Source organism: Ruditapes philippinarum, unplaced genomic scaffold (genome assembly GCF_026571515.1).
Source record: "Ruditapes philippinarum isolate M1 unplaced genomic scaffold, ASM2657151v2 ctg69_1_1_1_1, whole genome shotgun sequence".
In the NCBI taxonomy this organism is placed as follows: domain Eukaryota; kingdom Metazoa; phylum Mollusca; class Bivalvia; order Venerida; family Veneridae; genus Ruditapes; species Ruditapes philippinarum.
Genome location: NW_026862474.1, coordinates 135,033 through 207,121, shown reverse-complemented (window position 1 = coordinate 207,121; position 72,089 = coordinate 135,033). Strand labels below are relative to the sequence as shown.

At 33.6% G+C, this 72,089-nt stretch overlaps 1 protein-coding gene across 1 annotated transcript; it reads left to right on the top strand.

Moving 5' to 3' along the window:
- The first annotated feature begins 45,003 nt into the window (after positions 1 to 45,003).
- Positions 45,004 to 55,881, top strand: LOC132719192 (melanopsin-like). Its single transcript, XM_060702945.1, has 6 exons — positions 45,004 to 45,074; positions 48,225 to 48,474; positions 49,409 to 49,413; positions 53,703 to 53,971; positions 55,122 to 55,328; positions 55,752 to 55,881. The coding sequence occupies exons 1-6, from the start codon at positions 45,060 to 45,062 to the stop codon at positions 55,870 to 55,872; spliced, it is 867 nt and encodes a 288-aa protein (XP_060558928.1). The 5' UTR covers positions 45,004 to 45,059; the 3' UTR covers positions 55,873 to 55,881.
- The last annotated feature ends 16,208 nt before the right edge of the window (positions 55,882 to 72,089 follow it).

The following is a 72,089-nucleotide window of genomic DNA, read 5'->3' as shown; positions in this document are numbered from 1 at the left end:
GTAGCGGTTTTTCTGTATTTTCTTAAAAAAACAAAGTAATTATAAAATATAAATTTTACTTTATTAAGCAGCAAATCAATCTAAACTGTAATAATATGGACAAATGACTCGCAAATAATACCCATACACACTCAGATGTTGTTAAAAATATAATGCATTGAAAAAAGTTGTAATTTCAAAGACTATGTAGATCTATTATGCTCTGTAGGAGCACATTTGTCTCCGAGACAAATGTGCTCCTACAATGCTCGCATTTTCATGCAAACTTTGTTGACATAATGTTCAAACTGAATATCATTGCTTGCTTTGTTGCCCTGCTACTTATAATTAATCTCACACAAAACTAGAAGATTCGTTCCCTAAAATATTTTTTTGTAGAATACAAGTCATTGTTCTTGTCACTTTAACACGGCTTAACAAGTTTATCATGCGATGAAATTTATAGCTGAAATAATTTAGCAGCGCAATGACAAAACCAACTTAGTGCGCTTGCGACCAGCATGGATCTAGGCCTGCCTGCGCATCCGCGAAGTCTGATCAGTTCTTTCAGTTTCTCGACGTCGATGCATCATACATGTTAATTACTTTTGAATGTCTTGTTTTCATTAAAAAATTATTTTTCAAAGTAGTTAACTATTTCTTTAAACTTAGATATTTTCAGTTTTATTGTAAGCTAAAATGTTTTTCTTTTTATGTATTTCATTCATCTTCGCCATCCTTTTCATATTTGTAAATGATCAAACGTATTGTACCATAAATCTCAACGGCATAAATCATGAACAGCATGTTAATATAAAGCTTATATTTTATATTTGTAATTTATTTCAGGTAAACGACAGTACCTTGGCCACACCCGAGTCGGGTAGAATGACGCTGTTTGAGATAAATTTTGAAATGGGCCTCTGCTATGTCATTACTGTTTTGGTTCTGTCGATTGTCGGCGTTTTTGGAAACTTGTTTATCTTGTACGTGATGAAAAAAGATAAAATAATCAACAAAGATGCCCGTGCATTCATGATTAACATGGCTATTGCAGATCTCTGCGTAACGGGCATAGCCGATCCGATGTGTATTGCTGGTAAGTTTTAAATGATTATTTTAAATGTTAAGGGTGACATCTGATGATATCTCTAAAGATATCATAGAGTTCAGCTGATAAAGCCGGATTTGCTTCCTTTATTATTTTGAAAGAATTAAAATGATGTTTTATCCATGACATAATTGACCATAATAATTTAAGAATGATAACGAAATGAAAAAGAAGAAGAGAATTTATGATTGAAGATGAATTTAGTTTATTTCTTGTTGATTGATTGGATGTTGATCCTGTTGATTGAAAAGGGTGGAGTACTTCGACGCTATAATAATCAACACTAACTTTATCAAATTTTGACTTAGGTTAAAAAATGCTTGTCATTTTGGCAATATCGGATTTATCAAAAAATTAAAAAAGATAAAGGAAAATATAGTCTTTAACTTTGCCAACTGGCGATAAGAAATTTTATCCAAGCGACCAGTGCAGACCAAGAGCAACAAGCACATCCGTGCCATCTGATCATGGCACCACTGTTCGCAATTATGCCAGTATATTTTGAATTTTCTTGACTGAATATTCATTTAGGATATTTAGGCTCTTAGAGTTATTGTCGTCCCGGGTACTACTTGTTGTCCCCCTATGAGTTTTGTACAAGTATACTCAATTTAGGCCGACAGTAACGAAAACTCTTGTATGGTACACTGAAAAAATGTTTTGTAATGTCGTAAAACCGAAAGAAGATTAAACAGGCGCTGAATCCCAACATAACAATAACAACAAAGTTATTCCTAAAGTCAAGCATATTGTTTTGTATGGCAATATATCTTAAGTCGAAATAAACTATGATCAGGAAGGATTGAGATGTGTAAAGAAACCAGTTCTGATAAAGAAAGCCGTAACGTAAATTGTTTTTCAACATTAATATTTGGCGCGTTGAATTCTCTGGGCCGTTCAGTATTTCGAGAACAATTTAGTACTTTTTACATGGGTAGATACTATCTTGTATATTTAACACGTCGTCTTCATGTACTTCTCAGCCAACAAAAAACCCAAAAGCTGAGATATTTCGCGAGGTAAGGTAACCACATTAATTATTCCAAATTTTTGTCTCTAATGTCTTAGACTATAATTTGTAAGCGATTACGTGTTACGAATAATTTCATAAATCTACTGAAAGTCTACCATGTTATAAAAATACTTTTCAGGAGCTTTTCTCGGCATGGACTATCTTCATGGAGAAGCTTGGTTTTGCGTTGCTGTGGCTAGCATTTGTTTGACGGCATGTATTTGCGTATATCTAAACATTGTCTGTCTAACTGTCAACCGCTGGGTTTTTATCTGCTATGACAACCTCTACCGTAAAATCTACAATAAATTCACAACATTGCTTATTTGCGTTGTAACATGGTTGGTTGGCTTTGGCGCAGAACTGCCGAATTATTTTGGTTTGGGTGGACACTACTTTGACGAGAAAGCTCACCAGTGTATATGGGACCGAACGGCCAACAGAGGTTACACGTTATTCGTCTCCCTCGGTCTTATTGGTTCTCCGGTATTATTACTGGTGTATTGCAACACAGCTGTCCTCATGAAGATTTGGAAGGCCAGAAGAGAAGTTTTAAAGTTTTCATCAGGGTAAGTGTGGCGTTTTTTTTTTATAAAAGCCTGTTTTGTTAGAATATGTTATGTCGAGCTATCTTTTTTAAGAATATCAGTATGTTAAGTTATTTTAATCTTTCTTTATAATTCATATATATTTTGGTTTTATATAATATTTTAGTAACTTTGGTTACATGCATTTAAGAAAAATGGGAACAATATCTGCAAACGTGAGATCAAAGATACATGTATTAGAAATGAATTGAATTCATTACGTTATATTCTCTCTTTTTAGGACAACCTACACTCTTAAGACCAGTATCAGTTCAGCCAAAATTTTACTCACGATTTTCGTGGTATTTGTCGTCTGCTGGGCACCATATATCACTGTGCTTGTGGCGGATATAGACGACTCTTTCTCGATGGAAGTGTACCTGTTCACTACAATATTGGCACATGCGCACTCAAGCGCACTGTGTATAATCTACCTCAGCTTCAAAAAGTATGCATTATATCTTAGTATTTTATTGCTAAGCAACGTTTAGTTGCACAGAACATCATTTACCTTTTTTCACTTAAAACTATACATTTATGTAATCATCGATATTAAAACTACAGCCGGAATTATTATTGCGTAAATGACTTCCTCTGAAATGCGCAGGGCCAAATTAAATATAAATAAAACTTTCATTGGTCCTCTTAACCTTTCTCGTCAAGTCAAAATGTTCCAAATCTTTTGCACGATTCACAAAAGAGGTTTGTAACCTAGCCGTTTTGTTTTAGTATACTTAAGGTTATGTTACATTTAATGATTATTTTATTTAGTTTTGTATTTTCATGACTGAGCTGGTGATCTAGCTAAACAAAATGTTTGAGACTAAATTCTTATTTGACCTGTATTTAGAAATAACAATATTTTCTGGTATACAAATAACGCAAAACTTAATAAGAAGTCACGCAAACAATGCATCTAGGCTTATTGCAGCCGAGTATCTTCTCATTTATACTTCTTGTTTCTAGAGTAATATCCAATTCTGAACTAGTTGTTATATTACGTTTTTCTTTCACAGAAGCTATCGGGACCTTCTGAGGAATTTGTTCAGATGTAGAAACCGGGTTCAGCCGATTATGTCATCATCAAACAATCTGACAAAATCCAATGTATGCAAAGTGATGTCGACCAAAATCTAAAGAGAAAGCAAAGATATTGTGATGATTGTGAAGTAACTCATGTGTTATGTAAGATCAACCCATTCCGGCAAAAAGTGCTTTAGAGATACAAAGATATATAACAAAAAAGGAAAATATCCTTGGTTACATCCGTTTTATTGCGCATACTTATGTTCATCTTAAGTTTTCTCTATATATCCAGATCGTGATGAATGTATTTTTTACATTCGAAAAATAAAAGCAAAACTTAGAGTACCTTATTATTAGACTTTAAATTTTATTTAAAATAAGAATTCGGTTTAAACAAAGTTATATAATAAGTACAATATTAAATTCTTTAATTAGCTCCCATTTCAGATAACTTGTTCTGTGTTGTATGTACAATGTATTTCATATTTATCTTATATTGTTCTGGATTGTATGTACAATGTTTTTCATATTTATCTTATAAACATATTTTTAACCTCGATTGCAAAACATATTCCTTATTCCTCTTTTGAACTTCTATAATATTGGCACGCATACATATTTGCATTCTACTAAGTATATAAATCAAAGCACAGAAGGCGCTGAATTTGTTTGGGTCTCAGAATGTCAGAAAGGTGAAGATTGTGAGATTATAAAACAATTTGTTTTTGTATAGTGCCACCAATGCTTTCCAGCGTTTTAATTGGAGTAGATTGGCTATAAGACTAATTGCAACACTAATATTCAATCCAATGTTTATTTGACTTAAACAATTTGAAAATAAAATGAGTTGCCTCAACTGGGATTTGAACTCCAGACCTCTCGCTACAATCCCCTCGGCCAAGGTGAATTTAAATCTCAACGGCCTGAAGAAAACCATATTATTCTAAATTAGGGTTTGTAACAACGCTAACTGTTGTTTAACACTTGTGTAAATAATCATGGCGCTTACTATAAGCATGTATATCTATAAAGAATAAAACAATATTAGAAATCTTCGACCATTCGGGAATTATTTTGCTTGAAAATTAATGCGCCTGTCATGTGACCATATTTACGCAGTGATCTCCCCTTAATTTTTCGGCCTTAGTGTTACATATAAAGGGAAGTACCCGCTTCAAAAAAGCGGACTACTTTCGGCATTTGCAATTAACAGCATTAGAGTCTGAAATTTCGCTACCATTATTTGTTTGGTCTGACGACCCAAACAAATAAAAACGCCGAGCTCAAATCATTTGCAACCCTAACCAACCGCTGCTAGTTTCAATCCCGCCGTCTTGAAATTGACGAAACATTTTCTCTGGATGCTAGTGTTTTTTACTCAGGTGCTTACTCGTGTCTAGACGGAAGGTCTCTTGAAAGACTTTGTAGTGCCTAAGTGACATAAAATTATTAACTATAAAGTTAATGACCAGGGAAAACAAAATTAAATTTTAGACACCTGTCATTTTAACTGTTATTATACGATGCTAAGATAATTTCTACAACAAACGAGTATTACGCTTCTTATGTTCCCCAACGCATTGTTATATCGTTGACTTGTAAATATCAACAAAACAATATAAACGTCATGATGAAATACCTAAATTAAGAACACGACTAAAAGAAAACTTAGAGATGGGATTGTATCATAAAATTGCGCTGTTATATGGTATCACTTAATAACATGAATCGTTTTCTATATGTCGTTTTGTAGTTAATTGACACTTGTTTCGCTTTTGTCGTTGTTACTTGAGATTTAGTATGGAATTGTGTAATTGATTTGGAACTAACGACCATTCTTCTCGGAAAAGATTGTTTTTTTTTCTTCAAGATATGTTTAAGAAAATTATCGTCGAAATAAACGTCTTATTGTTTTTTACACTTATACTCGACCAGTTTTAAAGCTACTTTCAATAAATTTCATAAAAAAAGGAAATAACGACATTTCGTTAAATAAATATGTTTCATATCAACTCCCGTTCTTATTATGGTGTACAGACAACCAAAATGAGTTTTATAAGCCATAAATCTACAACCTCATTCTGGCGAAATTGGAAGTACAATTTCTATTTGCCTGACAAACTCCGCCTTTGGGTCATCTGTACATCAACAGAAAATCAACAAACATTTTAATAGCAGTCTGAATTATACGGTATATTTCCGCATAATATAACGGATGTTGACACAAAGTCAATCTTTATTTTTAGGAGATAATTACATTTTTGTAAACGACATGGGTAAATGCACCGTGAAAAATGGTTAAAGTTTGTTTGCACAGGAATATCTCATATGGTTACAACTGATTTTACCATTGTGACGTAGCGCATGCACAAAATAATCATACGAGTCTTCATTATTCATTTGCATTTTAAAATTCGTATACGAACTTTAGCGTTACCGTGGGGTTATCCTTTTAAAATCGTAATTTATGAATAATTTTTAATGAGATTTACAATAATACGGTTAAAAATGTTAACAAAACTATAGAATGCTTGGTTTTTAAGCCGACAGAAAATAAATCTACATATTTTTTTATGTAGCTAGGGTTAGGGTTAGGGTTTGTTATAAAATACAGCTCTGTACTCCTTATTTAGTACGTGCGCGAATGTGTTCCTGTGTTTGTGCATAATTGAACAAGATCAAAAACAATTTTATACAGAACCATTGTATCTACATTTTTTAATCATCCATTTAGTATATTACAAATAGTGAAGGACTTTTTAATTGTTCAACTTTTCTTTAACAATGTCTTTAATTTCAACAACTATTTCTGTTTTTTAAAAACGGTTGTCAAGGTCGGAAACGTTCGATATAATTTGAAAGGAATCTCTTATTTTTTCAAATATTTACTTTGTTTTAGAATTATTTTTTAAAATGTTATTATGATTTATTATGATTTTCATATTTTTACTCTTTATTCAATTTTACACAGAGATTATTCCGTTTTTGCTGGTACAAACTTTTCGACTTTTAAATATGAATTAATTTTTAAATCTTCATTTTGTTAATTGAAAAACCTTATTTACTTAAGTACCTTGAAGTAACTCTCTCCCCCGTTAAAGATGCATTTTATGTAATTTCAAATAGAAAAAAACTCATTTATATGACTGTGAAGTTTGGTATAAATATTGGGTTATTCAGACATTTACTGATTTCTGCATTTTAATGTTGTCATGCTTTTGTTTAACATATGTTGCTAGATGTTGAATCGTAAATAAAGAGTAACATAGATAAATTTGCATTTGTATTTTATGTAAATCAATCGGAATCCGGTGCAGCATTTGATGCACTGCGCCTGTCTTGCTCACAACGAGGTTATGGTGCTCACAACGAGGATTAAAGCAAAAAAGAGTATATCTTCGTTTCTACGAAGACTTTCAGATAATAATTTACGCTGAAGACTTGTGGGCATCTGTTTTATGTTAGAATGCACAAAACGTCACCAGAATCGACGTTTTCAATGTTAAATTAGGTCCAAAGAGAAGTTGTCTCCAGTTTTCCAGCTACCCCGAGTGACTGCGTCGCACGATATTTCCATCAAATTGTCCACCAACGGGCAATATCTTTACATGTGCATACTCGGAAAACACATCGCTAGCTAACTGCATTCCGATATTTTTACATAAATGTCTGTAATCTTCAAAAATTATGAAAAACTCACCTTGTTTATCGTGTCACTCGTCATAGATGGGTGCTCACAACGAAGAACGGAAGTTGCTCACAACATTTTTACCGATGGACATTTTTCACTCGTTGTGAGTTAAACGGGCGTGATCTTTGCAATATAAATCGTACTGACTATCTGTATGTATTTTTCTGTAAAAGTTTATTTTTATATACTATAATTCATCTTACGCAGCGACTGCGTTTAGATTTTTTTCTACAACAGTTTGAGATTGATACATATGGAATTTGCATGACTAGAGTTGCATAAAAAATCAGTTTTCATTTTTTTATGACAGCCACACTTTATCCTTGCATATCGTGGCTACTTCCTTAAAAAGACACTTCAAAAAGAAAAAGGATTTGAACCTTAGGCCTCTCACACCCTAAACTCGCGCGCTACCTCTGCACCACGGTGAAGTACTACGTAAGTATCTTGAATAAAACAAATACATTGTAACTCTAAATTGAGAATTTTCATTTCGTGTTTGTAATCCTTATTAATTTCGAGGTATTTTGTTCACGATAAACCTATTGTTTAACACTGATGAAAATAATATAGCGAAAACTTCTCGCCAAAACAGTCCGACATGTATATATTCCGCTACTCGATAGTCAGATATATTTATGTACTACACTCAGGAGTATTCGGTAATCGACATAGCTAAAATTAGCATTTTCATTGATTAAAATGATATTCATCCGCGTAATTTGTGATTGTGCATTCATGATAATCCGAAGCTTTACGGAAATAGCCGAACATTAAAAGAAATTCATCCGCGAAATTTGTGATTGTAACCTCATATTTCTATTGTTTGAATGCACTGTAATTCGTTAAATGCCTACATTAAAAATTATTCTTTCTTTTAAATTGCTGGTTTTTAAGCAGTTTTGAGTGAGAACTACTTTGTGTTGTTAGGTCTGTTAGGAAATTTTGTGTTAGACCGTGGATGTAACCTTTGTATTTACTGATCTTGCGATCAGAAAATACAAAAACTATAGGTGGACATAACATATTCATTAAGCCTGAACACGAGCATTTATGGAAAGCATAACATCATTTATGTCCCCTGGCACCAATTTATGTTCTAATCAAACTTTCACAATCAATTTATCCGATAAACCAAACATTATAATTGATATACCTTACTGCTAATGCTTTTGTCTTGTGCTTCGCTACAGACTTCTTATGATAAACAACCACAAAACAAAGTCGGCTATTTTTAACATTTGAATTTTGTATGCATAGCTCTTGAGGGACATCCTCACTTTTGAGGATTTGTTTACTTCTATTCTTAATTACTTTTATTTCAACATTTCATTTACATTTATGTCTATCAGTTAAAGCGAAACTATATCACGCCTCATCACGCCTCCGTTGCTTATGTTATCCAATATAATGTTAATTCAACAGTTTTCTTGCGGCGATATTTACACTTATATGGATACTGAATCCTATAAAAACGAGTCAAAGTTTGATGATCTGTATTTATTGTAACCAGATGGTGGTGTGTTCTCTAGTCAGCTAATATCTCTCCAATTGATTCCCAAAGCAAGTATTTCTTTGTGCTGTACCTTTGTACGTGGAAAGGCAATCAAACCGGACTACAGTGACATTAACGATTGATATAATGTTGGTAAGTGCAATATTTTAATCATTTTAAAGTCTTTTTATTTTTTAAGTTTATTTTTGTTGGTATTGTTGTTTTTCCATGGAATAAATGACCAATTATAGTATGTTAATTCAAAGTGTAATTTAATGCTTGATTTTGAAGATGCATAATATGATTTAATTAATACATGAATGTCATGATAACTGTGATGCTGATGATAACAATTATTATCCATGTGATAACAGAACACTGGAAATATAAGATCAGATTGAAAGAATTCTGATAGAAACACCTGAAATAAAAATAATTATAAATAAAACAGATTTCGTGGAACGAAATCAATTCATCTTATGTGTCGTTAAAATTATAAAGACGTGATAGGCTTTTGTGACGTCATTTCCGTCTTTTCACTCATTCTCACTTAAGTACGACATTCCATGTCTTCAATGTTCTATGAAAATTTGTGGAGATACATAAGCCCGAACATTCTTGTAAAATGTTTTAACAATTTGTACTGCATCAAAGATTTAATTTGAGCGCAAGTTTACTAGCCTATTTACTACCCGTAAATGGTAAAATTAATTTTGGAATATTCATTCGAGTAATAGTAAATTTTGAGTCCACGCTTATCAATGAAAACGCAATAATATTACAGTATCTTGTATTAATTGTAAGATAAAAGGTTCTTTGGAGCAGATATAGTGAGAACTAACTAGTATTTGTCTTTAATTAAATACATTCTGAAAACTTTATAACATTTTCATAGATGTTTCAGTTAAATGGACAATGATTTTCATGCATCTTGATATAAAAATATTTTAGTTTATCTAGATACTTAATATCTGTTTAAACAAACATACTGTACATTGTTTTGCAGATCAATTATAAAATAATAGTAATAAGATTGACTTGTCTCGTAAATGACCAGAGCGAAAGAAAATTATAAAACAGTGATTTTCTCAATGAAAGTGATATTTCTATGAGAAAAAATATTTGTTTTGATTCGTACTATTGTTTTCGTTTACACTAACTTGGATTTTATGCAAATCTAGCAATTTTGTTGAACTTCTAAGACCATTTATATGATCTTTTACTCATTGTTTTACTATTTTCAGTTCAATTGTTTAAATACATGTTAATATGGCCCAACCTTGCCAAAGGAATATCTGCTCCATTTCATAAATAAATTTTAGTAAATCTTCAATCATTATAAATATATAATTCAAAGTATTTACATTTCTTTCTTTCAATCCATAGCATCTGGAGACTGGGTCACTTACGGGACAATTGAAAAATCATTTACGAGTCCTTAATAAATTGTCAATATATGAGATGACGTGAATTATTTCACATTTGACAATTGAATAATAAATAAGTAGGTACTTCCAAGAATTCGTCAATAATTTTCACATTTTCTTACTCGTCCATTGTATGTATCTGTGGATTTTGTTAAGTTATTCACTTTGAAAATGAGATTTAAGCATATTCGATATGAAATGCATTTCCATGAGTTGTTTTTAAAAAGATGTATTTTTTGTCAGTTCAATGATTGATTCTCATTTCCAGATGTTCATATAAATAGATGGTATAAATTTTATTTAAAGAGACCAAATAAAATCACCCTACCATATGCACAAATTTAAGGACCAGTGTCTCGAAAATGACGAAATTTATTTTCTGGTTCTATCTAGAAAACCTGTCATAGGGAAAAATCTAGGACATCTGTACTGGTAATATTTTATATTTAAGATGTCGAGATACTTATAATTTTGGAATGGAATAAAATTTTAATATACAAGAAAGTTCATTTTTCAGTTCTAGAATTTATGAAATGTCGTACTTAAGTGAGAATGAGTGTTTTATGGTTGGCTTACTTGTATGTTCACATTGCATTACATTTATATAATGTATAGGTTAACAACAGTGCTATGGAGACAGCTCAACGCGGTAGCTTGACACTGTTTGAACTAAATTTCTCCATGGCCCTTTGTTATGTAATATGTGTGCTGATTATGACGATATTCGGCGTTTTGGGTAACATGTTCATCATTTACGTGATGAGAACAGATAAAAATATGAACACGGATGCTAGATGGTACACCATTAACATGGCTGTTGCAGATCTTTGCGTCACGGGCATAGCGGACCCAATGTGTATAGCGGGTAGGTTTGATATCAACTTAGAATCGAAGTTGAAAAGTCGAAGAACATAAAGTAGTTTGATAGTTCTAATTAGATTAAATAAATTGCAGTTCATGATTATTTTTTTCATTTTTATTCAAGGACTTTTTCATTCAATATACAAATGATATATGAAATTGGGAAATTTAAAGAAGCTAACGATTAATTTTGTTTCATCTTACCATCAATGATTTCATATGTTAATTTAGAAAATAAATGTCCTATCAAAGTGTGTTTTGTAACTGACACTATGCTCATTTTTTCATTGTCAAATAGAGCTGAATTGACAACATATTTATAAAGACTGACTCATACAAAGGTGATTGACCAACAGTTGATTTAAGAAAATGTTCAGGATAAAATATAAATCTTCGTAAAAATTTAAAAGAGAGCCCCAATCTTTTAATAAATTGAACATTACAGGTAAATTTCAATGGACATTAACAGAAATTTCCTTTAGTCACATGAATTATTCATCGTTCATACGAAGTAAATCATAAAATTAAAAGGAAATTTCAAAATGTGAATTTAGTTTTACTTTCAACTGTTCACCCATTAGATATAATGAGCATAATGTCACTTTAACTCATTTTGCAGATTAAGGTCATTAATATTGGAGACATCGTATTTCATTGCATATTTCAGGAGCATTTCTAGGCATGGACTATTTTGATAAAAAACTTTGGCTTTGTGTAACAACCGCAAGCATGTGTTTAACAGCCTGTATTTGCGCATATCTAAATATTGTGAGCCTTACTGTCAACCGCTGGTTGTTTCTCTGTCATGACAAAATTTACGACAAAATCTACAATAAGTTTACTTCTACATTCATATGCATTGTCACGTGGCTGCTTGGTGTCGGCGCAGAGCTTCCGAATTTCTTAGGTATAGGTGGACATTATTTTGATGAGAAATCACATCAATGCATATGGAACAGAAGGGCAAGCAGAACTTACACAATAATTATTTGCCTTGCCTTTATTACAGCACCGATGATATTACTGTTATTTTGTAACACAGCTATCTTTATAAAGATCTGGAAGGTCAGAAAGAATGTTTGCAGGCTGTCAACAGGGTAAGTATTGTGCATAATTAAAAACTTACATGTAAAAAGTTGTAATTATTATTTCTTTATTCCGTTGCTTACACAATTTATATATGAGTGTAGATAAAATGCTTCCTCAAATAAATTAACTTTTCTCGAACATAGTTTAAAAGAATATAAGCCGCGTCATGACAAAACCAACATAATGGGTTTGCGACTCTCATGGATCTAGACCAGCCTGCGCCTTCGCGCAGTCTGATCAGGATCCATGTTGTTTGCTATCAGTCTCTCTACTTGTAATAGGGTTTGTAAGCAAACAGCAAGGATCCTGATTAGACTGCGCGGAGGCGCAGGCTGGTCTGGATCCATGCTGGTCGCATACCCATTATGTTGGTTTTGTCATGGCGCGGCTTATTATTATTTTATAACATTGGTCTTTAGAATTTATCCTTGAAATCACGGATGTAAGACATAAGATATATATTTTTAATATATGTACATGATTAATTACATTAATGTTTTGAGTTCGTGGACAAATTAATGATAATTATTGTGTTGTATTTTTAAAAAATCATTTCGATTTCCATAACCATGTAAATCTATTCATACAGAGAAAATGAATATGCTTTAAAAATATCTGAAAAAATTACTCGGAATTACTCTGGAATATCCGGCAGTCATAACATTATATATTATCTGGTTTGTTAAATGTAGCTACCCTAACAGTTCTGTTATAATTTAGTTTGTCCACGAACTTTGGCATTACTCAAGAATTTATTCGTTTTAGAACAGCCCATACTCTTAAGACCAGTTTGAGTTCAGCAAAGATTTTACTCACGCTTTTTGTGATATTTGTCGTCTGCTGGATTCCGTATGTAATCGTACACTTGGCGGATACAGACGACTCTTTCTCGTTGGAGGTGTACCTTTTTACGACATTACTAGCACATTTACACTCCAACGCCTCTTGTTTTATCTACCTTGGCTACAAAAAGTAAGTTCTGAAAAACATTTGAAATAAACATGCAATTGCGAAGTAAGGGTGACTTATTCTGACATCCATTTTTTGTCACATTTTAAGAATACTTTTTTTCTGTCACAGGACTTACCGGGATCTACTAAAAGGTTTGTTCAAAGCCAGAAACCGGATTCAGCCGATTCAACCCCGTACACTTAAGTCTAATATTGGTAGAGCTGTGACAACACATATATGATATACCGGTCAAAAAACTGCTCTGGGTTGGCGTTTTCTACACCAAATCTGAAAGTGTATGGAGTAAAGAGGCTGAAATATATACAATAAAATTTTGTAATTGAACAAGTTACCCCGTTGTTTATGGAATCTCCTAAAACTTTATTTCAGGTCTAACATAGCATGTTTACCTTATCACCTAATGTCCAACTGGTTGTTCTGTTTTAACTGCTGCGAGCTTTAAAACAAACCACAGAAGAAATTCCAGCTACATGACACGGGTTAACGAATATGTGTATAGAATCGTATGCAGAAAGTCGGATAATCGAATGAAGGTTAATGAGATATGGTCTCTTTAAATCGGAAAAATAAATTCATATCTATCATTGTCTTGACTTTTTGTGAAGGGGTGTATGATTCTACCAACATTACATAAAAGAGACTTATCATTAATTATTTTTTTCTACGTACAAGATTTTTAATTGTAAAATAAAACTTCAATAAAAAAAATCTTGAATTAAATAATAATATATTGATTTATTTTTACAGAAATCAAAGAAAACAAAACTTGAAAAAGAAAGAAAACAAAAAGACATATAAAATTAAAGGAAAAGAAGAAAGAAAAAATATATACAGTGTCAAAAACTAACTTTGGACTTTTATTACCATTACTCACAAACTATTAAAACTCCATTTTCATAGTCTATTTTGAAATTCTTCATCTGCGATACCACTATGTCTTTTACAGTGTACATTATACAATTATATGAAGTTGTTCGTTCAGTCACGATGCATATAACAGCACAGACAGAGTGATATTTATAAAGGGTTTGCATTTTTTGAAAATTCCTCGAACATAAAAATATAACCTATACTGTAGATGACACAAAACTGCATTCAAAATAATACATCTTAACTATAATCATGCAAATGATTATCTAACATATGTAAATAAACTTGTTGATAACCAATTTTCGGTGATTTTACGGCAGATATCTAGCATCTGAGCTTATTCGTCACCCTGATAGCATGATTATATTTTACGTTCCGAAGTGAAGAAGAACTGTAAGCTATGCATTTCTTATATGTTGTAATATGAACAATTCTTTTAATATCCAGAAGTTCGATTAAGGACAGTGTTATATAACACAATAGCCGCTGACATTACACTCTGTACATTTTGTTCCTTATATGTGTATTTCTATTGGCTAGCTAAAACATTTGTATAAGTTTGATATCAAGCAGGCAGACTATAGAAAATAAGAATCCCCACAGAACGTCCAAAATCTCAACACTGAAAATGTTGCTGACTCGGAATGATTGAGTCTGTTAACTGAAAGTATTGAAAAGTGCAAGCTACCGTCACGACCCCCAACACCTTCAACATTTCAAATAAACTGGGAAGTATTGAGTATGAAATAAGGGTGTGATATGTCTTGAAAACGTTCTCAACAAATGAAATGAAATGAATACATCTTAGGAATGAATACATATAGGAAAATATGTAGAAGTACAAAGCTAGATTCTGACATATTTTTGTCACGGTCATTCTGATAGATCAGGTTCTACTTAAGAACAAACTTAACACTTTTGAAGACTTAATAATTTTAATTAAAAAAAAGAAATAAAAACACGAACAGGATACACAGTTGTACCATTGGTAGAACTCCTGAACAAGTTATCATAAGAACTCCATCCTTCGTGTAACACTTCCTCCCCCGTGTATAAGGCAAGTGGGAATTTCATTATCGAAAACAAAACTAATTTTCGTTTGAAAAGGCAACAACAACAACAAAGGTTATGAAAAGGATGTTGAGAAAACTATTCAACTACACAATTAAGGAAAATGTTCTGTCTGAAAATACGCTTATTCTGTTTCCATATTTACAAACTTCAAAAAGTCTATGATAAAAAAGAACCAAACCACAAAGTAACAAAATGTCATTAGTTTCTTTTCTTATGCAAATTTTTGAAAATGGCAATGGCGTAGGATGTGATGTTTACAATATTGTTGTTCCGTCATAATAAAATGTCTGTTTGTCTTTGCAAATGACTCTCTATGTTTACCTATAATGTGTATAGATTGAAATATAACGTTTCTTCTCAATGTATACTCAAAAGAAATTTATTAAGACTGTATGTCAATTTTATGTATTATTAATTTGAGTATTATAATTATATATCTTTAATATATTATTTCGATAAACAAATAACAAAAGCAATAAGAATTCTTCAAAATGTAAATATGACAAACTGACTTATGAAAAGATATGGAAATGTAAATGGTTCTTCTGTGGAAGATCCCCTTATTTATTATAACGACAGAGGCAAGTAAGCGCTTTAGTTGATAAAACTATTTTAAGGTAAATAAATGGTATTTTAAAGCATAAATCAAACAATGAAAATTGAAGACAACTATTTGCAAAATTATGCAGATATTTATACTATCTAGGATAACCGCCTAGAATTTTAAACACAATAAAATTATTCTTTTTCTATTGTTATTGGAATTTGAATTAAGGGTACCATTCGTAGAACATGTACCTATGTGTTTAGCCTTTTCCAAATAACTTAACATTATATTATAGTTGTTTTGCCGAAAATACATCATAAGACTGCTTTAATTCGAATGAAGATCATCATTAATTTTGCCGACACCGTCAAAGGAAAAAAGGAGTGAAGTACAGTATGATTTTGCATTCGTCTGTACTACATAGGGGATATTGTCACACATAGAAAATGGTTGCTTAACTTCAACAATATTGCTTTTACAAGATCGACACATTTTATCTTATTCCTTTTTAAACCTTATTAACCACCAGTTTAAACACAAGTTTGTGCAAGCAAAATGTATAAAATCTATTGAAACAAAGTTATAGCCTATAAGTTTTGCAATATGTAAACGTTTTAGAAACAACTCAAGTTATAGCGTCATGACCATGAGGGTATTCTGGTTGCGTATCATTCATCAAATATTCAGGCAGTCCATTCTCCACATGCAGAATTGCGACTCCAAAGATAGTCAATGTATTTAGAGACTTTGTTCGTAACTCTTTTGGCAAGCATTCATGAAAGATCTGATATATTTTGTACAATTTACCTGTATTCTATTTTATATTATGTTCAGCCAAATTGCAAAAATAGTAAAAATTTAAAATTTAGAAAAAAAAACTTCGGTTTCTCAGTGGCAGGGCTTTCCTCGTCCTGTCACAGATAACCCCTCTCTCTCATTCTTTTAAAACACCGCTTTTTCACCGTTAATATCTAGACGTCCAATCTATCATCATCATCAGAGCCTGACATAATCATCTGGAAACATATCGTTTACTAATACCTAGGCCCTATGACGAATTGTATCAATACGAAAATACGACATGTGTCCTATAGACACCCTGGTAGGGCAAAAACAGGTATCTCGCTCGTGTATTCGACTTAAAATAGATGGGGTTTCTAGATGCAATACTCGAATATAGAGTGTTCTCAATATGCGTACATGTATGTACATGTATTTACTCTTTTATATCGAGAATGATTTAAGTGTAACGGGCAAAACAGATATTTTAATGGATAAATTTAAGATTATATAATTTCCAAAACCTCCTACTCATCGTAGTAGCAGCATCTATATCTGTGTTTATTACGAGGGGTGTTCAAATATGAATGCAACTACACCAATACCTCGCCTTTAACCACGTTTTTGTACGAACTATGTACATGTGTCGCGTAAATGCTTGTGTTAGCTCTCAACTTATGCAATACATGTGTAAATCAGTTCAGTCTAGCTTTGACAATAGCTCGATTAACATTATCTACTCGTGTATCAAGGTCTCTTTTCACTGACCAAATACGGTCCCATAATTATCAAGATCCGCTGTTTTATGTACAAGCGGAAGACATATTCAATGAAATGTGTCATGTTTATGGGAACAATGCGCTTTCTTTTTCATCTGTCACAGGGTGGTGCAAGAAATTTAAAAGCGGTGAGAATTCAGTAAAATATGCACCTCATGCATGCCGTACAAAAACTGCAACTTCGCAAAAAATGGTTGAAGAAGTTAAGGCTTTAATTGCTACTGATGCAAGATTTACAACTAGGTTTATAGCTTAATGCATTGGTATCTCTGCAGGAGCCACTCATACAATTTTTAGACGTGATGTAAAAATGACAAGGATAAGTGCCAGATTGATACAACAGAGAAAAAAAACTCTCGAAACAATTATTGAAACAGTTCCCTAAATACAACATGATCTACCGCAAGATATCATCAATAGGTGATTGAGAACGTGGGTTCACTTATGAGCCCTAAGCGTAAAGATTACATAGACAAAATAGTTGACAATTAAAAGTAATCAAAGACTTGCTTATTAGCAAAAACTGCACCATGAAGTCCATAAAAGATCACAAATCTTCCAAATCAAAGGTCCTGCAATTCAAAATTGGCCCGACAAAGAGAGAATTCTACCAAAATGCAAGTTTTATAAAGGCAATGTCCTTCATAAATAAAAAAAATATTTCAAAATATTTCAAAATCCGTGGACCGGCAAGAGGTCTCCGTGGTGCCACATTGTTGCATGACAGTGCTTTGTCACACAAAGCGCCGTTGTACGAGAATATATAAAACAGGAAAATGTTGTCGAGCTTAGCTTTCTCACCTTCCTTATTCGCCAGATCTTGCCCCTTATGACCTTTTCCTATTTCCGAGGCTCAAAATACACCTTGCTGGAAGAAAATATCAAACTCAAAAAAACCTTTTTTTCAGTGTCTGAACAGTATACTTCGAAAAGATTATGAAAACGCATTTAAAATTTGGATTAAAAGACTAAAACTTTGTATATCACATGGTGGTGAATATTTTTTATGGATTGGGTGAATATTTTTTATGGATTGAGATAATTGTTTTGGCACTGTTTGTAAACTGACCCAGTTGTATTCATATTTGAACACCCATCGTATTACTAGTTTTCACGGTGTTTTTCGCTTTTTAGTCTGTCAAAGAAGTGAAACCTGAAAGACATTTTAAACATGTTAGCCAAAGCTTAACACATTTGTCAGAAAACCCAAATTCATTTAAACACAAAGTTCGGGAAACTTTGACTAAGCCTAACGTATTTAAGCATTTATTGGGATTTAATTTAAACCATTTTAATATCACATTGTCAAAAATACTTTTTAAATGAATTCATACTAGAATATTTTACAATGTCATCTGATTTTACATTAGGTCTTTAATAAAATAAGTTCTTGAAGTTCTGCGATCGGTCCCCGTTAACGTTGCAATTCAAAAATTGCGTTATAAAGGCATACAATATATCCTGCTAAAAATAAGATTGTTACCAGGCGTTAGATGTATGTTAAATTCCATCCCTAAATAAAAAAGAGACTAAAATATAACAATTTTACAACCTTTGTTATTAATGGAACACAACACGCCAAACTTTATATACAAAAATCTCGCAAATGTACGTTTTCTAGGGATAGAAATTATTTTAGCAAGTGCAAAAAGGCGTATACATTCCGTAAGACTAGTCCTCTATTTCTTATGATAGAAAAAACAGTTCAAGAAATTTAACTTGCCTGAAAATCGCCAGTAAAACCGCCATTTCAATTGCAGGTTTGGTGGTCAAATACGCAACGTAGCAACGTAGCGATGCACCGCGAAGCCTGTTGTTTTGTCTAAACAAGATAATAGTGGAGCACTGAGCTGGCTTCCGGTTAACATGATAAGATACATAGCTGTCTTACCTGTATCTCGTGTAAAATGGTTACATTTTTTATTTTAAATCTTTCCCTAATTTATATCTCTGAGCAATAATTACACAAGTTCGATTTTTTTTTATACTTTAGTAACATTTCGAGTTAGCAACATTTGTTGCTTACTTTTTTAGTTATTACTTGGTGGCTACAAAATATCATAAAAGATAACATTTTTTGCCCTCTGTCCTGCCTGAAGTTTGGCAATATTCTAAAAGAAAACACTAGAAATGTTAAAATAAAATTCAAATCTCTGTAAGAAACAATTACTTTGTGGAGACAGAATTGTTCCAGGAAGTGCTTTAATTAAGAGTTGAGCGACATAGGCTTTTTGTTGGCATGATCTACCCGTTTGAAATGAAAATATATTTTTAATCAATGCTGCAAGTCCACGAACTAATTACGCATTACTGAAGAGTTTACCCGTTTTAGAACAGCTACAGAAATCGGTTTAGCTGACTCGACAAAGGACCTATGTGGGCTGGCGTATCTAGTGTTGTGTGTAATGGTCCACTTGCAAATTGTTTGTCATCATCTATCAAATAATTTCTCTTTGCAGATAGCCAGTAGATAAGTTTAATAAGTTTAAATAAGAACGGCTTGCTCACTCAAACTCAACATTATTTTCATTGCATTATGCACGGTAACTATCAACTTAAACAAGCGAATAGAACAATAAATTTATCAGAACACAAAGTGATACTGCTTTAAACAAAATTAAACGATCCAAAACCAGCTGCTGAAAAGGGTAATAAAGTATATCGGAATAAACAGTAAAAAGTCATTTGAAAAGATATTTTTAAGACATCAAACACTATTGTTAAAAACTGTGTTGTAAATTTCTATTGAAATCACGAGAAGGAAGCAAATTCAACAAAGGCTGAAATCAGAATAAGAAAACAAAACTTTAATAAGTTAGTTTGTATCAGATAGTTACGTTGATATGGCATCATTTGATTACAATTGTAAATAACTGCATTTTGTTGTAAGGTTTCATATAGTAATTATTGACATTTGTGATCACTTCTGTCATATTTATCGGACATTTTTATAATATGTTGCCTATCAAATAAACACTCAACGTATTTCAAAATGTATTTTCACTAAAAAGTACAAAAACACAGCCAGATAAAACCTGTTTGAAGAAGATAGCAGCAGACAATATCTTGTTTAATTCATTGGTATAAAACAACTTATTTTGTTGTTTGTGATTTCGGAACATTTACGTATACATTTATGTGACGCTATAACCATTTTCACTGCTGTGATTTTTTTTCAACTTTCAATTTTGTATTGATAATAAATTTTGTTTGTTGGCGAAAGTTTTGTTTTTAATTTCATTGGGTTGCATAAGTAATTAATTGTATACGTGTAACAAATAATAAATAGAAAACAATCCTGAAAAAACTTGAAAAGTTATTTTGTTATTTTTCTAGTGCACTCACCATTTACACTTGGATGGGCATCATGTCATTTAAACTTACATATTATTTCGGGTATCAAACTTTGGAATATCAGCTAAGATTCTAATCTGACTTGTAAATTATCTACTAATACGGAATATACCTGCTGGGGAACATACAATGTATCTGAAGAGCTCAAGTAAGATATCTACAACTTTGCTCGAATCCGAAAATATTTTGTATTGTACGTTTTAATGTTAATTTATCTATTCATTCTGTATGAAAAAATACTGTTGATACAGATAACCATGAAACACAATGTGGTACAGTACCGCCTTTCCATGTTGATCTTGTTTATCATATTTTAACAAGTATGTGGTATGGAATAGTACATGTATATACAATTGTGCAACTCTTGATAATGAGGTAAATATTGACCTGACTACATGATATTCACTTTGATTCCGTTGCCTTGCTGGCTTGGTCTTTAAATGTGCACTCGTGCTTCTGCAGTTGTATATACGAAACAGCTTGATTAACTCTTACTATAATAACGGCCTTTTCCCCCTTGTTGTAAATTTCTGATCGGAAGATCATGTAATCACATAAAGCTAACATCCACGGTCTAACACAAAATTTCCTAACAGTCCTAACAATGCAAATTAGTTCTCACTCAAAACTGCTTAAAAACCAGCAATTTAAAAGAAAGAACAATTTTTGTTACAAGTGTCCAACAAATTACTACACATTCAAACTTTAAAAGTAGCGTTGGCTTATAGAATTGTCAATAAATGCACACTCACAAATTACGCGGATGAATATGATTTTAATCAATGAAAATGCTATTTTAGCGATGTCGATTACCGAATACTACACAAATAAATCTGACTGCCGAGCAGTTGAATATATAGTTTCTACATGTTGGACTGTTTGGGCGAGAAGATTTTTGCTAAATTATTTACTTCAATTTTAAACAACAGGTTTACCCTGAAAAAATACCTCGAATTACCCTAACCCGAAATGCAATGGAAATTCTAAATTTAGAATGACTTGATTTTATTCAGCCTCTGTTTTTATAACTTCTCCGTGGTGCAGGGGTAACGCGCTCGTTTAATGTGTGAGAGGTCTGGAGTTCAAATCCCAGTCGAGTCAACATTTTTTTTAATTCTTTTTTTAGTGTCTTTGTTAAGGAAATAGCCACGATATGCAAGGATAAAGTGTGGCTATCATAAAAAATGAACATAAATGATTTTTTAGCAACGGATATACATGTATACAATCATTTATAATCCATATGTGTAATGCATGATCAACACCACACTTGTGTAATTGTCCCTTATTATGTTATCGCTATTAGCGAAGACCCCCTCTAAAGGTATCTGTTCACACTTACTAACAATATGACACTGGTTACATTACCATGTTGATCATGTTGAGCATAATTGTTTATTATACAATAATTGTAATATCTATTTTAATAAAAAAAAAATACAGATTTTATGAATATTGTTTTCTTTTCTTTTTTGTGTTTTATGTGCTATTTTAATACTGAGTTTTTACGTTTACTACTATTTTAAGAATTCAAATTGACCGACGATTATAAGTAAAAACTTAACTGGAAAAAGTCAGTAAATTATGGTTAAACTTTTAATATATAATATTGTTTATTCTTAAAACATATACATGTACATTTGTATTTTTCTTAATCATTTTTTAAATTATCAATCAATTGAATAATTCATAAAATCTAATTTGTAACTTTGAATAATTCCTCGGCATCTTTACTAAACACGAATAACAAATTAAATAAAATGTTTCAAAGTTGATAGTGTCATATTATATACCATAAAAGTGTACTTTTTTCTCAATTATTGTACATATTTATTGTTTTTATCTCATATAGATAAAATAAAACATGTTATTGTTGTTGTTGGTTTTTTTTTCGAATTGTATGTTTATGTATAATAATAATCAATAAATTTGAGAGTTGATCTGTGTTTATTAATTATTGTAACCAAACTAAGTGACAAACATTCATTTTGAAAAAAACTTATATAACTGTAAATATTTGTTCTGTTCTGTAACGATATCAAACATCTACTCCAAAACCGGGAGAGACCGGACAATAAACGTGTGGTACTATTCGCCGGTCACTAGTAAATTCCGGTCAAAATAAACCAGGAGAGACCGGGAATTACCGATAGGAATACATCCCTCTATAAATAGATTTTCGGAATATATAGGTCACCAACTCATCATTCTATACATGTACCATAATAACCCACTGTGTACTACAAAATGATAAATAAAAATACCCCGAAGAGCGCGATTTATTGACGGAAAAGGTTATTTCATTTGAAAATGTTTGCATTGCGAAATTCCCCAGTTCGCTATTCATTGTATATATCGCGACATTTCATTTTTAATTAATAACAAGTAAAATGGTTTCCTGTGGGGAACGTTTTAATGATATAAAATATATTTCATTTAACTATTTTCAATGGGGGGGGGGGGGCGAGGATAAATAAACGTTTGTATCAGGAATATAGTTCAGTGATCGATTAATATAGAAGAAGGTCTTTGGAAACTGGTGACCGTTGATGACCGGAGAAGGTCGAACATAAAACAATTATTTCTTTTTTAAGAAAATAATTAATAGGCCTACCATTTTATGAATAATTCCGAGCAAAAAAAATTTATAAAGTAAACACACAAGTTTTCGCAGAAAATATCTCTATTTATTATGGCAGATGCCACTACGAATATTTTAATTTTGTAGATTTTCAGTATAAACAATTTATTGTTTGTAACATTTTGAGATACATATTAAAGAAACATTGATAATTTTCAAACACATCATTCAAGTTTTTCCACCTTAAACGGAAACATAATTATAGAAAATTAAAAATATCACGTAATAGTTTTTTGTTCTTAATTAGGTGTCTTATTCCCTAGAGGATTATCCGTAACGTACCGGCAAACGGTAATTATCCATTTTCCGAAAAGGTCAATTAACCAATCAAGTACGGTTTACAGATCACATGCTCCTCCATGTACCGAAAACAGGTCACGTGCTCCTCCATGCCTCAAAAGTTAAACGCGTACCAATAAATACGCGAATCAAGCACCCTCATACTGATCGGAATGATCGGCTTTTATTATGTCCGACTAAAAGGCTCGGGAAGTTGCTGTCGCCCTTTCTCATTCCATAAGAGGCGCCGCGCCGAGGACGCCAAAAATAAACTTATACAGGAAAACAAATACAGATATACAGTACGATTTAGATTGCAAAGATCAGAAAATACCACAGAGCTTGCAGCCTTTTGATTACTGATTGTCGAGAAACACTCACTCTGACGTGTCAGTCTAGATCTAGATCTAGTTGATGTTCATGTTAACAAATTTTCGATATCAAAGTATTATTCGGAAAAAGGTATGGAAACCTTGAAAAAAAAACGCTCAACACGTCAAAATCAAAAAATATAAATACAAACTGGAGCGGTTCAATTGGTTCTTTCGGAGACTGCTTGGATTTTTTCTAGGAGAACGACACGTCTAAAACATAAAATCACGGCGGGATATTATAAGGATCACCTACCAACAAAAAACATATCGCAAAATGCCTTGAGCAACACTTTCATTTAAACTAACAGCTGATCTCAGGAATGAGCTCTGGACACTTTTAGAATATTCGATTGAAGTGTAAGTTTTGAAAAGCAGTGTTCATACCTATCGACCATTTTACCCGTATGAAGCGGCTTTTAGGAAATTTTGTGTATATAATCGTAAGGACAAAGTCGGCAAATTAGATAATGTCTATGCAGAATATTTTCTCTAATTAGGAAAACAGATATTTTGCATTTTGCCACTATCGCTTTTTTGAAGAATATAATAAGTTTTTTCTGAAATGGAAGATGATTTCGATAGAGCAATCTCTGACCATCGTCGGAACCCATGGTACACATTCCGTATATACTACATTTAATACATGTATACGGTAAATATCTTGGGTTACCGAGGATGTTTTTGACATTCGTGAGTTGAACCACCCACTTAAAGGAAGCCATGCACAATGAAACATATAAACATACCACAAATACATCAACAATGCTGTGCTGAACAATTTTCAAGGATCGGATATAGTAATAGCATAGCGACGAGACTGTTAAGTCGAAATAAGGTCTAGAGCGACATTGAGGATCTTTTTCTACTGAAAATGATCGAGGGTAATTTTTTGTATTTTCTGATCGAAGATCAGGAAATACAATGCTGACATTCAATCTCTGGCACAGCGCTTCACGACAAACCTAACAACAAGTAGTTCTCAAAACAGCTTAATACTAGCGATGTAAAAGAAAGAAATATTTTTATTTTGTTACAAGTATCCAACAAATTACAACGCATTCAAAGTTTAAAAGTAGCGTTGGCTTATAGAATTGTCAATAAATGCACAATCACAAATTATGCGGATGAATATCATTTAAGTCAATGAAAATGCTATTTTTAGTGATGTCGATTACAGAAAAATAATATCTGTCATATGTTGCGGTTCGGAATATCCGTCCCGAGGGGACCCGCCCATTGGGCGGTAACGAGGCTTGCTAAGTTACCGCCAAATGGGCGCGTCCCCTCTGGACGGATATTTCGATCCGAACCGTAAACATATGTCAGATATTTTTTCTTGCATATTCTGCCATATTACATGTATTTCAAGAAAATAGTTATGGATGAAATAACTCTAATTTTCATGAACAATAAATCATATTGAGGTAAACCATTTTAAATATGAAAATATATGGCAGAATATGCAAGAAAAAATATCTGACATATGTTTGCGGTTCGGATCGGAATATCCGTCGGTCGGGAACCCGCCCATGGGAGGTAACTCGGCAAGCCTCGTTACAGCCCAATGGGCTGGTCCCCTCGGGACGGATATTCCGGTCCGAACCGCAACATATGACAGTATACATTTATTTCATATGTGATTTATTTGTGTAATACACTAATAATATTTATTACCTGATACATTATATAAATGTAATTTGGTAATTTTTACTGTTTTCTGAAATTCTAAAAACGTCAACGTTTGCGAACTGTTGACCGGTCAATAGTTTTGACTGTTTCCCTCGCGTGCTCTGATGTCATTGACTTCATAGAGGATTCCAACTTGAAGCGTCCATCGATCTTGACGTGACAAGACATAGTTAAAGTATTAAGTTTCACTATTAACATATGTGCAAAACTATTTTCATGTTCCTTTCTTCTTCTGCAAGTACTATTAATTAAAACAGTAGTTGATCAGGTAATAAAACAGTTATTTCAAATGTGATCTGGGAACAGTCAAACAGTTGTTCCTCGGTGTCGGGGATAGTGTTTTGAACTGTTGTCCTCGGCCTACGGTCTTAGGCAACAGTTCATAACACTACCCCCTCCACCTCGGACCAACAGTTTGACTGTTCCCTCATCACATATGAAATAAATGTATATTAGTGCATTACACAAATAAATCTGACTGTCGATAATCAAAAAATATACATGTCGGACTGGTTTGGCGAGAAGATTTTCGCTAAATTATTTACATCAGTGTTATCGTGAACAAAATACCTCGAAATTGATAAGGAATACGAACCCTAAATTGAAATTCTATATTTAGAATTATTTGATTTTCTTCGGGATTTCTTCGTATAACTTCCCCTTGGTGCAGGGGTAACGCGCTCGTTTAGGGTCTGGGGTTCAGAAAATAACACAGAGCTTGCAGCCCTTTGATTTCCTAAAGAATTGTGCGTTATGTGAAATAAACAATTAAAGCCACTGAATGACGTATTAAAGCACAGGAATTAGCCTAGGTTTCGTCGGATCGTATGCTTGACCACCAAAGAATGGAAGAACGTTAAATTTGAAGCCAAGAATAATACAGTGAAGCATATTTTTGTTTTATAGATGTTTCCTATTGTTGATATTTTAATTAAACAAAATCGTCACAGGTAGTACAATCTATTAGATAAAAAGAAGGGCCAACATACTCCGAAGTAACTTACTTCAAAATTTGAAATGTTCTGTGTCTTTATATTTGACATCGAATTATAAGTCAGGAATTAAAAAAGTCAAATTTATAGACAGTAAACTTATTGAAAGTTTTGCGAACAATGTCAATACCCTGCGTCATGGACTCTTAATGGTGACCAAATTTCTAAGGGAAACATATACCAAAAAAGGTTTACATAAATTTGCCGATAAATGAGAACCCAATTTAAAAAAATCTTTCTCTTGTTTGGAATAGCGTATTGAAGAGGTGTTGGCAACAATGTGCCATCTTAACGCATTCGTAAACATTTTTAATAAAATAGAATCAGTGAAGTTTTTCAGGCGGAACAAATTCAGTAAGTTGTATACCAAATTCTATATTTCTCTGTTCCGTTGCAGTTTTGTCAAATCATAACTTTGGTCTATCATACACAGACATTTAAATATCTTTGTAAATTAAAGAGTTGTCAAAAGAAGGAAGTTGAGTGATTCGTTAAAAATTCACTCCTACCAACGAATTAGCACGGCCAATCTTTAACGTTCAGCGTTGCTAAATGGTGAAGGTTAAATATGTCAGTGATTTACCATATGTTGAGAATATAGTAAATTATGAAAATTCCCACCCTTGCATACAAAAGAGAGGGGATTTTATACTATTCTAGAAACTACTAAATGGGAAAGAAGACATCTATTGTAATATATTTTATACGGCCACCACCATGTGAAAGGACATTCACAGGAATTAAAAGTAAAATCATGCGAAGAAGACATTTGTAAACATGGCTGAGCCAGATTGGAATAGATAACCAGATACCAACGCTAAATTCACTATAACATAATTTTCTGCGGATGTTTCTAAATTCAAAATGTTATGTTATAATGTTTAATTCTGATTCAGCCGGTGCTAGCGGGCATTTACCATTACCGGCCAATAAACAGGCTCATTCAAACTGATCCTGCATTTTTTCAATCTTGGCCGTTTTGAGAGTACTTTAGGATTTGTGTTTTTCTCTACTTGGTAATGTTATGATAAGTCTTTCATGGTAATTTAATTGTTGGGTTTTCTGACCTTGTGTGGATTACAAGAAATCTCTGATCTCGCGACTCTACGCTTTAAAAATGAAATAAGGTAGGTCTATTAAGTGTCTGGAAATGGAATTAACAAAGTTTTTTGAATCTATATTAAAAATAAACAAAACAAGCAACCGGATAAAAAAAAAGCCTTAACAAACCATTAGGTGTGCCCCCCGCCATTTTTTTTGAAAATGGCAATGACCCCAGAAGAAATTAATGTTTTTATTTATTTAAATAATAAAATAGCTGTCTGTGATCTATTAAATGTCGGTGATTAAGAGAAATCGTAACGTTATTTTTATATGACCTTCGATTGCAATAAAATTAGAAAAACAAAATCCTTAAAAAACACACCAAAAGCGACAGAAACTTTGAATTTAGAAGCATCTGCGGACGTTTATACGGTGTTTATCATGGAGCCTTCAATGCGACAGGTCGTGTCATTACATGACAAACGGCGTATAGTGTGAAAGCAAAAGAAAACGGAACTAAAAAGAAATTAAAAGGGGTTCATATGTTATGAAGCTTGTATCTTCTCTCTGCCCCTCGGTACGTGCACGTGGTTGACAATGCACAGGACATCGGCAAAAGATTAAAGATCTATTGCGACGTGTAAGACGGCAAGTTCGCACGTTTTCTACCGCTTTAAGGCAGAATCACTGAATCTGCATGAAGTAGGATGCCGTTGTCTAATAGGACTACTGGAACCACCGAACATGAAAAAAAAATCAAATATTATTAATAAGAACTAAAATCACCTTAAACATGTACACACAACAAAAAAAGTCGTGATGAACAATCTTCAAGCATATGAACTATAACATCTTTGATTATATGTACGGGGCGACTTTTTACGGCCTCCACAGACACAAATGACACTCCTGTCACGAAACAGAATCCCCGACGCCCAAAACTGCAAACGTGAAAATATTGCAGACTCGGTTGGATTGAGTCTTTTAATGGACAGAAGTGGTGACTGCAAACTACCAAAACACAATATTCAACACAAAATACAGAGATACTTCGATGTTTGGATTTATTCGCATAGACATACATGTCTGACATTATGAGAGGTTTATTCCTTCGTCATCTCCTGAAAGCGTGACGGAAATTACCGATCGCGTAAAGTAAAATCACAATAGTTTTGATATATTAAGATAAATCTATGTAACATGTCTAATGTAGCATATGTCTATAAGATTTTAAAATGAGACAAAAACTGCCTGTCTCTAACTTTAGTAAGAGTGAGAACTATTCTAATTCAATTTAACTTAAATATTCGCAGTTATTCCCCTTAGTAGTAAATACTGAATGACAACAGTATATAAAAGAAAGCATACTAAATTGTTAACTTCATTAAATAGAGAAACCAAAACGACAAAATTGAAAATAATGTGGCAACCTGTTCATGGAATAATGAACATATTTTTATGAAACTTGAAATATGGATAGATGACAGTATAGAGATTATGCACGAGATTTTTCCTTTGTTGAAAACTGGTTGCTATGACAATAAATAGACTCAAAATATGGCAAATACAGCAATATTTTGTAATAACTCAAAAAGTACTGAACATATTTTTATGAAACTTGAAATATGGATACATGGCAGTATGGAGATCATGTGCGTTATTTCTAATCTGACTATATGATATATATGAGCCGTGTCACGACAAACCTACATAGTGCGTTTGCGACCAGCATGGATCCAGGCCAGCCTGCGCTTCCGCGCAGTCTGATCAGGATCCATGCTGTTCGCTATCAGTTTCTCTTCCTGTAATAGAGTTGGTTAGCGAACAGCATGGATCCTGATCAGACTGCGCGGATGCGCAGGCTGGTCTGGATCCATGCTGGTCGGAAACGCACTATGTTGGTTTTGTCGTGACGTGGCTCATATTGAGAGTTGCAATACTCCTCCAGCATCTATGACCGCGTCCAGATTTTATCCGACTTTACCTGTAACATTCAATTTATAATAGCAATTGAGCAGTCTTTTTATATTTTGGGCAGACTTATATTTTATCCTGAATATCTTCCTATAGCAACTGTTGATCAATCAACATCATAACACACAATCTAATCTTATAAAATACCTAGTTAATTCAGCTCATCTTGACATTGAAAAAAAAACCTTAGCATAATGTCACTTAAAGCTACAATAATAAATGATTAATTGAACAGAGAAGCCTTTGCAATGGCGAAGTTTTGATATTTCTCTACAAAGAATAACTTCTGTATTACATTATCAATTTAAATTTCTCCCTTTTTTCAAATCTAATGACATGTTATCAAGAGTTAATGACCGTTATTGTTACTTATCAATATTTTATAAATTTAACTAATATTGATAGAAAGGATCGTGTTTAAAAACATGTAATCGTACGTACTGTGCTCTTAACTGACATTCGTGACATTTTTTTTCATTTCGTAATTAAGCAATAACTTTTCGTATTTACGACATAAAATTTCGTAATAACTAAATAATATTTCGTACAAAGGATTGATTTTATGTGTCTCGGAAAGTAATTTTCTTTGATTCAGAAGGGGTCAAAATTCCTGTCAGAGTTATGAACCTTGTAAACTGACATTCAGTTATTATCAAGAAGTAGACACTATTTAATTTTCAAGGTAATAACTTCAGCAGTTTTAAAGCGTAAAACTATAATCAATAACTTCCTAAGTTCAAAAAGGGCCACAACTCAGTCAAAAGTCCATACTACAGTTATGGGCCTTGGAAAGTGATCTCAAATTATTATTCCGAAGAAATGTATCATGTTTAAAGTAAATACCTTGAGTAACTTTGAAAATTGTTGCATGCAAACCTTTACAAGAATTGTTTAAGTTACAAAGAAGCATAATTCTGTCAAGAGTTATGTTTGTACTTAAAATTTTGAGCTTTTATTGATCCGTAACCGAGAACGCCAGAAATTTTAAAATGCTGACAGAATTAATTTCTTGCATTTCACCAATGTTGGTCCGAATCCAAAGATTCTGAGTTATTGTACTGAGAGACATAGTCACTAGTTAAAATCATGGCTAATTTTGATACTAAGTAACACGTGTATGCACCAGCTGTAACAACTCCTCCACATTGGAAGTTGCGGAGAATTCGGCATATAGTTTTCCAAGCACCTGGGAAAGACCCACCCTGAGGAGACAGTCAAAGTAGTCAAATGCCCGCTCAATGACCATTATTGTAAGTCGAACATAATTCCGACTGCTATAGGGCGCTGAAATAAAAACCCCGTATTGACAGGCATTTCTCAGAAATTCATATCTTTTAATTCTTTAGAAATGTCAAACATGTGTTTGAGATAAATATGCAAAAATAGTTCATATATGTAGCAAATGAGAATATTTCTGGAAACTGTAACAAGATACCGAAAATTAAACATTTCTTGAGAAATAAAGATGTTAGCATTTCTGAGGCATAAGTGGCCTTTAGATAATATTTATTAAGCAATTTTCTGTTCGATTACTAAAACACACGTGTCACATACTAAATCAGACACACATCTTACTAAAAACAGGTGTCATACTAGAATAGACACGTGTATTACTAGAACATTTATGTGTCTTACTTGCACAAACATGTGTCTTTCTAGAACAAACATGATTGTGTCTTACTAAAACAAACAAGTGCCTTACTAGAACGAACAAGTGCCTTATTAGAACGAAATTGTGCCTTGCTAGAACGAATAAGTGCCTTACTAGAACGAACAAGTGCCTTACTAGAACGAACAAGTGCCTAACTAGAACGAACAAGTGCCTTACTAGAACGAACATGTGCATTACAAGAACGAACAAGTGCCTTACTAGAACGAACAAGTGCCTAACTAGAACGAACAAGTGCTTTACTAGAACGAACATGTGCCTTACTAGAACTAACATGTGCCTTACTAGAAGAAACAAGTGCTTTACTAGAACGAACAAGTGTCTTACTAGAACGAACATGTGCCTTACTAGAACGAACAAGTACTTTACTAGAACGAACAAGTGCCTTACTAGAACGAACATGTGCCTTACTAGAGTTAACGAACAAGTGTCTTACTAGAACGAACAAGTGCTTTACTAGAACGAACAAGTGCCTGACTAAGAACGAACAAGTGCCTTACTAGAACGAACATGTACCTTACTAGAACGAACAAGTGCTTTACAAGAACGAACAAGTGCCATACTAGAACCAACAAGTATCTTACAAGAACGAACAAGTGCCTTACTTGAACGAACAAGTGCTTTACTAGAACGAACAAGTGCCTGACTAAGAACGAACAAGTGCACATGTGCCTTACTAGAACGAACATGTGCCTTACTAGGACGAACAAGTGATTTACAAGAACGAACAAGTCCCTTACTAGAACGAACAAGTGCCTTACAAGAACGAACAAGTACCTTACTAGAACGAACAAGCGCCTTACTTGAACTAAGTAAATAAATACATGAGTGTTGTTACAACAGACATATGTTTTGCTAGAACAGACAAGTGTCTTACTTAAACAGAAATTCTTTTACTAACACAGACATAAGTCTTACAAGAACAGACACGAGTCTCACTAGTGCAGACACGTGCCTAGCAAACTTCCATGAGTGATGTTACTAAATCATGCACGAGTCTTGTTAGAACAGACATGTGTCTTTCTAGAATAGATTTATTTTTACCTAGAACAGACATTTATATAACTAAATCAGTCATAAGTTGTGTTAGAAAAGGCATGTGATTTTCTAGAACAAACATGTGTCTTAAATGAATAGATATTTTCCTGTACTTATATGAACTTTCATATGAAATATTAATCAGTTAAACAGATAAATGAGGAATGAATAAAACTCTTATTACTTGCAACAGACAATAAAAAACATTTTCACATCAGAAAGTGGAATTGTTTTCTTCAATATTAATGCTATTGATTCGACACGCGATGCACTTTAATTGTGGTTCTTTGTTAAATGATTCCTTTGAGAGACAATTACAACCACAGCGATCTGTGAAACACTCGAAAAAACATTCTATCACTCCACGTGATTTTGCCACTATAGACAAAGAAGGGAAAAAAACCGGTGTTAAACTGCCAATAAACACTGGTTAGGGACTACTTGTATATGCGGCTTTTATGTTTTCACCCTCGATTATATAGTTTACAAAGCCTTTTAAAGCAACAATAAAAAGCATTTTTATTTTTATTTTCAGTTCTTATAATGTTTTCTTTTCATAAATACCGAAATAATATCACACATACACCACAGGTGCTAGTTGCATTGATTTGACCTAAAATGTGTTTGACCTTGTTATTTATACAATAAAATATATTAAAAAAAAAAAAAAAAAAAAAAAAAAATTTCACTGTTATATTATTATAGACAAGGTATGCAACATTCAGGTACGAAAATTATGGGTACGCCGGTTATCTGTGTTAAAATTTTTCACCGGGCGTTAATATCGTCGGATTTTTGCATGGAATCAATGCACAATATATTTTTCTATTACAATTTACTATTTACAGATCCCCAATTAACCGCTAGTTAATGTTTTAAAGCCCGAAAGTAAGAAATCACCCAGGTCCGAAAGATGAGACCGTCATGACATGTACATTGTAAGCTGGTATTTACGCTTGAAATACATCAACAAAGAGATCAAACGGGTCGAACTCACATGCAAACAACTGGATTTTACATACTTTTAAATGGTGTTATCCTCCACGAGTGGCACTAAGTCCTATGTGCCCGTATTTTAAGAAAAATTCTACATGTATAAAGTAATTCCTAAATCGGAAGTGTTCTCCCTCAACACGTGCTTGGTTCCCTGTTCCGCTCTTTGTCAATGTATGTGAAACGGAAGCCGGAGAATACTTCCGGTGGGAATTACCTTCTAAAAATATCGTCTACATATAGGATATTTCTTTAAATACAGGCTCAAAGGACAAAGTTTGACTCGTGGAGGATAAAACCATTTAAAAGTATGTAAAATCCATACTGTACATGCACAGTGCATTAACTTGAGTACAGGTATTAGTTATTAGTTGCACGCATACTATGGAACGCCGTGACTGTCTTATGATATCAATGTTTTTGCTATCTTGTGAAATGATGATATTATTTTGTCATTTAAGCATATTAACATGTGCAATTTACATCATATCTTGTCTAAAGACAATGCTGACTTGTTCAAACAGCATGTTAACTTGTCAAATAATCATTATGACATGTGCAGACAACAGGTTAACTTGTCAAAGTATCATGATGACTTGTGCAAACGACATGTTAACTTGTCAAAATATCATGATGACTTGTGCAAACAACATGTGAACTTGTCAAAATTTCATGCTGACATGTGCAAACAGCATGTTAACTTGTCGAGTTATCGTGATGACATGCTCATAATACCTTAACAAGTTAACATGTGTTTTGCACAAGTCATCACGATTCTTTGACAAATTAACATGTTGTCTGCACAAGTCATCATGATAATTTGACAAGTTAACATGGCATTTGCACAAGTCATCATGATACATTGACAAGTTAGAATGGAGTTTGCACAAGTCACCATGATACCTTGACAAGTTAACATGCTGTTTGCACATGTCATCATGAAATTTTGACAACTTAACATGTCGCTTTCACAATTCAACATGATACTTGGACAAGTTAGCATGTTGTTTGCACATGTTATCACGATGATTTGACAAGTTAACATACTGTTTGCACATGTCATCATGAAATTTTGACAAGTTAGCATGGCATTTGCACAAGTCATCATTATACTTGGACAAGTTAACATGTCGTTTGCACAAGTCATCATGATACTTGGACAAGTTAACATGCTGTATGCACATGTCATAACGATAATTCGACAAGTTAACATGCTGTTTACACATCTCATCATGGAATTTTGACATGTTAGCATGGCATTTGTACAAGTTATCATAATACTTTGACAAGTTAACAGTACGTTTTGACATGTCAGCATGATACAAGATAACATGTCATTTGCACAAGTCATCAAGATTCTTTGACAAGTTCACATGTTGTCTTCACAAGTCATCATGGTAATTTGACATGTTAACATGCTGTTTGCACAAGTCATCATGATACTTTGACAAGTTAACATGCTGTTTGTACATGTCATCACGATAATTCGACAAGTTAACATGTCGTTTGCACAAGTCATCATTATACTTTGACAAGTTATCATGGCATTTGCACAAGTCATCATGACACTTTGACAAGTTAACATGCTGTTTGCACATGTCATCACAATAGTTTGACAAGTTAACATGTCGTTTGCACAAGTCATCATGAAATTTTGACAAGTTACCATGTCATTTGCACAAGTCATCATTATACTTTGACAAGTTAACATGTTGTTTGCACAAGTCATCACGATACTTTGACAAGTTAGCATGTTGTCTGCACATGTCATCATAATAATTTGACATGTTAACATGCTGTTTGTACAAGTCAGCATGTTCCTTTGACAAGACATGATGTAAATTGCACATGTTAACATGCTCAAACGACAAAATAATATCATCGTTTCACAAGATAACAAAAACATTGATTACATAAGACAGTCACGGCGTTCCATACATTCACTGTCTGTCAAGAGCAGATGTGTGAAGTTGGCGGTCTAGCGGCCCAGCGGCCTAGTTTCACGCCGCTAGGCCGCCAACTTCACACATCTGTCTAGAGCAGCTTGTTGATGTGGTTCAGTTTGTCTGGGGTTTACTTTTTGCGACGACAGGAAAAAAGTTAACGAAAGAAAAGTCATATTTACATATTTAGATGCTCGTTTATTGGTTACTTTTTTTACGGGTTTCATATTGTGACGACAGAGAACGATTTTGATACAAAAGTGACTTGTTCCCTGCGGTCTGGAGGTTGAGGGAGGTTGAGGGTACATTTAGGAGGTTGAGGGAGGTTGAGGTATATCAAGGAGGTTTAGGGAGGTTGAGGGTACATTTAGGAGGTTGAGGGAGGTTGAGGGTACATTAAGGAGGTTGAGGGAGGTTGAGGGTACATTTAGGAGGTTGAGGGAGGTTGAGGGTACATTAAGGAGGTTGAGGGTATATTAAGGAGGTTGAGGGAGGTTGAGGGTATATTAAGGAGGTTGAGGGAGGTTGAGGGTATATTAAGGAGGTTGAGGGTATATTAAGGAGGTTGAGGGAGGTTGAGGGTATATTAAGGAGGTTGAGGGAGGTTGAGGGTAATCAAGACATTGCGGGATTGGGGGTATAGCAGATTAGTCAGGTAACTTTGATGAATCATGTGACGTCCGAAATGACGTCAATAACACAAAAGACGTTCAACGTATCTCTCCTCTTCCTTACGTAATTCATGTTGTTGTTTTTTCTGTTTCTAAGGCTAAGAGTATGTTTATGTGGAAGTTTATGTGGATTCTTTTTTTCTTCCATTATCATATGATATTGAACAGTTAATTGTTCAGATGCCTTGAAATTATTTACTAACAACAATGACTTTCGTTAATTATATAACTGCGCATCTAAACTTTAATATTACATCCATGCAAGAACGACAAAAGTTATGGATCGTACAAAAGTACTAAAAGTAGAAAGACGGGCGTGATTAAAAAACTAGTACTTTCTTACGGAGGTGGGGGCATAAGGCATAATCTAAAACAGTCTTTGGGATTTAGATGTATTTAAAAAAAAATATAAAAAAAATATGTAAACTGCAAGTTGTCTGTAAATGTCAGTATTATCGTCATTCCCTGTTAATACACTGTAGTCGGTGTGATAAAAATAATAAGGAAATGAAACCCCTACCGTTGAAGTTATTATCACAGAACGACGGGTTTTACAGAATACTTGATTATTTTTAGTACTTTTTTACGCCTGCCTGGAAAGCCACTAGAGAGATTTTTTCTTATTCATGCGGACATGAGCACGATTGCGATTTTATGCCTTCATTAGCTGTCAATGACCCCCGTGGATCTTTACAGGTTTCATCGGGATACTATGCAACTAATCAAACAAATGTATATGTTATTATTTAAAACAGGTATTTTATTATTTTCAGAATCACACGTATCAATCATATGTGTACTTCTAAATTTGACCATATTGTTTTGATATTTGGACAAATCATTTTACATAAGAAGGTGCTGCCTTTACTGTATTTACCGTGGCACAAAGGTGGCCTTTTTTGCGTTTTTATTTGTCTCGTGCGCATGAGATACTATGTCGTGGCCACGAGTTGCCAAGTCGTGGCCACGAGATAATTAAGTCGTGTGCACGAGATACTTTGTCGTGGCCACGAGATAATTAAGTCTTGAGCACGGGATTTTATGTCGTGACCACAAGATAATTAAGTGGTGCGCACGAGATAATTAACCAATCAGATTACACTATATATTAATTTTGATTAAGTTCTGGCCCTTTGTTCCCTGCGGTCTGGAGACCGCAGGGTATTGGTACGCGTTTAACTTTTGAGGCATGGAGGAGCACGTGACCTGTTTTCGTGACATGGAGGAGCATGTGAGCTGTAAACCGTACATGATTGGTTAATTGACCTTTTCGAAAACCTAGCTAAATATTGTTTGCCGGTACGTTACGGATAATCCTCTAGGGAATTAGTCCGAATTACACCTAATTAAGAACAAAAAAACTATTACGTGATATTTCTAATTTTCTATAACTTTTTTACCGTTTAAGGTGGAAAAACTTGAATGATGTGTTTGAAATTTATCAATGTTTCGTTAATATCTATCTCAAATTTTACAAACAATAAATTGTTTATACTGAAAATCTACAAAATCAAAATATTCGTAGTGGCATCTGCCATAATAAATAGAGATATTTTCTGCGTAAACTTGGGTGTTTACTTTATTATACACAGTCTGGATTAACTCTTGACCAATTAAACATTTACCTTCTGCTCTATGCGGATGACTGCATACTATTGAGCGAAACCCCGGAAGGAATGCAATCACATCTCGATTTGCTATATAACTATTGTGTAAAATGGAGATTAACCGTCAATGTAACGAAAACAAAAATTATAGTATTCAAAAAAGGTAACGGACGTGTGAGAGATTACGAAACATGGACATATAACGGCAATGGGATAGATATAGTCGAATCTTTCAACTATCTGGGCTACGTACTTAGCAGTAATGGTTCGGCGAAACGGGGCATTGATGCCCTTGCATCAAAGGCTATAAAATCCATGAACAATTTACTATCGGTAACAAAAGACATAGAAATGCCAGTTAAGATAAAATTCAACCTATTCGACGCATATGTTACTTCTATTCTTTGTTATAGTGCTGAAATATGGGGTTTTTCATCCGCAGAAGTAATAGAACGTGTACACCGAAAATTCATTAAGCGAGTCCTAAATGTGAAACTATCGACAAGTAGCCATGGCATATACGGTGAAACGGGTAGAAATCCACTAGTTCTTAACAGAAAAGTTCGAATTGTTAAATTTTGGTTGAAACTTTTACACAACGGACAACGGAACTGTATAATATGGAATGTGTACGAATCTATGTAAAAACAGCTGAAAATGGACTGCAAAACTGGGCCTCAAAAGTGAAGAAACTACTTGATGTATGTGGCTTTGGGGAAGTATGGCTATATCCACGTTCGGTAGATATTAACGCGTTTATACCAATATTCAAACGAAGATGTTATGACATATATGTTAGTGAATGGAGAGTGTGTACGCGAAGTAGCCCAAGTATCATGTTATTTAATAGTATTAAACAAAACTTTGGAATGGCAGATTATTTAACATTGATGGAAAATAAGAAATATAGAAATGTAATAACAAAAATACGTTTGTCCTCTCATTGCCTTGAAATTGAACAAGGTAGGCATAGGAACATTCCTAGGAACGAGCGTCTGTGTAAATTATGTCTTCAACGAACAATAGAAGATGAATTCCACTTCATATTAGAATGTCCGGTGTATAATAACATTAGAAGACAGTATATACCACATTGGTACAGAACAAGGCTAAATATGATTAAATTCATTGATTTATTATCATCCAGTGATGTGCAAATTTTATACAGACTGGCAAAATATCTAATCAAAGCATTTGAAGAAAGAAAGACTCTCTTAAATACAAATAGTTAATTAAAATACTTAACTTAAATACTGTGTCATATGAAATAACAATTACCAAGTTTTGACATTTTCGTTATCATAATTGTATATGAATGGTTAGAAATAGCAAAGCCGAATATCTCAAATCTATCGAAAATATGTAGACTTTGTATTTATCTTTGATACATTGATTCATTATTGTATATGCTCTCATTACATACTTTTATGCATGCATGTAAAATATTATTGTTTAATCAATATGCTGTTCGCATACGATTTATTAATAAACTTATGTTCTGTTCTGTTCTGTTTATTTATTTTTTGCTCGGAATTATTCAAAAAATGGTAGGCCTATTTAATCATTTTTTTAAAAAGAAATAATTGTTTTATGTTCGACCTTCTCCGGTCTTCAACGGCCACCATTTTCCAAAGACCTAGCTTCTTCTATAATTATCGTTTATTCAATTGTCAACTATATTCCTGATACGAGTCCTATTACTTTTTGAACAACCCTCGTACAAACGTTTATTTATCCCCACCCCCCCCCCAAATAATGTTAAAAAATAGTTAAATGAAATATCTTTATATCATTAAAATGTTCACCGCAGGAAACCATTTTACTTGTTATTTATTGACTGGTATCACCATGTTTGATATGTAAAAGTAAGAGCATTGAAACATGAGGCTTTCTTTTTTGTACGAGGAAGCGTAGCCACCCACCACCACCCCTCCTCCCCGTCCACCCATTATGAATCAGATTGCCGAGTGCTTTGATGTTTTTGGCGTCCGCGCCGAAGCGCGGCGCCCTTATGGAATGAAATCAGATTTTGTGAAAGGGCGACAGCAACTTCTCGAGCCTTTTAGTCGGTCATATTCCGATCGGTATGAGGGTGCTTGATTATTAATAAAGAATGAAATGTCGCGATATGTTACAATGAATAGCGAACTGGAGAATTTCGCAATGTAAACATTTTCAAATGAAATAACCTTTTCCGTCAATAAATCGCGCTCTTCGGGGTTTTTGTATTTTCTGATCGCAAGATCAGTAAATACATAGCTAACATCAACGGTCTAACACAAAATTTCCTAACAGACCTAACAACGCAAAGTAGTTCTCACTCAAAACTGCTTAAAAACCAGCAATTTAAAAGACAGAATAACTTTTAATGTAGGCATTAAACGAATTACAGTGCATTGAAAGTTCAGATTAGTCAATAGAAATATGAGGTTACAATCACAAATTTCGCGGATGAATATCATTTTAATCAATGAAAATGCTATTTTTAGCTATGTCGATTACTGAATACTCCAGGGCGTAGTATACAAATAAATCTGACTGCCGAGTAGTGGAATATATACATGTCGGACTGTTTTGGCGGGAAGATTTTCGCTAAATTATTTTTATCAGTGTTAAACAGGTTTATCGTGAACAAAATACCTCGAAATTGATAAGGATTACAAACACGAAATGGAAATTCTCAATTTAGAATTATAATGTATTTGTTTTTATTCAGGCTACATATTACGTATTACTACACCGTGGTGCAGGGGTATCGCGCTCGTATCGCGCTCGTTTAGGGTGTGAGAGGCCTAAGGTTCAAATCCTAGTCGAGGCAACTTTTTTTAAGTGTCTTTTTTAAGGAATAGCCACGATATGCAAGGATAAAGTGTGGCTGTCATAAAAAATGATTTTTGATGCAACTCTAGTCATGCAAAATTCCATATGTATCAATCTCAAACTGTTATAGAAAAAAATCTTAACGCAGTCGCTGCGTAAGATGAATTATAGTATATAAACATAAACCTATATAGGAAAATACATACAGATAGTCAGTATGATTTAGATTGCAAAGATCAGAAAATACCACAGAGCTTGCAGCCCTTTGATTTATTTATCGTTTGTAGTACACAGTTGGTTATCATGGTATGTTATTGTTGTACATGTATCCTAGAATGATCAGTTGATGACCTAAATATTCCGAAAATCTATTTATAGATATATCTATTTATCGCTCCTATCGGTAATTCCCGGTCTCTCCCGGTCTGATTTGACCGGGATTTACTAGTGACCGGCGAATTGTACAACATGTTTATTGTCCGGTCTCTCCCGGTTTTGGAGTAGATGTTTGATATCGTTACAATTAAAAAAAAAAAAAACAACAACAACAATAGCATGTTTCATTTTATCTATATGAGATAAAAACAATAAATATGTACAATAATTGAGAAAAAAGTACATTTTTATGGTATTAATATGACATTATCAACTTTGAAACATTTTATTTAATTTGTTATCCGTGTTTAGTAAAGATGCCGAGGAATTATTCAAAGTTACAAATTAGATTTTATGAATTATTCAATTGATTGATAATTTAAAAAATGATAAAGAAAAAATACAAATGTACATGTACATGGTCTAAGAATAAACAATATTATATATTGAAAGATAAACCATAATTTACTGACTTTTTCCAGTTAAGTTTTGACTTATAATCGTCGGTCAATATGACAATTGAATTCTTGAAATTTATTTTACAATTTTAATAAAAAAAGAGTAGTAAACATAAAAACTCAGTATTAAAATAGCACATAAAACACAAAAAAAGAAAAGAAAACAATATTCATAAAATTTGTATTTTTTTTTATTATTTCTCTTTTGTATCACAGGCAAAAACAAAAACACGTTCCCTGTAGTAACAAAATGAAACCCCAGAAAAAAGTAACCAATGGTCAAGCATCTGAAAATTATATTGCTATCGCTATCGCTTTCTCTGTCGTCGCAGAAAAAATGGGCAAATCAAAGGGCGGGTAACTAATACCTGCACTCCAGTTAACGCACTGTGCATGTATGTGTATACGACTTAACTCAGAAAGATCCCAAAACTACGATGCAATTGCTTTTTTAATTTGTTTAAACGGTTTCGTAAGAATCGTTGTATATTTATACATGTAGTTTCGTCTAAATTGATAAAATATTATAACAGATCTAATTGAAAATACACATGTATTTTATAATACTGATAAATAAAGTTACTGTGATGCGTTTTTTTAAAATTAATTTACACAAACTGATTTATAATAAAGATAAAATTGAAATTGAGGTAAATTTACTGACGATTGCATTCTACAAGATATTGATTTATATGAAACTTCATTCATTTTCATGGATTTATACGAAAATTATAGATTTCTTACTTAGAATAGAATTACATGATATTTTAACATTCTGCACATTTAAAGTGAAATATTGTACATGTATTTGTTTAATCTAATTATTATTATTGATATGATGCAGGTTGCCTTTAAGCACGGTCGATAATTCCTTTGAGACTTTATACAGTCACAACAATATGTGGAACACGTACTCCTATATTGTCTCACATCAACAGGAAATGATGCAATATATGGTTAATTGCCGCCGTTCCCGTCCCTCAACGGCGACGTACACGTGGTGGTAATTTACCCTCCGGGTCACGGCAGAAAGCCACTTTCAGTTCACTACAGCACAGTTCAGCCACCGCATTGTTTCTGGGGCAGGTTGTCAAGTTGACATATTTAATTATATAATATATATAAGTAATATACTATACTATACGAAGCTTGGACTGAGTGTAAATGTTCCTACAATAAACAGTATTGTTCTAACGGGAAAAAAATAGTTTTCGAATACTCGGCTGAACGGTGATACCTAGATTTTTTGGAAATGCCAGTACTTGTGAATATAACTGTTATTTCCCAGCTCACATCCTAGTTTGAAAACAAATCTGGTCGCTTTTCTAGGCTTAGTTTCATTGATACAGATCTATGTTCGAAGTGATATAGATCTACATGTTTAATTGATAGAAATGAATCACTGCTGTTTATATTTTATTTATTCCTTTATTTTAAAATGTAGATTTACATTGATTATTATCTTATATTCTCACAAACTGTCAAAGGTTGCGTGCTTTCGCAGATTTATGTTTGAAGTGATATAGATCTACATGTTTAATTGATAAAAATGAATCACTGCTGTTTATATTTTATTTATTCCTTTATTTTTAAAATGTAGATTTACATTGATTATTATCTTATATTCTGACAACTGTCAAAGGTTGCGTGCTTTGTTCCTCGAAAACAAAATCGAGGCAAAAATGCGTCATATACGTATGTCACACCTTTATTAAAGTAGCGTCATATTCCACGTAGTATGGTGGTGATCACTTGACATTTGTTTACGGTAATATTGGGCCATCAGTAATTGTTTTAGCTAAGTTTTCGTTAATTCATTTAATATTTGAATAATAAACTATAGCATGTTCTATACAAATATTTTCATATTCCAATGGTTCTTCTTTTTATAATGTAGCATTTGTACTTTTCCCGAAATAGTGACTATAATTTTCAATGAAAATATTCTGCAAGTAAATGTATTACCGGAAAAGTAAAGGAGCTACAATGGAAAGTTATATACCCATATTATCGGCATATATTTATCTAGAATATAGAATGCATTTACAACTCAAATATTGAAAGGTGTTCCAAAAAATTAGCGAAACCATAAACAAATGACACGTGACCCCCCCCCCCCCCTCTGTCTCATCATTACTTTCTCATTAAAGCTGCGCGCCATCAGATGAGCCAAATATTTCAAGAATCAAAACTTGAGAAACATGAATTAAGATTTTAAGAACAGTAAAAAGATTAAGAATCGATTACTTGTTAAGTGCGATTTATGACTGATTTTGCAGTATTAATCAACATAATTCTATAGCGTTACTAACGCAGTAAGGTGTATTTTCTTGCATATTTTGACCGCTTTTGGTAATGTACTAGTTTGTTAGTGCCGCTTGCAATATGTTAATTACTGTCATTGTTCACTTTGCAATATCTAGCTTTAAAATACATTCATGTTTTGTTGTTTTACGTCGCACTTACACTGTAAATGTCATACGGCGACTTTCCAGCTTTTCTGATGGAGGGAGACCTCAGGTGCATTATTTCAGGCGACTTTCCAGCTTTACTTGTACAGGAAGACCTCAGGTTACTTTCCAGCTTTACTGATGGAGGGAGACCTCAGGTGCATTATTTCAGGCGACTTTTCCGCTTTACTTGTAGAGGGAGACCTCCGGCGACTTTTCAGCTTTACTGATGGAGGGAGACCTCAGGTGCATTATTTCAGGTGACTTTACCGCTTTACTTGTAGAGGAAGACCTCAGGTTACTTTCCAGCTTTACTGATGGAGGGAGACCTCAGGTGCATTATTTCAGGCGACTTTTCCGCTTTACTTGTAGAGGGAGACCTCCGGCGACTTTTCAGCTTTACTGATGGAGGGAGACCTCAGATGCATTATTTCATGTGACTTTTCAGCTTTACTTGTAGAGGGAGACCTCAGGCGACTTTTCAGCTTTACTGATGGAGGGAGACCTCAGGCGACTTTTCAGCTTTAATGATGGAGGGAGACTTCAGCTGCATTATTTCAGGTGACTTTTCAACTTTACTGATGGAGGGAGACCTCAAGCGACTTTTTCAGCTTTACTGATGGAGGAAGACCTCAGGTGCATTATTTCAGGTGACTTTTCAGCTTTACTGATGGAGGGGGGCCTCAGGCGACTTTTCAGCTTTACTGATGGAGGGAGACCTCAGGTGCATTATTTCAGGCGACTTTTCAACTTTACTGATGGAGGGAGACCTCAGGCGACTTTTCAGCTTTACTGATGGAGGGAGACCTCAGGTGCATTATTTCAGGTGACTTTTCAGCTTTACTTGTAGAGGAAGACCTCAGGCGACTTTTCAGCTTTACTGATGGAGGGAGACCTCAGGTGCATTATTTCAGGTGACTTTTCAGCTTTACTGATGGAGGGGGGCCTCAGGCGACTTTTCAGCTTTACTGATGGAGGGAGACCTTAGGTGCATTATTTCAGGCGACCTTTCAGCTTTACTTGTAGAGGAAGACCTCAGGCCACTTTTCAGTTTTACTTGTGGAGGGAGACCTCAGGTGCAATATCTCAGGCGTTGGAGAGAGGTTACATGTAAATTGTAAGAGCTGTTAATAAATGCATGTATAGTAATAATATATAGTAATAATAATTTCGAAAAATTGCAAACGTATTTTACTATTTATGGAAATTATTCGCACTCAAATGAACCATTGGACATTCTGAGTAGATAGTCCTAAGGGATGGCGCTATATAATGATATAGCGAAATCTCCAATAAAATTCTGAACAGGTGCTCGCTTAGTGACATATGTGAATTACCAATCAAGAGAACAAGGTGACAACAATATTTGCAGGATTTTATTGCTACAAATGGACACTATAATAGTATGTTGTTAGAATGTTTATTTTATAATAATTTTCTTCTTTTATTTTAATCAAATTATTATATATAGGTAGTGTTTGTTAGTAACCATTGGTCAAGAACGACGTAGCCTCTCTTATGAACACTAACCAATTTAGTGTTTTATAAAAAGTCAATTTACTAGACTGATTGATTGTTTACCGATTAAATATAGATTTATTTGAAATGCTGTAATCCTTCATACTAATGATTATTATAATAATTTGAATAGACATGTATATTTTAAATGTTTTTTTTTCGTGTCTCTGTTTATTTTCTCTTTTTCATTTTTCTTTTTTGTTTTATTTCTTTTTTTTCTTTTTGGCTAACTGCTTTTTATTATTATTTATATTATTCTTTTTTTTTCTAATATTATTATATATTATAAATATTTATATATGTAGAATACACGAATTGTCATGCCATATAGGTATATCTGAAAATAAGTCCTGGAAAGTGTTTTCGATATATCTTAATTTTAAAGATAAAAAAACAACAACATCATTCAAAAACAACAACAACAACTATTGCATTAAGTCAATTTAATTTATGACAAACACAATTTAATTGATTTAACAAGCATTACTTTTAGATATTAAAATTATTTGTATAATTGATATTTACTAATTACCTAATAGACATGTCATATATGTGCATGAATAATAAATATAATAACATTATGCCATAGTCACAACGATTAGAAGTTGATGTTAACAAATGATTATAATGATAATACATTGACCTGCAAGATAATTTCTCTTTTATTTCATACTAGTATTTATTTTTAAAAGATGTCAGAATATTAGTAGAACGGGTATTAAAACATGTTCTTTCGACACATTGTCAAAGACTATTGCAATGTAACCAAATGTTAATAAAAGACCGATTTCGAAATTTATAAGTTTCTAAACTTATAAATTGCATATTGTTGTCCGAGCTTACGAAATGATTTGTTCTGTATTATACGTAATTTGCTCGGAAACAATTTGCATAACAAATTCAAAGCATGGTACATGTACATGAAGTATCCGCGCAGTCTGATCAGGATCAATGCTGTTCGCTTACAAACCCTATAACAAGTAGAGAAACAGATAGCGAACAGCATGAATCCTGATCAGACTGCGCGGATGCGCAGGCTGGTCTGGATCCATGCTGGTCGCAAACCCATTATGTTGGTTTTGTCATGGCGCGGCTCAAATATGTTTCAAATTGTGTGACATTTTAGTTTTGAGATTATCACCTAAACCCCGGTTGTTGTTGTATTAAATAGGTTAATTAGAAATTCACGAAATATCTAATGGATATTTGGAATAAAAATGTTTTAAACTTAAAATGTAATAATTTGAAAGTTTTGTTTAAAAATATTGAAACAAATAAGTGATGGATGTTTTGTTCTGTATAACAATAAAGAATAAAGAAAGCCATATAATAAAATTATTTATTTTACAATAGATATTTTATATAAATTATCATTAAGACCATATTTTGTAAAGCATCTGGCTCAAACTAAAACTAAATCGATGTTAAAGGCACATTATGCCTCAGAATTAAATAAATATTTAATTAGAAAGATCAAACGTGAGTTTTATAACATTTAAATAATGGTTTAAGAGAATGTTAGATGCTTGTTACCTGAAGAAAATATTGCTAAATAGAAAACAATATGCCATAAAAGTACCAAATTGTAAGTAAAGTATTTTGACTTCCATACAAAACACTAAATTACAATAAATGCAATTATTGCCAAAACGTAACAGAAGAAGAAGATAGTTAGGTAATTGGCCAATGAGTAACTTGTTGGAAACTATATAAAAGAATACCAAAAATATATTTTTTTTTTTTGAGAAATAGAAATGAAAGCATTAATGGGGCATATTGGGCTTTAATATTCCGAAAAAAAGATTAAAAACGACTGTAAATTACGAGCCTAGCTACTTCTTTAGAAAAAACGATACGCTATTGATAATATGGCTGACTCTTTTTAATGTTTTTCTCACATAAACACTTATTCTTTACAGATTTTTTCATTACCATTTTTCATCATTGTTATTACCAGAAAGGCATACGCGTCATTTTCTAACATTATGTCACTGTTGAGTTGTAACGTTTTATGTGACGGTCACGTGACGTATATCTATCATATTTTCATTAGCAGTTGTGAAATATGATATTTTATATCACCAATATCTAACTGGTGCTTATCATTCATCAATATTTTCCTCCATGAATAAGACAATTTAGGTTGATAATCAACGAAAAGATCTTTTCAGCACGCTTCCTCTAGAACCATGAATAAGACAATTTAGGTTAATGATCAACGAGGCGTTCTTTTTAGCACGCTTTGTCAGAAAACAGAAGCAATATTTGCTTAACGAGAATACATAAAGATTGCTTTTCACTTTTAATTATTATTTTCCTTATATATTTTTGTCATTAAAACATAAAGTGTAAGTTACAATATGTTTTGTTTTTTTATAATTATTATGAGGACATAAATGTAAATTAATTATGTTACGTATCATTTAATTGTGATATATAAATGAGCCGCGTCATGACAAAACCAACATAATGGGTTTGCGACCAGCATGGATCCAGACCAGCCTGCGCATCCGCGCAGTCTGATCAGGATCCATGCTGTTCGCTTACAGACCCTATAACAAGTAGAGAAACTGATAGCGAACAGCATGGATCCTGATCAGACTGCGCGGATGCGCAGGCTGGTCTGGATCCATGCTGGTCGCAAACCCATTATATTGGTTTTGTTGTGACACGGCTCAAATACAAACGACTAAACTGATATCTGAGTTGGATGATTTTTTTTTCTGAGAAATTCAGATATACTATTAAACGTTTTCATAAAGGCAGTAGTTCTGCTTTTATATAATAATACACATGTTATTTAACTGCTGAACATATGTTTTTTTTTTGTTTATTTTCGTTTTATGCGTTAACGGTGTTTTCATTTTTCACAACCCAACCTGTTAGAGCCCATTAATTTATTTCTCGTCTATAAGCATATCATATGTTGTTTTTCCTTCTATTGTTTTCGTTTCTTAATGTATCGTAATCTATTATTTCGAGGGCCCATTACTCAGAGCAACAAAACAACACAATATTTTTATATTTAATTTCAGACAAACGACACTGCCTTGGAGGCGAGTCCGAAAGGAAGCATGACGCTGTTTGACATCAATTTCTCCATGGCCATCGTCTATGTCACACTAGTGTTGATACTGTCCATCCTCGGGTTATTCGGCAACTTGTTCGTTATCTACGTGATGAAGAAAGAGAAACACATGAACAAAGATGCACGAGCGTTCATTATAAACTTGGCCGTTGCTGATCTGTGCGTGTCGGGGATTGCTGATCCGATGTGCATAGCGGGTGTGTTAAATTATTTTGCTGACCATTTTGTTTCTTTGCACAGTTTATACGTGACGCACGTATTGATAAAAAAGTATTGCATGCATTACTTTATGTAAAACATTTAATAGAAAGTCTATTTCGTTATTGTATGTAAGAAATTAAATCGACATCTTTCTGTAAAAGCAGTCCTTTTTAATATTTAAATCAAATTTTATATGACATTTGGTGTCAACGTCTGTGACAATTGTCATCCTAAACTATCATCATCATCATCATCATCATCATCATCATCATCAACATCATCATCATCATCATCATCATCATCATCAACAACAAACATCATCATCATCATCATCAACATCATCGTCATCATCTAGACTGTCTTCTCATTCTTTAAGATTTTTTGTCTGTTTGATTGGGTTTTACGTGATGAATGGGGGGGGATCCACTTTCAATTGTTTACATAATGACGTAATCATGTGTTCACTTAAACAATAGAATGGGTGACACACGTGTGTCACGAATAACAATAGAAAGCTTAGCACACAAATGTTTTAATCCCGCCAAAATAAAATGGATGCCTTATTAGATTGAAATAAAAAATGGCGCACTATTTCTCCATAACAAAAGAAAACGAAACATATTTGTAGGGGTCACATAAATATGGTCTAAAGTACACACAATAGAAAAATGTTACCATAAAGGATTAACTAATTCGGTCAAAATATACAAAGGAAAACTATAATCAAATTATTGGTTTAAACTATGAAAAGAAAATTAGGACAAAATATTATCAATAAGTCTGGACCAGCTGTGGTCAACTCATCTAATAAGCTAATTTAGTATCTAGTATTTCTTCTTCTTGATATTGTATTTTACTATCATCAGCAAAATGTAAAGTTTAATCAATTGTTCACATAATGACTTAAGACTGTGTACTTTATAACAATAGAACAGGTAACACTCCAAAATAGTCAATCTTATACATGTAAATGCAAAATTAAATTTATTGTTTTTCTTATAATATAATGGGGCCCGCTTTTTTCTTTTTTCCAAAATTTGGGACATGTCATTTTTTTGCACTTTGTTGAAAAGAAAAAAACCATGCCCCCTTGTTGTAATAATTCTCTTCTTTAATTTTAAAATACGCACACAACCCGGGCCCAACAAATCAACCTCTCATTGAACCCAAAAATTTCTCTGCGTTAAACAAGGCTCGATCTAAAAATTTTTACGTTTTTTTTCCAAAGCATTTAAATTTAAATAAAATTTGATAGCAGATGGGATAAAATTACAAAAAAAATTTCCCCTTTTTTTTAGAATTCTCCCCAAATTATTTTTTTTTTAAAAAATAAAATTTTGGGGCCTGTTTTTTAATTTTTCCCAACCTACTTTATCTTAGAACTCATTAGGAAAAAAAAACCAAATTTTTTCTTTTGAATAACCCTTAAATTTTGAAAATAAATTTTTTTTACCACTAGTAAATCTTGCTTTTATCATATTTATGGTTTAAACTCTAACCAGACAATGTGGTTACCTGATAAAACAAAACAATCCTTTAAGGATGTATGACCAGTATGACCCCAGATGTAACATATATTTCAACCAGGTAATAAATCCACAAAGGGACGCCTTTCTGTGTCGATGTTTCGGATCAGTTATGAACATTCATTTATTCAATGGAGAAATTTTAAATGATTTGATTTACCACTTTTAAGCGAGGATAGGAATTACAACCTAAAATTATATACATTGTACTGAAACTTTTTTTTATTCACATTCTTATTTTTTATATTTTGATTCTAGCAAAAATTAAACATTTTCTGCTGTTAATTGCCAGAACGAAGAAACCAAATTAAATCTTACATTTCAACACTGAAGTGAATAATGTCATCACCTTGGAATTTGTATAGCAATGAGCCGTCAGATTTTTAACATCTGTGAAATTGATGTCAGCGCCAAGATAAACATTGGTCCTTTTTATGACTTGTTAACAGAAAGAAACAATAATTAAAAGTTTTAATTTCATGTCAATAAGTAAGCCCTTTGTATACAGGTGTGTCCCTAAATTACTCACTTCTTATCCACCATTAAAAACGAGTTCTTCCTTATAGTTGCCGACAGTATATAACTATTTTCCTGACATGCTTGAAGTGGTAATATGGATTTTACTTAATATTCAAAAATATCATCAGAGCAAAAACAGCTATTTGGTGATAGATTTTTATGTCACGTTTTCACATACCCTTGACTAGATTTCTCCCTCCAGATAACTTTTTTTGCATTTCAACTATATACACCCAGGCGCAACATGGATTAGTTGGACTTTAAAAAAGGATTAAAAATTTAAAACAAAAAAAAAAGAAAAAACCCCCCAAAAAAAAATTTTAAAAAAAACCATTTTTTTTCAAAAAATTTTACCCCCACAACTTTTTCCTTTTGTTTTTCCAAAAGTAGAATAAATAAAAAAACTTTTACATGTTTTTTAAATAATTTTTCCCTTTTTTATAAAAGTCATTTTTTTTATCACTACAGTTGTTTTTTCACTGCACCCATAAATCATTACAACATCATCATACATCAAACATCAAATTTTTCTTCAATTTGGTTTGGGTACTTGCCCTTTAACACGCTTTTAACAAAAATTTTTTTTTTTTAACAAAAAAATACTAGAAGTTTCATCATTCTCAAAATTTTTCTCTTAAAATTTTTTAAAACATCCCCATGTTTTTATGGGGGTTTGCGCTAAAGTGCATACTTTTTTCCCAAAAAAACCAAATAAACTTCTCTGAAGCTTTAGTTTCCCACGGACGAATTTTTTAAAAACCTTTCTTCTTTTTTTCAAGGAGCTATCGGGGTTCTTTACGCCTTTTTACTGGTTTTTCTTTAAAAACGTATCTCCTTTTTAAATTTTGTTACTCTGAAAAATTTCCAATGCAATATTTTGTTCTTTTTAACACAAAAAAATTTTTTTTCCCATTGCTTTCCCCTATATAGAAGTTTCATCGTCTTTTATTTTGTTCACTGTCATCGCCCTTCTTCTAAGGGTTTGAGTTTTTGGGAAACAAAATTATTTCCCAACCCGTCCAAAAAGGGTTTCATATAGATAAGGTTACAAATTTGGGTTCCTAAACTGAGTTATTTCCATCGCTAAAATTTATTTGCAACTTACTGCTTCCAATGTTGAGATTGAATGCCTATTTAAATTGAAATTTTTTAATGAATTTTTTATAACACAAAAGACATGTGAATACCATTATTCTAAGCGATCAAATGGCAAAATTAATGCCAATTCTCCTTTTTATACTCCCAACTAATTTATTTCGTTTCTCATTTGCTTATTTTGCTTGCTAAGTGGTTCAATATGGTGTTCATTAACTCATTTTGCTTGCTCAGTCGCTCATTTTATTTGCTCATTTGCTTGTTTTGCTGGCTCATTTGCTCATTTGGTTGCTCTTTTGCTCATTTGGTTGCTCATTTACTCATTTCACTTGCTCATTTGCTTGCTCATCTGCTCATTTCACTTGCTCATTTGCTCATTTAGTTGCTCATTTGCTCATTTTACTTGCTCATTTGGTTGCTCATTTGCTCATTTTACTTGCTCATTTGCTCATTTGGTTGCTCATTTGCTCATTTTGGTTCCTCATTTGCTCATTTGGTTGCTCATTTGCTCATTTTGCTTGCTCATTTGGTTGCTCTTTTGCTCATTTGCTCATTTCACTTGCTCATTTGCTCATTTCACTTGCTCATTTGCTCATTTTGGTTGCTCATTTGCTCCTTTGGTTGCTCATTTGCCCGTTTTGGTTGCTCATTTGCTCATTTGGTTGCACATTTGCTCATTTTGTTTGCTAATTTGCTCATTTGGTTGCTCATTTGCTCATTGCACTTGCTCATTTGCTCATTTGGTTGTTCATTTGCTCATTCTGCTCATTTTCATTTGCTCATTTGCTCATTCGGTTGCTCATTTGCTCATTTTACTTGCTCATTTGCTCATTTTGGTTGCTCATTTGCTCATTTTACTTGCTCATTTGCTCTTTTTGGTTGCTCATTAGCTTATTTAACTTGCTCATTTAACTTGCTCACTTGCTCATTTGGTTGCTTATTTGGTTCCTCATTTGCTCATTTTACTTGCTCATTTGGTTTCTCATTTGCTCGATTTGGGTGCTAATTTGCTCATTTGATTGCTCATTTACTCATTTTTCCTTGCTCAGTCGCTCATTTTAGTTGCTCATATGCTCATTTTGATTGCTCATTTGCGTTTTTTGGAGTGTTACCTGTTCTATTGTTATAAAGTACACAGTCTTAAGTCATTATGTGAACAATTGATTAAACTTTACATTTTTCTGATGATAGTAAAATACAATATCAAGAAGAAGAAATACTAGATACTAGAGTAGCTTATTAGATGAGTTGACCACAGCTGGTCCAGACTTATTAATAATATTTTGTCCTAATTTTCTTTTCATAGTTTAAACCAATAATTTGATTATAGTTTTCCTTTGTATAATTTGACCGAATTAGTTAATCCTTTATGGTAACATTTTTCTATTGTGTACTTTAGACCATATTTATGTGACCCCTACAAATATGTTTCGTTTTCTTTTGTTATGGAGAAACAGTGCGCCATTTTTTATTTCAATCTAATAAGGCATCCATTTTATTTTGGCGGGATTAAAACATTTGTGTGCTAAGCTTTCTATTGTTATTCGTGACACACGTGTGTCACCCATTCTATTGTTTAAGTGAACACATGATTACGTCATTATGTAAACAATTGAAAGTGGATCCCCCCCATTCATCATTTACGTCCACACAGACACAGGATAGGTCATTTGGCGACGTTCACGCTTTACTTGTTGAGGAAGATCCCTTGTGCCCTTCCCTGCATTACTTCAGACACGAACGGGCACCTGAGTAGAACCACCGTCGTTCCGTGAGCTAGCTTGATAGCTTCCTCATGTGAAAGAATCCACAGTCCCTGCCGGGATTCACATTCTTTTAGGTATCTCATTACATATGCATTACATAATTTGATTATATAGTAGTATATTTTTCCACTCATTAACTGCTGGAAAAAATGAATTATGCTTCAAATTATTTCAGGTGCGTTTCTAGGCATGGGTTACCCCAATGGGGAAGCAGGTTTTGCGTTTCGTCGCCCGTTATCTTGACACGTCAAGTTGTTTCCCTTTCGTCGCCGTTTTTCATAAACCGCTGGATGTTATCTTCCACAAAGATTATGAAAGATATACAAAAATAACCACAATTGCTCTTGTATTGCCACTTGGGTATTAAGCTTTGGCGCAGAGCTGCCCAATTTCTTTGGTTTGGGTGGACACTACTTTGACGAGAAGTCTCACCAGTGTATATGGGACCGAACGGCCAACAGAGGTTACACATTGTTTGTAACCCTTGGTCTCATCACGTCACCATTCTTCTTATTGGCGTATTGTAACACAGCCGTACTTATGAAGATTCGGAATGTCAGAAAAAATGTTCTGAAGTTTTCAACAGGGTGAGTTTTGTTTCTTTATGGATAAAAGACTAGGGTAATCAAATAACGTCTTTATTACCGTTAATGCATTTTTGATATCTTGCAAGCTGATTCAAAAATCGTACATACTGTCGTGATAATTAAAATCTGTTATATTAATAATATCTGTCATATTTTGCGGTTCGGATCGGCTCATGGGCGGGTGACCGAGGGACGGATATTCCGATCCGAACCGCAAACATATGTCAGATATTTTTTCTTGCATATTCTAACATATTCCATTATAAATTAAATTCTTTATCTTTATTTTCAATGAAAATTTATATCATTACAACCGTAACTACTTTCTTACAACAGCGTATGAATTACAACTTCATTCATAACGGTAAAATGACGTCATCCTAACCGTGACATTGTACAGCACGCGACTCATCTGGAACCCCCCCCCCCCATGCCAGATGAAATTTCCGGCATGGGTAAAACTCACGGAAACGCCAGTCTGATATGCAAGAATTGTAGATCTAGTTCATATATTTTTCATCACATACCCGTGCCGATTTTGCGACTCCATAAAAGTGGTATTGTATGGCCGTGTATATATTTTGACGTGACGTTTTTTTTGCGTTATAAAAACATAGTGTAAAGACGCGCTAAATGTTAGCGTTAATCTATATAGTCGCGTCAATGAAAAAAAATAATGATTCTTTTGCACTTAAAACAGTCTTTATTTTGGGTATGTGATAAATAGAATGTTTTATTCATGAACTCGTAGAATAAACTAATATTTTGATCGTCAGAGGCTCGCATAATAAAATTTAATTGAACTTTTTTCAATAAATTCAGTATTGAGCCTACACTCATTAAATATCCTCTATAACGCACTATACAAGAACTTGTGTTATCTTTACATATTAACTATACATAATTTGTAAAAGGATTAAGGCAGTCTTTTTATAATTTAAGTAGTTTTTATATTTTATTCTAAACATTATGAATTATTAATTATAGATCAATAACCATTATCATTATAAAGGTCAAACTTTTGAAAATATATCTAATTCAGTTAAACTTGACAACGAAAAAAAAAGCAGTTAATTCGCTTTATTTCAATACTTCACATATTCATGTAATTTTAGTATAATATGTCTAATCGGATATTTGTTTATTTTAGAACAAACTCTACATTGAAGAGTAGCATAAGCTCGGCAAAGATTCTGATTACAATTTTCATGGTTTTCATTGTCTGTTGGACGCCTTACGTCATCGTGCTTGTCTTAGATGCCAACGACACGTTTTCCTTGGAGGTGCACCTTTTCGCAACATTACTGGCACACTCACACTCGAGTACTTCATGCATCATTTACCTCTGCTTCAAGAAGTAAGTTTTTAAAGTAAATATAATTAAGAGGAAGAAGTAACATTTTAATGAAATATAGAACAAATAGAAACATAAAAGAACGCCCAAAAAGGGCAATATTAAAATGATACTGGCTCGGTTTGTGTATACCACTGTCATCGAGGTTAAAATTTTTTTATCAAAGCTCAAATTCAGATCTCGGGTATTTGATTGGTCCGAAACTGTCAAGGTATGTTCACTGACCAATGAAATTCCGGTAATTTGAGACAGAACTTTGAAAAAAAAATTATAACCTCGAGGCCTGTTCAGTGACGGAAGTTGTAAATGTTAACTAAAACGCAACGAGACAATTCTTAACGTGATATATAAACAGTTTATAAATTCCATATTTGTCAGCTAGTCAATAATCCGATTTCAAAACGTTTATTTTTCTTTCTTGAACAGAAAGTTCCGGGAGATTTTGGTAGGATTGTTCAGAGCACGAAACAGAGTTCAACCGATTGTGTCATCCTCAGGTAATCAAGTCAAAACCGCCACAGACAAAACAGTGTCCACTAATGCGTAACAAAGCACCAAGTCACCGCATTGCAAGGCCAGACAGCATCCTAGTTTGATACATCTGAAACATCGTTTTAATCAAACTTGTAATGGTAATCTATCCCAACAAAAATATCCTAGCAACAGATGAACATATTACAAAAGCTGAAGATTAACACGTCTCTCAAAATTGGACTTAAACGTTTTGACAAAACAGGCATCAAAGAAATAAAGATGATAATTAAAAACAATTTGTATTTCAGGCACTTTAAACCTACCAAAATCTAAAGAAATTTACCAATGACAATAGATTATAAAGATTTTAAAGAGCGTGATAAAAATCTTGATTATACAAATTAGCATGTAACCAAAGAAACATTAGTGTTACAACTCAGCGACGCATATACTTTCACTAAACAAAAGTTTGCAATAGCTTATATCATTGTTTGATGTTTATTTAGATGTTGTTGGGTATTCTTTTTAAATTGTTTCGTTATTTTGTTGTTTTTACAATCATCCCCCGCAAATGCTTTAAGTCTCAGATAGCGCCGAGCATGGTTCGTCATAACAAAGTTGTTACATCACATAGGTAACTTTGTTTTTTAAAAATGGGAGTCTATCCGTTACAGGTAAATTTTATGTTAAACATATGTCTGTCCGAAATGGAGTCTGGCAGTAGGATGTTAATATGTAAAAGAATGTGTATTAAACTTACAATGTACCATAACATGTCATTTTAACAAATAAGAAAAGTAGGCCATTAATTCAAATGCACTTGATCAAGGTCATAGTTGTTATTATTTCAACAAACGCGGACAAACTGAGTGAAACCAGCCGTATAGTTAGAGATACCAATGACTGGTCTAGGTCTTATATTAATATATGAGCCGCGTCCCGAGAAAACCAACATAGTGGGTTTGCGACCAGCATGAATCCAGACCAGCCTGCGCATCCGTGCAGTCTGATCAGGATCCATGCTGTTCGCTATCAGTTTCTCTACTTGTAGTAGGGTTGGTAAGCGAACAGCATAGATCCTGATCAGACTGCGCGGATGCGCAGGCTGGTCTGGATCCATGCTGGTCGCAAACCCATTATATTGGTTTTCTCGTGACGCGGCTCATATGTATTTTATTTTGTCGTCCACAGCAGTTCAAGATACGTTATTTCTAGGAAAATGACATGTTATACTCAAGTTTGTAAGTACCTTCAATACACTACAAAATTCATGGACAGAGCTATTGGCACGGGGAGGTGACCGAAGATTTTGATTTAATCAGACCTTGAATATCGCATACATGTTGATAACGCATTTATAGGTGAAGTTAAAAAGACACTTAGATGAGCACACAAACAACAAAAAGAAAAACAACTAAAATCTACAATCCCCACTTTCACCGAATTCATCATGATCACTTAATATGTCATCCCCACTTTTACCTTCTTCATCCCTAAACATCACAACTATCACTACTTTCATGACTAAATCTACCAATACTACTTTTACCTTCTTCATTCCTTAGTATAATATCACCACAATTACTAGCTTTATCAATAAAACTACCATCAGCACATATTCGAATTTCATCACTAATTGTAGTGCACTACCATTTGTCGAAAGACATTCGACAGAATACAATACTAAGTAGAAAGGACATGTGATAGAAATGAAACAAATATGAGCCGTGTCACGACAAAACCAACATAGTGGGTTTGCGACCAGCATGGATCCAGACCAGCCTGCGCACCCGCGCAGTCTGATCAGGATCCATGCTGTTTTCTATCAGTTTATTACTTGTTATAGGGTTTGTAAGCGAACAGCATGGATCCTGATCAGACTGCGCGGATGCGCAGGCTGGTCTGGATCCATGCTGGTCGCAAACGCACTGTGTTGGTTTTGTCGTGATGCGGCTCATATAACATAGAACTGTTTAAATGTGAAACTTCTTATATAGTCACTTTTTAATGTAGTTACATACAGTATAAGTGCATACATGCCTCCATTATTGTAAATACAACCCTAGACAACTGCATTAGGTATTAGATTGTATGATATTTATGGCATTGTCTACAGGCATGGCAAGTTCAAATCAAATGCGGTTTTGAAGTTTGTTTCATGTGAATTTGCAAGTATCTTGCGCAACGCATCTAAAAAGTTCATCAAAAAATGTAATAAAATTTATCATAATTATATCAAATTATTAAAACATTTTTTTGTTTAGATGTTTATCATAATAGATCATTTGTTTATTGTTGATAGTTTTGTTATTGATTGATTGTAAATAAATTGATATTTAATTTTCGTACACTGTGTTGCAATATTACTTTTGGAACAAAGAATTTGACATTACTTCTTCGAGACCTTTGTTAAGTGCGTATCTTAGAACAAATTAACAAGGTATATGAATATATGAACTTAAAGTGACATTATGCCCATCCAAAAGAAAAAGGATGAGTGCTTCGGTAAAATAAATAACATTTTGTCAAAGTTGTTTTCAATTTTATGATATACGTGACCTTAGCAGTCAGTAACCCTGTGACCCATATAAATATCAATGAATTTTCTTCGGAAATTATCGTAATGTTCATTTTATTGAAAGATTTGCAGTCTTTTGATATTTTAGGCAGTTTTTGTATTTTACCCTAAACCATTATCAATGATTGTTCAATCGCCATTATAATAGTCAATCATTTGAAATATACAACTAATTTAACTCAGATTGGCAATGAAAAAATGAGCATAATACTAGTTTACGTTTGTGTTTTATCAAATTCGTATTTTCATTATGTGAAAATACATATGAGTACTATAAATATGCGAATATACGAATAGGTATTATCAATAAGTGAATAAACGAATTCGTTATATCGAATGCGTATTATCAATATGCGAGTATACGAATGGATATTTTAAATATGCGTATACACGAAAGCAATTATCAATATACGTGGACACAATGAAAGTGTAAAAGGTGAAATACGGAAACCTGAAAGCCGACAGAAACGGTCAAATTGAAAATGTCAATTGACCGAATTTGTTGACCTGTAGGTTTCTGTATTTCGTCTGATACACTAGAGCACATCTGAATTCACATTCATCATTGAAAAAGTTGCAATTTAGGATTAAGTAACATCCGTCTATAGATATGTTCTACTTTTTAATCAAAGTGGTTGTAAAACAAAACGACTTTATTCATGCATTATTTATGTACTTTTATTATTGACACATATATTATAACGAAAACAAATTTATCAATTCTTCAACTTAAAATTAATGTGCAAAGTTTATAAATGCAATGTGATGGTATTGACAAAATATAACGGATAGAGAAAAACGGAATCGCTAAAGAACGCCCAAGATGACAAAAAATTGAAAAAGTTGCAGGCTTGGTTTGATTGAAGACTGAAGTATAAATATGCCATTTTGCCCTTTGCCTGATGGCGGCAACAGATTATACGCACTCTGCCCAATGCGCTATACAGTCACTTTGATTTTTTTTCCTAAAAATGATGAATGGTTTTTGTCCTGATTGAAAGATCGATAACAAGTCTATCCATTTAAAATAGCGTTGTTCAGTGTATTCAGTGATGAAACAATAAAACAGGAAACAGACTCTCGTCTTTTACAAAGTAAAGCAGGTGTGAGCCGCGTCACGACAAAACCAACATAATGGGTTTGCGACCAGCATGGATCCAGACCAGCCTGCGCATCCGCGCAGTCTGATCAGGATCCATGCTGTTCGTCTGTACTTATTATAGGGTTTGTAAGCGAACAGCATGGATCCTGATCAGACTGCCAAGATGTGCAGGCTGGTCTGGATCCATGCTGGTCGCAAACCCATTATGTTGGTTTTGTCGTGACGCGGCTCATGTATCTATTATCTAATGTATGAAACAACTTTAACAATAGAAGTATGATGTAAGGAGACTAGTTTTCAGTATAACAGGACCACCAGTGGTCAAAAATCAACATTTACGAAAAAATTATTGTTTTATACGGAATTTATTTGAGCCGTGTCACGACAAAACCAACATAGTGGGTTTGCGACCAGCATGGATCCAGACCAGCCTGCGCATCCGCGCAGTCTGATCAGGATCCATGCTGTTCGCTTTCAGTTTCTTTACTTGTAATAGGGTTTGTAGGCGAACAGCATGGATCCTGATCAGACTGCGCGGATGCGCAGGCTGGTCTGGATCCATGCTGGTCGCAAACGCACTATGTTGGTTTTGTCGTGACACGGCTCATTTTAGTTCGTTAATGTAGGAAGCTATAAGTTTAAAGACACACTTTCGAATCCGTTCCTTGAACCGAACAGTACTAAGCAATGAGTGATAAGTTTCTTGCTCAAGGAAACAACGACATGCCCATTAGGGGGTTTGAATCAATGCGGCTAGCAATCATTAGATTACTAGTCCGAGGCCTAAACCATTCGGCCATGCCGCTACACTCAACATCTAATAAATATTACAACTTTGACACACAAACCATAACAACAATTTCAATGTCTTTTCGCCTTACCCTTACTTGTAGACGGGTATACAAAAGGTATGTTTGCATTGTTAAGAACCTTCTTTTCTTTTATACGCTCTTTCGTAGCTTTTGAATCATTCAGATTGTTTGCATGTGCTTCATACAGATCTTTTGTGTCTTCAATTAAATCTAAATCAACTGATTCCGTACCATTTGATAATGTTGAAGCGTCAGAGAAAAGACGCAACATGGTTACTGGCAAACGCTTGTTTTCATTTCCACTTTGTATCTCTGTTAAATCAATGCTCGATGACAATTTGCTTATATCTCGCCGTTTATCATCACTTAATGACATATTTTGAATTGATCTGGATAAACTTGTTCTCTCTTTTGACATTTGCAAAGAAGGATCCAATGAGTCAAGACATAGTTTTGGAACATGGCGATATTGTTTATTGGCACCGCTTTTAACTTTCGTTTGATCTTTCTTTTTACTGGTTTGGCTTTCATCAAATGTCACCGCTTTGATACCCTTACTTATTTCTGCTAACGGATTCGCATTTGGAACTTGCACTATCTGCTGTTCAGTCTCTTCGGCTATTGAAAAATGTTTAATTCGCTCCTCAGCCTCTGCGATATATTGTTCAACCACACTTCCATCACCTTTAGACGAATTGTCATTTCCTGATCTAATACGTTCCGTGTCCTTGATTTTTCCAGCAGCACTTAACGCAGTTTCAAATTCAGACTTTTTGTCAGTTTCTGTAGTTCTGGCAGTTTCAATTTCTTGCTCCTGCTGTCTCTCGAGAGTCCTCAGTGCATGTTCAAATTGAATATCAGTGTCGGTACATGTCTCGGTGTCTTCAAGATTTGTTAACTTTGACCCAGGCTTTTCAGATGTATCTTTGATATTTCTATTTGTTTCCTTCCCCTCACCAACTGATGTATTGTCTTTAAGTGGAGAAACTAACGATGCAGCTGTCATTGTCCTTTCCTCAACTAAAGTTAGCATTCCATTTCTTACATCATTCACAAGCATTTGCCCGTCTTCAGAAAAGATATGACTTATTTCTGAAGGTGGTGGGTTACCTGGTAACTGAGAGAAATCGGTATATTGAGATTCTGATGATTTAGGGCGGCGAAAAACTCTTTTGTAATATCTTCGAAAGTTATAGTCGCTGCTATTATTTGGTACGTCTTCGTGACTGTCGGATGGTCGATACCTTCCTAATCCTCGTTGTTTATGAATAACATTTCCATGTCGGTCATACAGGTTGTTTTTGATAGGTTTAAACCTATCTGCGGAATTGTCTTGAGCAAATGCCAAGCCATGTGTACTTACTTTATACGTAAATGTAGCAGTAGGCACGTGTGGTTTAGCATGATAAAATGTGTTGTCGTTGTATTCAAACTTCTGCCGCTTAAGAGTCTCATTCTTTTTGCTCGTGTGATCATACATCGGATATTGCTGTCTCGTCTCTCTCTTTTTACTGTCATAAAAACTTGGACCAACTGTTTCACCGATTGAAACAACGCTTAATTTTCTTTTAGGTGTCTCCGTTTTTGCCGTAGTCCTTTCTTCTCGTTTTTCACCGGCTCCGATATCTGAACTTTTGGTGCTTGTTTTAACTTCAACATCGCTTTCTCCTTGATAAAAGCTATTACTTGGAGCAAGCGGTGATCTTGATGGTCTTATATATCCACTTGGTATTTTCACAATGTCAGTGTTGAATTCTGTTTTGTTTTTGTAATCATATTTACAATCTTTTTCTTCTTTGTTCACAAGCGGTTCTAGTTTTATGATATTGCTCTTTATTTCCAATGATCGCCTTCCAGGATTTAATTTTGAACCGTGTTTGGATTTAACCGTATGGGTTTTGGTTTTGTCTTGGTCAGGTTCTAATGCAGTCATTAGAGTTGCATTCCCAAGTTTTAACGGAGTTGGCGTTAATCTATATGGTGATTTTGCACATTCGTCATCCTTCACACCAAATGCAAACTTGTCTTTTTCTTTGTATATAGAAATATTATCAGGCAAATTCGAATATGGAACACCGACCTGTTGTAGTGAAAAGGTTGGGCTTCGGTGAATACTACTCCTACTCAAGCCTTCAGTAAATATATGATGTCCAGGTGAATATGTTTTCATTGAAAGATGTGGTCGGATGATCTTACTTTGACCCTCCACTCGTGGTGATTCTACAAACTTATGTTTTGTTGCTGTTTGATATGATACTTTTACTGGAGGAAGTCGTTTGAATGCTAAACTTTCTTTAGGTCCAACTATATCATTATACTGGTTTATTAAATCTAGGGATAGAAGTTCATCGTCTATTGGATCAAGTTTAGATGATGTAGATGTCCTATGAGTTGGTATTTCTGTGCTTGAACGTTCATAAACTTGGGTAATTTTTGTTCGTTCTGGTCTTGGGGTTCGCTTTAGCGAAGTACCTGAACGGGATGGAAACTTTTGAGGAAGGATGACAGATTGTTGAGAAAGTTGAAGGGTCGACATACTTTAGTCCTTCAAGAGTCTGTAATAAAAGTAAAGACAGATCAGCAACAAGACAAATAACACTTTTCATTAAATGAATTTAAATTACTGACAACAAAGCAGAGATCAAATAATCTAGAAATAATAATGACATTTACCATTTATTACACAAATTTGATCGATGAGGCGCTTACACCATGGCAAGGCAAGGAGGGATTTATACCCTCGAAACTTATTCTTTGGAAATGAGGGATTTATATGTTTGAAATGTAGAATGATGATCAACTTTGTGTTATAGAGTAAAATACAAAATATTAATTGATTATGAATATAAACAAATTTATATTATATGTCTGGTATTTTAAAATGATATTGCATATTTCGTAGCCACATGCATTTTATGTGTGCTTTCTATAACGTCTTTTCTTGTCATTGTAATGAAAATCATATCAACGTGTTGTAAAATCTAGTTATGATTTAAGACCTTTTAAATGGGTCATAAAAGGATAATGTGTAAAAAGGGATTATATTCTAATGAATTAATTTTAACAAAAAGAAGTACTCAAAATTTTTACTCGTCAAAATGTATCCGAATGAAACAAAGTCAGTATACAATTACATGTTCTAGGGTGCTTCTTTGCTTAACTCTACTTTTCTGTCACTTGTCTGTCTGTCTGTCTGTCTTATTCTTGTCTTATAAAAAAAGAAAATGACATTCATCTGGTAACATTCTCTGTTTACATTCTTTTAGAATCTGACATTTTCCCAATTACTAAAGTTAAAACCGACTGAAGATAGACTTTAAATATTTTTTATTAATTTCCCAAAAACAAATGCATGAAGAGTGTTATATAAGCAGAAATACCTCTCCCCTTACTACATTATTAAAAATGTAGAAAATTGGGGGAAAATAAAACCTCTTATCTTGCATAAAACATGCAAATTATCACATGTATTGTAAATAATTACACATTACTTAAACTATTAATTAAAATTACTTTTTTTCATTTTGAGTATTGGGTTTCTTTGTATGCTCATCTGCAGGCGAAAAGGTTTAATTAATAAATGGTTAATTAACCTGTTAACCAGCATCAAAGTATAAAATGACTTAATCGTTAATACCTTTTTTCAATTAATTCAATTAACGTTTCAAAAGATAATAGCGTATCAATAACCTAAATTCTTTACATGTACGATATCAAGTTACACGTGTAATATATCTGATCTTATAAATACACACATTCAATCCTATCGCAAAAATATATATATATATATCGTATATATCGTTCTTTCTTTTGATTATGAGCAGTATAAAATGATTGGTTATTGATTAAAAATCTAATTGAGCACTTGCCTCTATTATATATCCGTTGACACAACATTGTAAAATTGAAACATATATCCCCAAAACTGTCAAAAGCTTCTTCGTTGATAGACAAGCATTTAAAGTTACTCTGAAAATCTTTGAAATCGTGCCTAAAGGACTACGAGAACGGTGATTGATTTATTATAGATCAATTGTACGATTTAAATACACGACTTTGTTTAATCTCTATTGTTAATTATTTGACCCGGCTACCTAGAGTACGTCTCGAAGATCCCGTCTTAATAATTCATATATTAAGTAGTGTTTTGGAATATACTGTCTAAGTTATGAAATGATTTAATCCGGTCCGCTTATCTTAGGATTACTTGCGCATTTAAAAGAATTAGTACTATAACTCCAGTATTTTTTTTATTTTTATTTTGAAATTTAATTGTGCTTGATTAGGACATGCATTTATGAAATGCAACAGTGAATCAAAAATAGGTAAATACTGCCCTTGCAAATGATACCCCATTCCCCTATCCGTCCCAACCCATCCCACCTGCATCCCCACCCCCCCCCCCAAAAGGGGGTTTCTTGCATGAAGTGGTCTCTCTCAAATCTTCATATAACAATTAATGAAACGTGCTATTGCATTATCTAATATTGACAAAATAAAAAGTTTTTGGGGTAATTCTGAGCTGTTGAATATAATTTAAGGTAATTACAGTTACCATTTATTTTGATAATAAGAATTGAATCTATAATGATATTGATAGAATATATAATTTCACAAACGCATCACCAACGTTTTATTCTATTTTCGTCAAGATATCTTAAATAAGCTCTAAGTTTATATATATGTATTAAGCAATTGTGGATATGAATTTTTTTTTCATCATCAATTAATTCTAAGATGGAGTCACTTCCGAGTCACGTGATAGATCAATAAATGTATGTATTTTCATTATAAAGTATTTGTATTGGATTTATACGTAATATCATAAAACCTGTAACAAGTTCAGTAATGAGAGTTTAATATAAATAAAAATATTGCAAAGCGATTGTTGCGTTGGTAACGGAAATGTTTTTAAGAAGTATCGAAAAAAATATTTGAATTGAATCAGGAATTTATTAAGATTATGGCCTTATCTAACACATAAAATCTGGGTCTTTCAAATAGAAAATATGTCGTGCGGCAAATTATAATTGAGCCGTGTCACGACAAAACCAGCATCCACGCAGACTGATCAGGATCCATGCTGTTCGCTTACAATCTCTATAACAAGTAGAGAAACTGATAGCGAACAGCATGGATCCTGATCAGACTGCGCGGATGCGCAGGCTGGTCTGGATCCATGCTGGTCGCAAACGCACTATGTTGGTTTTGTCATGACACGGCTCATATATTTTATTTCAAACCTAAAGGAACGCCAATGAGGTCCAAGAATCTAAATTAAACAAAAAATGTTACATAGGTTAACTTGGACTATTAAAACGGAATCAATTTCAAAACGTTGGAAAGTATAATACTCGAAACAAATTGAAAATCGACTTTTAGTGCAATCATAGGTCGATTTGAGTTAAAAGCGTTTAATTGCTTTTCTTTTTTTTTAGGGGGGGGGGGGGGGGCTGGGGGGGGCATTTTGCACAATAAAAATGATGATTCTGGAAACAAGAGAGTGAGCGAATGCAAAATTAAAAATCAAAGCACAGAAGGCGCTGAATTTGTTTGGGTCTCAGAATGTAAGAAAGGTGCAGGTTGTGAGATTATATGTTTAGTGCCACCAATGCTTTCCAGCGTTTTAATTGTAGTAAATTGGCTATAAGACTAATTGCAACACTGATATTCAATCCAATGTTTATTTGACTTTAACAATTTAAAAAAATGAGTTACCTTTACTGGGATTTGAACTCCAGACCTCTCGCTTCCTAAGCGAGCCCGAAAACCCTTCAGCCACGGTTAAATTTATATGTGAACGGCCTGAAGAAAACCATATTATTCTAAATTAGGGCTTGTAACGACTTTTAACTGTTGTTTAACACAGATGTAAATAATCCTGAAGCTTACTATAAGCATGTATATTTATAAAGAATCAAAGGGCTTCAAGTTCTTTGGTATTTTCTGATCTTTGCAATCTAAATCGTACTGTATATCTGTATGCATTTTCCTGTATAAGTTTATTTTTATGTATTATAATTCATTTTGTAAGGCACATACGGAATTCTGCATAACTAGAGTTGCATCAAAAAATCATTTATGTACTTTTTTTACGACAGCCACACTTTATCCTTGTAAATCATGGCTACTTCCTTAACAAAAACAATTAAAAAAAGAATTTAACAAAAAAAAAATTTCCTCGACTGGGATTCGAACTCGAGACCTCTCACTCCCTAAGCGAGCGCGTTACCACTGTACCACGGAAAAGTTATATACAAAATGTATGAATAATATCAAGTCATTCTAAATTTAGAACTTCCATTGCATTCAGGTTTGTAATCCTTATTAATTTCGAGGTATTTTGTTCAGGGTAAACCTGTTGTTTAAAATTGAAGTAAATATTTTAGCGAAAATCCTCTTGCCCAAACAGTCCGACATGTAGAATCTATATATTCCACTACTCGGTTTGTGTAGTATTCGGTAATCTACATGGCTAAAAATAGTATTTTCATTGATAAAATCATATTCATCCGCGTAATTTGTGATTGTGCATTTATTGACAATTCTATAAGCCACCGCTATTGTTTAACTTTAAATGCGTTGTAATTTGTTGGATACTTGTAACAAAATAAAATATTTCTTTCTTTTAAATCGCTAGTTTTAAGCTGTTTTGAGAACTACTTGTTGTTAGGTTTGTCATAAACTTCTGTGTCAGAGATTGAATGTCCGCTTTGTATTTAGTTATTTTCGATCAGAAAATACCAGAAAACAATATTAGAAATCTTCGACCATTCGGGAAATACTTTGCTTGAAAATTGATGCGCCTGTCTTTGACCATCTTTACGCAGTGATCTCCCCTGAATTTTTCGGCTTTAGTGTACATACAAAAGGGAAGTAACCGCTTCAAAAAAGTGGACTACTTTCGGCATTTGCAATTAAGAACATTAGACTCTGAAATTTCGCTACCATTATTTGTTTGGTCTGACGACCCAAACAAATAAAAAGAAAAGCTTTTGAGAAATAAAAATAAATTCATATCTGAGGCATAATGGGCCTTTAAAACGAAAATTAGATAAGGAAACGCAGAACTAACAAATTAGACGTACGTATACTTTTATTCAAGAATAGCACTAATGCACCTCTGTTATCCTTTATCTGTGTTTGGGCTGTTGTATCTTCAGATGTTAATGCACGAAAGAAGGTTTATGACGTGGAAAGCATATAAATGCAAAAAGTTTGTGATAATTAAGACACATTCCCTCATTTTTTTCTTCTAGATTTTACTGTCTTGTTTTGTAAGTAAATCAAACACATGAAAGGGGTCTTACTGTCATAGAAAGCTTATAAATATGTAAAGGATTTTCGGAAATAAACAAAAATCGTCTTAATAAATCAGACACAATACATGTATGGCATTGCTAGAATTATGCTGAGCTGAGCCTACGTGATTCCTGACAAACTACCTTCTTACAGATTTCCTTGCCAACAAATTTGCTCTTAACTCCGGACAGTGAAGATCGTACTAGTATATTCACTTCATACATAATCTTCACGGAGCGATTTCACTTTAAAGGGAGACACAGGCAATTTTTTATTTCTTAGTTTTGAATTTTTCATTCATTATTCTGTAAATAACCTCAAAATGAATACACTAGACAGTCATAGGAAAAAAACTTTTTTCCATATAAAGAAAAAAATGGTGGTTTTCTAAGTTGACCCGCGTGGGTCAGGTTAGAGCGCTAGGATTTCACAAAAGTTGTACCAGTGAACTCTGGAAACGTAAAAGAACATGTCAAATTAATGACTTAGACTTTTTTCAGTCAGACAATGTCCACAATATCTGTTATTGTAACTTCCAGGGTTTGTTCAAGCATGTCAAGTCACATGACTTGTTTAAAACTACTCAGTGATTCTGTCGGCGTCTACATTTCGTTCAACACATATAGACATATTTACGCTTCAAACCCAAAATATATAGAATATTTATACCCAAAGTCATGCTGGGACTTGTCATTTTTAGCGTGATTTGAGTACATAAGATCATTTTAATATTTTTGTCACTATTTTGCCAGAGTATCACTTTAATAGTTTTTACTATCAAGAATTAAGTAACCGCTGTGTGCAGTATATATAGTGAAAAAAATAGCAAAACGTATGGTGGCTGATTTGTGCCATTCGTGTTTTCGCCCCGTGCCCCCGCCATTTTAACTTGTTAATTCTCGAGTTTTCGCTTGGCAGGGTCGCGGGACGACAACACGCTAATTAGCGGGGGCGCGGGGCGAAGTTTTATTTAATTTAACTTCGCCCCGCGCCTCGCCGTTTTATTTCTTAATTCTCGCTCCGCGCCCTCGCGGGGCGAAGTTTTATTTATTAAACTTCGCCGCGCGCCCCCGCTAATTAGCGTGTTTTCGCTCCGCGACCCCGCCATTTAAACTTTTAATTCTCGACTTTTCGCTTGGCGGGGTCGCGGGACAAAAACACGCTAATTAGCGGGGGCACGGGGCGAAGTTTTATTTAATTGAACTTCGCCCCGCGCCCTTAATTCTCGCTCCGAGCCCTCGCGGGGCGAAGTTTTATTTATTAAACTTCGCCGCGCGCCTCCGCTAATTAGCGTGTTTTCGCTCCGCGACCCCGCCATTTTAACTTGTTAATTCTCGACTTTTCGCTTGGCGGGGTCGCGGGACGAAAACACAAATGGCACAAATCAGCCACCATAAAAACGACCATATTAACTTCTAATATTCATAACGGATCATCAGTTCAGTTATTGTTTTTTTCTTTATATATATGTTTTATCTATATATCCCATTGAATTTGTTACTGTTAACGTCGTATGACCATACAGTAGTACTATACCCCTTTGTCCCCCGTCATAGGAAAGAGCCAGAACTTTTGCATCATCATATCTCTAGTAAAGTCATCACCCTGCGGTTAAAGTCGGTCTCGGTAACCCAGACTATTCACCGTATGCCAGGCAACCACAAGCCTCTGTTTTGCAAGTATAGCATATATCTAGCTAATTTTGCGACAAACACAAAACTGTCGCATACATCCGCCTGCGCAAGGACAGACTGATGGTAATAAACTGGACTCATTTCCCCGCTATCTCTTTGGGGTATGGGGTGTGGTTTACAGCTGACTGGTTTAAACAGTAAGTAAAATGAAGTTAAAGCCCTGAAACTGTAACGCACGAAACCATATATAACCTTACCTGTGTCATCGCCTTGTTTCATGTTTTGTTTCAAATCAAAAGTCCCACTTTTCTCTCTTTTAAACCAATACGTGAAATAACGGTTATCATATAACAGACATTAAGCTTTAAATCATCTAAAGAATGGACTATAACTTGCTTTTTTGTATAAGCAATCACCAGCGCTGAGATCAACAAGGTTTGTTGATGCATCGTTATATATCACTTTATAGCCAGATAAACTGTTGTCTAATGGCTATTAAACAAAGTCTGTCATAATAAACAGTTCATCAACTAACAAACACGTTCGTAAGAAATCTTTCAATGCCAAGTTTGTTTAAACGACCATTAGCTATATAGCTTTTTCTTATTATATAGAGAATGGCGGAGTAATTCTATAAAATATAGAAGCTCTAAAAATCAATAGCCAGGCAAACCTTAATGTCGTTAATTGATTTTGTTATGTAATTTAACATAACTAGTGATTTCGTTATAAAGCTCCTTTCCTTTAATTTCGATGTAGGCGTACAATGTATGTAAAGAAAAATTAATGTTTGTTGATTAAGCATGTTTAGTTTTTGAAATAGTTTTTGTCCAATAGAACTGCAGTATTTCAAATGAATCATAACACATTTGCTTTGGTAAATCCGCTTAATTAAATCAGTCTAGTAAAATCGACAGTTTTATAAAAAATAATTTCAAACACTTAATTGGTTAATGTTTCTTAGTAAACATTTACTACATTTAATGGGTCGAACGGAACCAATTATATTTTGAAAATGCTTACTAATAAACATTAATCTATACAAAATATATGAAATATGATTTACATGAAAAAATTACATGAATAATGTAACAAATGGCCATATGCAGTAGAAACGTGCATAACGTGCATTTTATTTTATTTTCGAATATTTCATTCAAGTTCATTCGGATCAGTGTTTAACTTCCGGGATGAAAATCCTATGTGAGTATGTGTCACTGATCACTTGGCCCACGCCGTGCTGTAGGTTCGAATACCATCAGAAACTTTGAATTTCTTCAATACATCCTTACCAAGGTTCCATATGTTCGTTGCTGTTTACCAAAGAATTGACAAAATAAGGGATTGTGTCAGAACGGATAAGGATTGTGAGTTTGTTGTGATTAAGCATGTTTCTTTTTGTTTGTTTATTTGTTTGTTTTTTTTACATATCTTTCATTCAAGTGTCGGATATTTAACACACCTGAACACGACAACATAGCTAGATTCTCAAAAAAGTCTATCAAATGACAAAATTCTATGAATAACTAATTAAGATATGCATAAGAGTCATCGTCCTTTCTCTTCAAAATTCGTTCGTATTTAGTCAGTTTTACCGTTCAGTTTAAAGCAAAAAAATCACATAGGGATATTTAACCGTCATATGTTCTCCCTAGAACCGACATATCGAGATTGTTGGGAAGTGGTATAAAAGTGGTATTTATATTATGAGCTAAAGATTGATTTTCCTCGACTTTTTGTGACTTAATAGAGCGTCATGTTCACAAAATGTAAAAACTGAAAGTAGAACGATATTCAAGCAGTTATTAAATTTTGTTCTTTTTTTAAAAAGTTTTCTTCTTCCATGTTAATGTTGTCAATTCATTGCATAGATACGTCATTACAGTGAAGTTCTACAATTTTAATATTAAGATATTGAACTATAAAATAATTTTTCTCTATTTACCACTTAACTTACATTCCGTTTACATTCAATTCGTATATTTCATTTCTAGTATTTTCTGTAGGTTCGTTACATCATGATTTGATGGCATTTCGTCTGGTAAATTACCGAAATATAGGGCATACGTACTTTCATAGCGGTAATTAAGGTGAAAGTCAACATATATACAAGCGGGAATAAAAGACAACGTGCTCCACTGCATTAATAGTATAAAGTTACGTGTATATTCAGGGTATTTCAATTAGAACTGAAAGACCCTGGTATATTAAAAGAAATTAAAATAAAAAAGACAATAAAAAATACATAGATTTCTATTTCTATTAGTGAAAATTTCAGTGTCATTTCTAGTTAGGCGCCGCCATTTTTAATGTAACCCAATGATAATTTGCGGGGTATTCCGATAACGACACAGTACAATCGCAAATTTTCTGGTTTACAGTAATTGTCGAGGTGTATGAAATAGCGAATGACACATTTAAACGAAAACTGTAAATTAAAATTTGCGATTTTTTAGTCCATAGGCTTTGCGTACTGTCATATTACAAGTTTATTGTAAAGGTTTCGGCAAAAATATCAATGTTTAGAGGCAGTTTTATGTTCAAGTACAGTGAAGTGGGCCCGGGCTTTGGCTTGCCGGCTATAGACTTCACGTGTGTATTTAAAAGGAAATCGAATAAAAAAACAATTAGAAATATATAGAATTCTATACCTATCAATGATATTTTCAGTGTCAATTCAGTTCAAATTGGGCGCCACCATATTCAATGTATAACAAAGATAATAGGCGGGGTTTTCAAATAACAGAACAATCGCAACTTTTCGGATTAATAATAACGTCGAGTGTTCCGAGTGAAAACGGAAGCGGTGCTTAAAATTTAAACGGAAAAATGAACGATTTTTTAACCGACTTCCCCGTTCAT

Excerpts from the sequence above, each read along its gene's own strand:
- LOC132719192 (XM_060702945.1), top strand. Across the intron at positions 53,972-55,121 it reads GTTCTGAAGTTTTCAACAGG|AACAAACTCTACATTGAAGA; the intron begins GTGAGTTTTGTT and ends TGTTTATTTTAG. Across the intron at positions 55,329-55,751 it reads ATTTACCTCTGCTTCAAGAA|AAAGTTCCGGGAGATTTTGG; the intron begins GTAAGTTTTTAA and ends TTTCTTGAACAG.